The sequence below is a fragment of the Thalia democratica genome, chromosome 7 (assembly GCF_965202585.1).
Source record: "Thalia democratica chromosome 7, ktThaDemo2.hap1.1, whole genome shotgun sequence".
NCBI classification, from domain to species: domain Eukaryota; kingdom Metazoa; phylum Chordata; class Thaliacea; order Salpida; family Salpidae; genus Thalia; species Thalia democratica.
The window spans coordinates 46,850,962-46,923,050 of NC_139171.1; the positions used below are offsets into that span (position 1 = coordinate 46,850,962).

Genomic DNA, 72,089 nt, shown 5'->3' on the forward strand with positions numbered 1-72,089 from the left:
CACCGTGTCATTTTGTCGCCGTGCCAAAGTGACCCTCCGTGTCGAAGTGACGCACCGTGCCAAAGTGACGCACCGTATCATTTTGTCGCTGTGTCATTCTGACACCCACCCCTGATATTAGCTAAAATTAAGTGATATTCTGGTTGACAAAAATAATGGAAAGTTTATAAGTTTAGCAAAAAAGATATTTTAGTGTTTTTTATCGTTCTCTCAATTTCAAGGTTTTCTTTTGTTCTTTCAATTTTAATAAAATTTAAATCTAAATATTATTAAGAAAATTAGCAAACATACTAGCTACTATCTTTAACTGTTAATCTTAACTAGACCTTAATAACATATCATAAACTTTCTTATTATTTAATTATTTTAGCAGCGCATTAATACTTTTAGTCTAAATTTTTTTTAACTATAATTTTTCAAAATTCAAAAGTATATAGTTAGATATAACACATAAAAGATAAACTTCACACAATTATACTTAGTTAGTAGTTAGTTATATAAAATTGCATTATTGTACATAGTAGTTTTTATACTACTTACATTACAAATAACTTAGAGTATTAAGAATCCGGTTCCGGATCCGGCCGGATTTTAATTTGAAAAAAATATCCGGGTCCAATTCCGGCAGGATCTTAATTAAAAAAAAAAATCCGGATACGGTTCCGGCCGGATTCTAACTTGAAAAAAAGTCCGGATTCGGTTCCGGCCGGATTCTAATTGAAAAAAAAGTCTGGATCCGGGTCCAGCCGCATCCTAATTAAAAAAAAAAGTCCGGAGCCGGGTCCGGTACATCACTAATTTTAATGAAACATTTTAGTAACTCTAGCAGCCTAGCTGAATAGTTTTTAACAATCATAAATTGGAAACTAATTTTGAAAATGTAATAAAAGTGTTATTAATTTATATTTTTAAGTTTATTGAACGACAAAAAAAAGAAGCCTAAAGTATTTGTTTCTAGGACCTGGTGAACGAAGAGCCTTTCGGTTATCGAGTCGCACACCACGGATACCTTTTAACGTCTTGTCTAGGACATATGCGTATATGAACCCGGGACAAATAGAATTTGCTAATTCTGCCCATGACGATTTTTGAATATGAATACATTAAAGTTTTGTATTAACGTTAATTCCTTAAGTTAAAATAAAAACAAACAATTATACTTCGTTTTTTATTTGTTAAACTAAAAAAAAAGAATATTTAGCTAGATTTTATTTTGAAAATTTAACACTATCACTAGTTTATAAAATGTTTAAAGCAAAATTATGACAGACCTTATTTTTAAGTTTTAAAAAAGTGATTGATCTATAACAAATTGAAAAATTATTAAAGTGAAAAGAACCAAAATAAACAGAAAATAACTTTATGTCTGAGATTAAACAAGTTTTCGTTAACCATAGAAGAACAACAATATAAAAAATTGAAAAAAAAATGCTCCATTTGTTTACCAGTTTTGCAATCTCTTCTTTTAAGTAAGACTACAAAACTCAGTTTTAAGCTTTTAGTACGTCATTTTACAATTGTAAGTGGTACTGAAAGTTTTTTAATATAAATTGATTTCCAAAATACTTAAAATTTTAGAACTTTTAATAAATACGATAGTTGAAGTTTTTAATATTGATAATAGATGATTAACTACAAAATTTTAAAACGTTCCAGGTATTCTAAAGATCTTTTATTAAAAGTACCCTTACTTCTACTATCAAATAAAAAAGCATGAAAAGTTTTGAAAATTCAAAAATTTCAAAAAGGATAATGGCTGTGTAAACATTTTTGATGAAGTTTTATACTCAAAAACTACTGTTGTTTAAAAACGTCAAGTATTCATCTTACAACTAGGTATTGTGACTAAACATCATTTAAAATACTTATTTGTGGAGGGTTTAATTCAGATTTATTCAAATCTTTTAGTAGTGTAAGTTGTACTTATATAAGTAATTTAGATGTTGTAGAGCATTATCCTCCAATAAAAACAGAAGTTTTAGAATAAATAAAACATTTTTTTAGGGTTTGTAAGACCTCATAATGATTTAGGACTATTTAAGGTCACTTAATGAATCAAATTTTCAAACTTACAATAAATATTCTGGAAATTAAAATTTAGAGCAAAAAAGGTCTTAAGATTAATTTATGGGAGATATTAAACTTCCATAGTAATAAAAGGTCAGATAAAATTAGCATTTTGTCAAAAATAACTAAATAATAGAGTAATTTTAGTGTATTAAATGAATTTAAAATGTTCTAGCCCAGCTGTTCCTAGATTTTTCCACATCTAGCCCGTCGACTAAAAACGTTACCTATCTCTATCTTGAATATTAGTTTAACAATAACACTTAAACTTAATATGTCTTATTAGCTAACTACTACACATTTTTTTTGATTATAGTATATTGAACGACAAAAAATACGCTAAAAATATTTGGTCCTAGGACCTGGTGCACGAAAAAACATTTCGCTTATTCGTACTACCATTTGATTTAAACAAAAAAGCAAAGAATAAGACACAATATTAGCAGTAAAATAAATAAACTCGTTGAAAGGTGGACTTCCTAGTCATTTTTGTACTCAATTTGTGCTTATAGCTGTTTAACTGATGCTGCGTTGATATTATGCTTATCATTCCGTATTCTAAATATTAGCTGTTAAAAATAGTGCTATTAAAGAATAAAAGATTGAAACTAATTAAAGTTTATTATTCAAAGTTGATTTGATTTTACAACTTTAATACTTATATGAAAAATATTAACAATGAAAACAATGAATTTATAAAACTTTTAATATCCTTTTACAGGTACTTCAATAACTACTATCTTTTTAACGCATTGATTTCCAATACTACATCTAAAGGACTTAATACAAATAATGATGAAAAATAATCAAAAAACTAGTCTGATATTTGAAAAACCTATCAAAACTATCCTGTGTTTAAAAAAAATCAAACAAGCCTTAGTCAGCATTAATTTTTTTTAAATGTTCAAACTAGCCTTAGTCATCCTGAGTGTGTGACAAACTGTTTGGTAAATAATATACATATCTTTGTCTACTTCAAACTTGATTTAACAAGCATATAAAAATTCTGAGGTAAAATAAAACCTAACAGTAGAAAAGTTATGCTTTAATTCAGTTTTATTAATCTTTCTAGTTTTATTTTTAGTTAAAAAAGCACATTTTACTTATCTACATTTTCTATGGCAGGGTTATTTAATTTTTTAAAACCTTTAAAACCATAATTAGTTTAAAATATACTTGTGAGTTGCAATGGAATAAACTTTAACAAGTAAAGTAAGTTCAGTGCTCTACCGGGTCCATAACAAAGATCTGGATGAGGATAATATTTTTACAGAAATTATACGAATATTTTTTCAAGTTAATGTTCAGCCGGTCCTGATAATGTTTTCAAGTTATGATCTGATCGGACCGGACCCTGATTAAAAGGAATTATCACAAAAGGTTTTGAAATTGTTTCTAAGTTTGATTAATTTTTTTTAAGTTGAAAATCAGCACTTTTTAATTTTTATGTTTAATAAAATATCTTTATTGCTCACAGAATTTATGTTTTCTTTAAAATTTATATTTTTTTGCAAAGCAAGAAACCTTTAATGAAAATACCACAAACTATAAGTTTAGCAAATAAATTTTAGTAATATAAATTTTGTAAGTTTTAAATTTAATATTTGCATATTATACGCAGCTCTAGACTGAATTCATGGAGCCTGTTCTATTCAAAAAAGATTGGAAAATTTTTATATTAGTTGCCAAAATAATTAAAAAAATTACTAAACTTGCTTATTTTAGTAAATTTAAAAAGTTGAGTAACAAACATAAGTTTTCTGGATAGCCGGTAGTGTAAATAGAATGTAATAATAAATTTAAAATTGCAAAGTAAACTTCAATTTACTTGACTCTTTGCTTTACAACTTGTTATCAAAATTTGTTTATGCACTGAAATTTCATGTATGCAATGTATTAGTTATGAAAAAATTGTCCGAATTTTAATTGTCGGAATTTGAATTTTCCGAATGTAAGTCGTTGACTTTGAGTTGTCGAAACTTGAATTGACCGAATGTGAATTGTCATAATATGTATCGTCGGAATTTTAATTGACGAATTTTGATACTCTTGTAACCAAGATAGATGATTTTTTTATAGCGTTTTATTTTTGAATTAAGTTGTAAAAGATTTTTTATAAAAATATTAATATTATAGTTAAAACTGACTTGTTATTACAAAAAGTTCATTATCTTTTGTTATTACTTTTGTTCTAGCGTTTATTAAATTTATAAACTTCACAACTAAAGCAATTAGTACAGGATTAAAAATAACAATGTACCGATGCAGATAACAAGTAAGCGTATAAAACTAAATAATAAAATTTCAACAGTTTTTTAACCGAAGTCGTTTTTTTCAAAGATTCTTACTTACCTAACCTTTATGCTTTCAAATAATTAATTAATTGATACTAGAATATAAAACTTTAATTCGACAAATTTAAACATTTTTTTTGAAAAGTAAGTTTACTTCATTCTGTATAAAACTTGCTACTCAAACAATTTAAGTTTATAGTTAAATGATACATTCTAGCTTTTGAAATAACATTTTTGTGTAGAAAAAAAATGATATTTATTAAAAAAACGTTTGTTATTCTAAGTAAATCATAAAACCGTTAAAAAAGTGTTACAAAAGAACATTTTTGTGTAAAATATCTACTCTACAATGTTAACTATAATCAGATAAAACCTTACGCCAATCCGAACATTTTACATGCAGCAAAATCAGTTATAAAAAACACTAAATGCGTTTGTATTCTTTATTAAACGCAAACGTGACCTTTGACCAGCGGTAATGCTAAACTACATCAACCTTTTGTAAACATTTCTAAACTTAGCCTATACAAAAGTCATTACAAATTTGGGCGTTTAACGTGCGACAAAGCAGTAAGACGAAACTGAATGCATTTATTTTCTTTTTATTACAAACACACAAATACTGAACCCTCCACTGCACTGTATTCTTTCCAATCTGATTCAAATTCCTCCTCCGGCGCCGCAGCAGCATCTGCATCGGTACTCGCAAACCGCACTGTTTGAAAAGCGCTTATTTTATTTTTCTTGCAAATTTTAAACAACTAATAAGAAAAGTTCTACAAACTTTCGCAAACTTCCGTTGGAACAAAGTTTTGAAAACTATATTCTACAAAACAGTAAGTGCAATCATTCCAATAGCTTAATTAACTAAAAATTCCTTTAGACAAAAAAGTGATAAAACAAACTTTTAGTAAGAAGTTATAAAACAAATTAAGTTTCATTTAATTATTACATATTAAAACATCTTTATCTAAAAAAAATTAAAACAAACTGTTAAAAATAATTTAAAAACAATAAAAGAAGCTTAGTAAAACGTCTCAACAGCTTATTTGACAAAAAGTGTCTTTATTCATAAAAGTTACGAAACAAACAATTTTTTATTAAATATCAATTTTATTTAAAAAAAAACATGTACAATAAAAAAAGAAGTTTAAAAAACAACTTTTAAATAAAAACAAGTAGGATAACAACAAATCAAAAGTAAAATAACTTGATTTTCAACTAGTAATAAGAAAAAAGTAATATGAGTATACGAAAAAAAAAAAACCAACAAATGTAAGTTGTAATCATTCGGTTCGTCTCTCAAACATGTGGCGTGAACATTCGAACCTCTAGCCAGCACTAGACTCTGTTGCATCCTTCCGAAAAATCCACCGTTATCGGGCTGACCAGCACAAAAATGGTGTATCCTGCCTGTTTTTGGTTAATTTATTTTTTATCATTTTATTTTTTACGTTATAACCTTATTCTGCGCCAGTTGCCAGGGAAGAAAAAAGTTGTGACTCATGTTGGTAATTAAATAATAAAACTAATTAAAAAAATTCCACAAAGTCGTTCTCCACGCCTGCTTGACTTGGTATAATTAAAAAGGTTTACTATCATTTTTAATACGCAATCATTTCTAACACGATCATTTCTAACTCCATCGTATCTAACTCGATCATATCTAACCCGATCATATCTAACTCGGTCATTTCTAAACTGGTTATTTCTAGCCCAACTATTTCTAAATGATTTAACCCGATCATCTACTAGTTTTAACTCGGTAGTTTACTACCACTGTAACCCCTAACCCTTGGTCAGTAAGCGGTGTACGACTCGATTACCGAAAGTTTTTTTCGTGCACCAGGCTCTGGGAAGAACTTGTTTTTGAGCGCTTTTTATATTTTTTGTTTAACAAATTATGTTAATATATATAAACAAACAAACTTCTTTAGAATATGGAATCGACTGACGCGTGCTTCCACTCGCCACACGAGTGAACTTTTAATACTTCATGTAACTCATAAGTTTATAACATTTTTAGTTTAAACTAACTTGCATGGAACCTTGCATTGTCCGTCCTGTACCTCCAATCCCTTCTTGAGATCAAGTCGGAGCTCCAAACCGCATTCTTGTCATATATTGTCGTCCACATAAAACCCTTTTGAATGTTGTTGTGAATCCAGCTGGTGAGCATTAAATTTAAGCTTTTAAAGTTTTCTAATCTATTTGGTCCCAACTGTATAATTGTAGTTTGTAGAAATGATTAAATGGTTTTATTTTCAATGTAAGTGCCTTTGGTTTTAATATTATAGCAAAAATAAAGACAAAATATTCCTCGAGGGACTTTGTAGTGCATTCAGCTGTATTTAAAAAAAATCATAATTAAGCCATAAAGTTAGTTGGTCCTATACGAATGATTTATGATTTAGTGGTGTATATTAAAAATAAAAGACAAACATTATAAAGCACAAGGATTGTTGTAATGGATCCAACTCTTACGGAGGAAATGAAGTATTATAATCAATGCGTGTGTTCTATGGCACAAAAGAAAAACATGTATAAAAGACTATAAACATGTATAAAATTAAAAAAAAAGAAAATACATTTAACTTTAAGTATGTTTTTATAATATATATTTTGTTGTTTTCAGAAACAATTAGATCAATTAGAGATATCTGCTTTTAAAAGGAGAAAAAATACACTATTTATTTCTTACAAATTTTTCTAAAGATACTTTATCATAGTTATCGTTTTATAAGCACTGACGACCTCATTAAGCGCAACATTGTTTGCAAAACAAACTTTAGAAAAAATAAATAGTATACTTAGATAAATAGTAATAAAAATAACTTAGAACACGTGTATAAATTTTTTGAAGATAAATTCATGTAACTTTTCAACTACTTATTGTACACATAATCTTTATTTATCTTTGTTTTTTTTAACTACTTTTTTTATTTCGTAAAAAGAATCATACTCAGCTTCAATATGTTTTATGATTTTATGATGTAACAAAAAAGAAAGATTAAAAAACTGTGTAAAATTTTTGAAGATAATTTGATATTTATTTATAACGGCTCGTAAATTAAATAACTATTCATCTTTGTTTTTTTAGTTACTTGGAACAAAACTCACGCCCTGTTTCTCAAAAAACGCTCTCATTGTCAATGTGAGAGTTTTATAATTTTCATGAAATGATAAAAGAAGAGATTCCAAAACGTAAATATATTTTTTTAATAATTTGATATTACTTTTTAACTAATTTGCTGTATTGTTCATTTGACTATTCGTTCTTTTAGATTTAATTGTTCAGCTACTTATCAAGTAGTAAACATAATTACTACTTATCTTTGTTTTTTAATTCAGTTGAACAAAACTAACGCTCTGCTTCCCCACCTCCTAAGTATTTTGTCCAGTATCGACATGCCCTTGTTTTTGCAAATTTTCTGAGCATTGAAAACATTTGCTTCAGCAATGATATCGGTTATTTTGTAGCATCCCCCGTCTGTTAAGCAAAAAGAAATGTCAAACTACCCTAAAAAATAGCGTCTTTGTATAAAGTAAGTTGTGGCTCAAGAGGACTAAATATTTTACACACTGGTAAAAGTTTTTGTATAAATAAAACATGGTTTCGTAGTAGTTGTTGTTAAACTTTTTAATAACTAAAACTTATTTTAAGCGTTCTGTCTGCTAAGTTTTCTTCAACTAAAATTTTGCTATTTTGCTTATTGTTTGACAAGGTAAGATTTTTTCTCAAAAACCGGTCAAAAAGTAAAACAGTTAAATTAGTAAGTTTATCTTCGGAACAAAACCGCTAAATCTTTTAAAAATTCACGCATCGATTTTGAATCTCAGAAGTTCTCCATACAAAGTTGTTAACAAGGCTAAAAAGCGTATGATACAAAATTTGACCCCAACTTTTAATATATAAAGAACAAACAGATAATTGCAACCGATATTTTTTGAACTCACCGTAGGCGCATGTCGGAGGTGTTACTCCCAATGCAACATTGGCCTTCCACTTTCCGCCATTCCCACACACGTACCTTGTGAACCCCCTCGGGTTCATGCAGCGGTTTAGCGGGCATCTCAGGGAGACCTATACAGTAATATTATATTACTAAATAGTTCACGAATCAGTTTCAAAATATTAATGCGTTTAAGCTGTTTAACTACCAAAACTTGGGTCTGTGATGATCCTAACAAGTTTGTTTATTTTGTTAGTTAAAAACATCGGTGCTATGTATCAGATATATCATATGTAAAAAAAACATGATTTTGTTTAAAATTTTTAGGTTAGTGACTACTTTGTACTGTTATACTACCTGAGTTCCGGGCAAGGTATGTCCGGCTAATAGTCCAACTCGATCATCGGTAACCCACGTGACAGTATAAGTTGAGTGGTCAATCCTCAGTGAGACGGGTGCATGGCATCTTGTTTCTGCGTTTTAATTTACTTTTTTTTGTAGCAAAGTCACAGTAGAAAGGTTTTTGTTTTTAAAAATGTGATGTTTTGGCTAAAAACATTACAGAAAAGAGAAAAAACATAACGAAGTAGGCCGTACAATCTAAAAAAACGTCATTAACTACAATACCCAAAACGTTTACTGTGCAAAGAAAACTAACTTATTTGTTTCGTATGTATTTAAATACACATACATAAACTAATTGACTGAGACTTAATTCCGTTTAACAGAATAGTGAAACAATTGTCTTAGTAAAACAATGTAGTGTTTTAATAATATTTTTTAAGCTGTTTGTGAATGAACCATTTCAAGCAACTACTTTGAAAGATTAAGTACACAAAAAATGTAAACTTACTAGTGTAACAGACACCGATAGACCCAACCCAACGGGTACCTACGCACGCCAGCTTATAGTCTTTAGAGGGTATAAAAGAATGGCTCGAATGTCTGCATACGTATATGGCCATCATTTTCTTCGTGGCAAAATCGTACTGATACCTCCATCTAGTGTTTGGGTAAGAAGGCGGAGTTCCACACACTGATTTGGGAAACAAGAAATAGAAAATAAAGTTTTTCGAGAAAAAAAAAATGTATAAAATGAAAAAAGTATACAGCGTACACTAATGAAAACAAAAAAATATTGACATTTTTTCATCTTAGTGTATTTATTTCTACAAAAAACAAATTTATTAATTTCGCAACATAAAAAAAATCGCACTTCTAAGTGTTTAAATACCGTATTTACATTTTAAAAGTGCATTATAGATATTCTTTAACAATTACAACTCGACATTAGAAACCACTCACCTACACCGCACATGGCCTCAGTGTGCCACCCGCTCACCAGGCACTTCAGTGTGTGGGTTCCTTCGTGAGCGAGCGAAACGTACCCGAGCTGACAATTGAAATCGACTGTCTCGCCTTCAGCGTAACGATCCTTCAGAGTCTTGAGGAAGTTGCCGTTCAAAAGGGTGCCAGGCCGGCGGCAACCTTGTATTGGTTTTTTTATAATTGTTTTTGAAGAACTTTTAAAAAGTTTTATTGTATTTTTTTATCTTTTGATAAGTCAGTCTTATAAACATATAGCATACCTTCTTGTGTGAAAGCTTAGATTAAGTCAGATTAATTGATTGAAAGTCTAATTTAGACTTTCTTAATTTTAATGTAGATTACTGATTATTATTCAAACTTAAGCTTGAGTAAAATAGTGAAAAATGTATTATTTTTATAATCTATCTTATTTAAAACTCTATAAAAATGTTTAGTACTCTTTTAAAATGTTGACAGAAGTTAAAATGAAGAGTATAAACAAAGCAAAAAAAAGCCTAATTAATACCACTTGTAATTCAAAGCTAGATTAAATCACATCTGAACTCTTTTAAAGAAGTAATTAAACTTTATTTGAAACTCACGAGTAAGAGTGCATTTCACCAAATAGTCCTCAGTAACCGAGTAGCTACCGTCGTTCAAGCATGAAGTCTGACGGATGTCATTGTTTGCAACCGGATGAGCGTTTTCATTGCACTCGTATGTAATAACTGTTCCTCTTCTCGGACGAACAGTCATGCTTCCGTCGTGGCTCGCATGAGATATTGACGGTGGCAAGCTGCAAACTGAAACATTTTTTAGTGTTTGATCTTTATAGTTTATTTTTGATTACTCTTATTTAAAAAAACCCTACAAATTTTATCATAGCACTATACTAGCAATAAAATTTGTGTGCTATAAAACTTGTAGATTAAAAAAAAAAGTAACAATCATTTGATAAAGCCGCAAACTAAAATAAAAATTGAATTGTTAATTCTTAAACTAAAATAACGTTAAAGGAATAATTGTTTTAAAATAACTTTAAATGTTTTAAATGTCAATTTTTGTTTACCAGGGTGACAAAAATGCGGGACCAGCCAGCCGTCTTTTCCACAATTTATTATTCCTTTACTAAAATCAGTTTTATCAGTGTTTCGAGGCTCGGCATCGTGCAGTTCATCGCAGATGAAAGAAATATTTTTGCCTTCAATGTAGTAATCTTCCAAAGGTTCATCAAAAGCTCCATTTTCAAGCACTACTGGCTTTTTGCATGCTGTAACCATGTTATTTTTAAATAAATCTTTTTTTTTTTGTGGATCACCTTTTTTTTTTGAAAATTCATGCTGTAATCATGTTAACTAATAATATAGCAACAACATAAGCAATTTTTATTTAACAAAAATAAATATTTATTAAAAATGCTTAACAAACTGACCGATACGAGCACATGAAGCAAGTTGTTCTGCTTGCAATGTGTAACTGCGGTCTTCCAAGCAAACTGTTTCCAAGTTTTCAGAATTATTCCCGAAAGGAAAAAACCCTTCGTTGCAAACGTACTTGACAGTGGTGTTTGGAAAGGGACGGTTTACATTGTCGGTTTCCAAGTGTCTTCCGTTGACCATTGGTGGCGGTGGCCAGCAGACTAAAAAATGTTCGCTTTGTAATATTTATTTTAAAGAAAATTTAAATTTTATAAAAATGTTCATTTGACCACAGCTTATAAAAATAAAAAGAAATACGATCTACTTTAATATTTATATTATTATTAAGTTTTTAAGTACTAGATTGTTCATTAATCGTTTATAAAATCTAAGTCACCCAGTTTACAAGTTGCGTTTGAAATCCACCCTTTAGGACCGCATTCAATAAAACCGTCAGAAGGAAAAGGAAGAAAACCTGATTCGCAGTAAAAACCATTTATAAATTGATTTTGGACATAATTTTCAGTCAGAGTCTCATTATAAATTCCGTTAGTTATTGCAGGGGGAGTCGTACAACCTAAAAATATGCATAATGATTTTTTTATTAAAAAAGTATAATAAGCACTATACATAATACTGATTTGTTGTTGATTTTTTTTTGTGTAAATAAAGGTTAAAATAGTTTTTCAAAAAAACTAGGCTTTTATGTTTAATTGATTAAAAAAAATCTCAAATTTGAAGAATATATTTAGCGCTTTATTTTACTATCAATACAAACTTCTGATCTAGTATGTTAAAGTTATATTACTTTTACTCAGCCTTATAAAGATACTTTATTACTTATTGCGTAACATGAAGCTAGATCCTTTGAATATTTTGAGTAAATTCGGTGTTCTAAGCATTTAGTTTCAAATACATCGGAATTTATTCCATAGGAAAAGAATCCTTTATTGCAAAAGTATCGTATAACTTCTCCAACTTTTGGATTGTTTGGACCAGAATGATTTCCATTCAACATTTTAGGAGGTGTTCCACATACTAAAAACGTTAATTTTGATTCCATCTTATTTATTTAAAGCGTATGTAAAGTTTATTCAAAAATTAGTTTTAAATATTTTGGTTTGAAAAACAAAACCTTTATTATTTATCGAATTTAAAATATAAATGTCCAAAAATTAAACAAAATATCTATCACAAGTTTTAAAAAAAACTACCAATTGTTATATAAATTACATAGTTTAATGAACTGTTTTCAATTGGATTAATGGGAAACCTTTGAAACAAGAAACCGGATTGCTTTCAAAGGTGGGAGCTAATGCGTTGTTTGTGCACTTTCTTATCAGGACATCTGTTGACACGCTGAATCCGTCAGTACAAGATGCAGTCCACTCTTCTCCGTCCAATACACGGTCCGGTCCACTGCGATGGCCATAATACGGAACTGGACAACCTGGATACAACTTGATATAAGTCTATGAAATCATGTTATATAAAAACTAATAGTTTATTTACTTGATCGCTTAAACAATTCTATTTTAGCTAAAAATAAAATGAACCATTTTTAGATTTTTGCTCATTTAAAACTATTGCTGACTAAACTACAACGACCTTAATGTGGAACTGGACAGCCTAATTTCACTAAGTTACAATTCAATACATTACTTTATATAACCACATTGTGATAAAATCTATACTTTTTTCACGTTTAAAGTTTTTCTGTTAGTGTTAATTAAAGATAAAATAAGCTAAGTTTGAAATTTTGCACAAACAATTCTAAAACCTTGTTTATATGTATTTCTAAATATAAAATGGTTGAATTACATGTGCATATTGAAAACAATTGCTTTTCAAAGAAAGTTTTATTATGCATGCAGTTATTAATAGCCTATATTTGTACAATTATCTATATAAAAAAATAGATTTTACTAAGTAACTTTTTAACAAACCTGTCAAGCATCGAGCTGGACTTAATTTAAAGTCGGGTACTAGTTTGAAATTAAAGCAGTTTCTCACAATATCTTTTGTTTGAATATAATAACCAGAATTGCAAGCAAGTGTTAAATTTTCACCATTATATGTTTTGTTCTTTGGAGTCTGGTAATTTTCAAATGTTGGGTCTTCGCACCCTAAAGTTTTTGTTTGATAGGAATTTTTATAATAACTTTGTGTTAAGAGTGAAGCTTAAATCTAATTATACCAACCTACAAATATTTTTATAAACATTCTTATAAATTTCGTTTTTATTTCATTTAAAGTAATTCGACATTCAATACTTGAAATAGATGAAGTAGAAAAAAAAATTCATACTAGCAAATACTTTTAGTTATAAAACGCTTACTAGATACTTTAAAGACGAATGATATTAAATTTTATTTGTTTCATAAAGCTACCACAAAGATTAAATACACTAAATTATTTTTACCAGAATCTGCCACTGCTTTAAGATATCCACCAATAGAAGCACTAGAAAGAGCCAACAAACATAAAACAAAAAAAGTATGCTTGTTGTAAAACTTTCTTTTAAAGAAGTTTCCTTTTTTCACATCAACATAGTTTTTCTTATGGCTTTTACCTTTTGCTTTGTGTGGTTTAGCTTTGTTTGAGCTGGTGCCTTTGCTTTTATGAATTTGACTTTTTTTCAGTTCTTTTCCTTTGCTTTTATGAATTTGACTTTTTTTTAGTTCTTTTCCTTTGCTTTTATGAATTTGACTTTTTTTCACTTCTTTTCCTTGGCTTTTAATGCCTTTTTTACTTTTGTTTTTAAGGTTTTTATTTTTAGCTGAATGTTGTTTTGCCATCGAAGTAATGAAAGAAAATTAACTTCTAAAAGTGTTACTTTTTTATAATTAATTTAATCTTTGCATCTAGCCCATAGCAACCAGTTATACAAATGTTCGGAATTTAATAATTTTTTTCTTTAGAAAATAATTTAAAAAATTTAATGATTGTTTTGAAAGATCTACTAACTTTTATTACACAACATTTAAGCTTAAAACGTTTTTAGGTTTACAACCCGTCCTCAATAAACTTTCAATAAACTAATAGAATTAAAACATATTTATGCAACTAAGTTAAAAAAAAAACATAAGTTAAAAATAAGTTAAAAAATATGTTATGATGTAGTAATTCCAAAACTGGGTATAAAATTAATTTGTAATAAGCTAGAAGATTTTTACTACTTTCTAATGATATTTTTGTATGTACAGTAACCTCTCGTATCTTTACGCACTCGTGACGTTACGTACTCTCGTTTAGTTACGCATTTTAGAATTCTAAAAAATTCAAAAAATATTTTTTTTTTAATATTGCACAAATTAGGTTTATTGTATATTTTTAATTTTAGATTTTTTTAAATATTAATTCACCTCTTTATATCTTTAGACTTTGTAAACTTATGTTCCTTGACTAATTGATAAACATTTAGTTATACCTCAGTATAAGTTTTGTTAACAATAAGAGATTGAATTAAAATTGTGAAAGAAATATGACTGTGTTAAATAATGAAAATATAATGAAATAATGAGAGTTAAAAACACAAATAAATAGTACAGCAGTCTTGCCCTATATATGAATAAACATGTAGAAAAGAAATCTGATAAGTACCAAATGAGTCACATATAAATAAAGAAAAATGTTCTTGTTATTAATATTAGTAAAATTTTTCGGCAAGAATTTGAATTTTATTTAAATTTAAATCCTTTTTTTAATATATGTATAGTTTTATCTTTTGTTTTCATATTTATAAGTAAAGTAAACAAATTGTTAAAAGTGGAAAAGTCCCCAGTCTGCTTTTAAGTAGAACCATTATCGAAAAACAGGCATTATAGTAAATTTAGTTGGTACCTCTCGTATCTTTACAATCTCTCGTATCTTTACGCAATTTTTCTGTGGACACAATGTGCTAAATAAGCGAGAGGTTACTGTAAAAGTAAATTATGAAATCAAACATAAACAAAAACTTTTTTGATATAAACCGTAAATTAAAAAATATTCGATGAAATAAAGATAAAAAAAACTTCTAAAATAAAACTTAAAGTAAGTATATAAACTTATCTTAAAAAGAAACTGATTCTTACAAACTTCTCACCTTAAAGAAATAATATTATCGATGAGTAAAAATTACTTTTTTGAAACAAACCTTAACTTAAAAAATAAAACTAAGAATTTAGATGTTTTAACAAGAAACTATTTTTTCCAACTCTTGTTTATAAAGTGATACTTTTATGAACTTATTTTTTCAAGACTTTATTTTACTTTCATTTTTAGCTCATTATAATTTTGATTAAGTTTGAGTATGCAACTCGATGACCAAGAGGTCTTTTTGCTATCCAGGTCATTAAACCAAAACATTTTGGAGCAAAAATTTTTGTTTTTTTTTCGCTTTTTGTTCAATAAATTATTATTACAAACTAAGTTTCGATCAAAGACCTCGTCACTCGTCAGTGCTTAAATAAATCTAAAAAGCTATGTAACAATCATGGAAAATAGCATTTAAACGATTAAATAAAAACAAATTTTTACTCAAAACTTTTACTTAAAAACAAAACAAATTATATTTTATTTTTGACTGAATGGTACTTTTATCAAATAAACAAACAATTAAAATTTTTTTTCTGTAGCATAAATTATTTTCAATAAAACTATCTTAATAAAAAACTGATTGCTGTAAAATTATTGTTTTTTCAATATTATTTTTTAACCGAATTTTATTCATGCATAATACTGCATGTATCAATTTTATTTATTGATAATTTACATCGAACAGTTCCTTACTATGATACTTTTAAGTTCAAGGTTTATATCAGAAAACTTTTTGTTTTATTTTGTTTCATTTAGATTTACTTAAACATTCAAATAATGCACTAAAAATCTTTCAGCTTTTTACAAATTAACTTTCTATAAAGTTTTAAATTACTACGTCATAATATGTTTTTTCACTATTTTTAGCTTAGTTGCTTAAATGTGATTTAGTTCTATTAGTCAATTGAAAGTCGCTGAAAACTATTTATGTCTCGATATATATTATATATAGCAGTGGCGTTGCGTGGTATTTTTCTTGGGTGGAGCAGAAAATTAAAAAACAAATTGCCAAGTTGCCCGTGCTCGAGTTGCCTCTGCTCGAATTGCTTTTGCTCGAGTTTCCCGTGTTCAAGTCGCCTCTGCTTGAATTGCTAGTGCTCGAGTCGCCTCTGCTCGAGTCGCTTCTGCTTGAGTTGCCTCTGCTCTGCTTAGCTTTGTTTTCATTTTTTGTTTACAATTGCTTATGGAATGATAATTAAGCCTGAACTGTTTTAGGAAATACTCAACTTAGCTTACTTACCGCAGATACTGATATTGCGGTAATTCTTGAAAAAATGTTTCTATTTTGAGTTCATTTGCGGCAGGCAGGGAAGAGTTTGCGGCAATGTAATGAGCAAAATGAATGTTGTCTAAATTTGAGTTTTTATAAGAGATTTTATTCTGAAAAATGAATAAAAGGTTAAAGATACTTAATTTCTTCTTACAAAATTTTAAGGTGGTGCAATTGCGGCAGTGCAACACCCCACGCGACGCCCCTGGTTAGGAGTATAATAAACTTAGATGTAAACTATCAAAAGTTGTTTATTCAAAATAAAAATGAACTAAATTACTTAAGTTAGTTTCGTCATAGCTTTAGTTGTATAACATAGAACGACCTTTTATTTTAAAAACTTCCCCAATAATTTTCTTAAGTAAGAATTTAGAACTATTATTTTTATTTTAAAACAAGAACACTTATAGCAGCTTTTTTTCATGTTTTGAATCTTAGTTTTATTTATAGCCTTAACTCTTTTAAACAGAAATTTAAACAAGTAACTGCAACAGTTTTTCTTTAAAACAAGTAAATAAGTATGACAAAATTATTTGCTTTAAAGTCTCTTTTACGTTTTTACTACTAGTATCTAAACATGTAACTTCTTATATAAACTATATATTTTGATTGTTAATTTAATGAAAATGGTAACATAAGACTTTTTGAAACTTAAAACAAAACTGAAACAACAACAGAAAATATTTATGATATCTAAAATTTTGAACACTCCAATTTTTTTTTAAACATTTAGAGTTGAGTAAACTTTAAACGTTATAAGTTAAAAAAAAAAGTTAGCTGCTTAAAAAATGCATTTAAAAATTGTTTACTGAGCAAATTTAAAACCTAAATAACTTATATAGCCTCAAAGTCGAAAGGTCAGTAGTAATCAAATTTGATTTCTTTAAAAAAATCTTTATTTAAGTCCTACGATCTAGAATAAATTTTTAAGCTACTTTAATGAATAAACTAGTTAAGAAACTGACAACAATCATTAATAACAAAATTATTGAAGCAACTTTATAAACAAGTCATTGAGAATTTTAAAAGTCATTATAATAAAAACATTACAGCTTAATTGTCTGTTTTATTAATGTTTTAAACTTTGTGTTGTTGCTCGACGTTGACTAGCTATTTCATAAAACTTATCGTCTAAAGTTTGGTCTAAGGACCTGGTGTACGAAAAACCTAACAGTTGATTAGAAAAGAAATAAACTACACCTAAACTAACAGTTCGCTCTAGAAAGATCTATTGAAATTGACAGCAAACTACCGTTAGGAAATTACCAAACAAACCATAATATTAACAATCGCTAAATTGTAAACATTCAAATTATGATGACTATGTGCTGTACCCAGATCTAAATAATAAAATTTAGAACATTAATTAAAAGGAGTACATATACTACCGTCAGTTGATTTAAGTAGCAATTATTATTATACAAAAAGCATAAAAATGACTAGTTATTGCTTAAAAGACCTAAATAAAAACATTTAGTTTTCTTTTTGTAAATATGATCATTACAAACCCATTACAGTTTTTACCTTTTAACTTACTTTACAATTGAAGCTATAAAACCATCAATAACTTTTTTTCAACTATTTAGTCAATGCAGCAAAGTAAACTTTGTCCTTTGATCTACTTCAGAATTGATATTTTAGTAATAAACTGCTTTTATATGTTATCATTTAAATCACTGTGTAATATACTAAGCAAAACAGCTTGTTTTTCATTCTTGTTGCGAAATATAACTAAAACTTTAAGAAAGTCTCGAGCAGTATTATTAAAATCACCTTTTAGTTTGACTAATATTCTTTTAACTAAGCATTCAAATTTTTGTCAAGTATTTTATAGTAATGATTTTAAGAAGGTTAGTGTTATTGTCAATTTGAGATACTTAGTTTCGTCAAATAAGCAGATTTGATAGCTGCAAATTAAAGTTTTAAAGCATGAATCCACTAGAAGAACTTTTACGAATTATTTTCTTTACTTTTGAACCTTTATATTTTTGAACATATTTTTGATACATTTTTCATAGTTTGTTAAAGCAGCACAGCTAAACTTAAAAATGATTTATAACTACACATTTTGTATACTTTTTCAATGGAAAGAATGATCTTTAACAGTTTTATACGTCTGATTGTATTTTACTTTAAAGCATACGTTTATCACTATATTAGTTTATATATCTTCTGTTTTGATTTAAAATGCTAATAACTAAACAAGGAGCTTTTTTTTGAAGTTTCACTGAAAAGCTTTAAAATTTAGTTTCTGTTTGTTATGAATTTTGTAGTCTGTTGTTTTAACGTATGTTGTAAAAAACATTTATACACATTTTAACATATTAAAATAATAGTTTTTTAACTCAAAACTAGCAGTTAAATTTTCTTGTATCAAAACAGTAATTGTAAAACCTCCTGTAAACAACTTTTTAAACAAAGTATGAAATTAATTAAAAAACTAAACTAACTTAGATATCTAAGTTTATAAAAGTATTTGTTTACCTCACATTTATTTGAAAACCTTTTTAAATTGAAAAAATCTAAATTGTTTATTTTGAAAGTTTTTTTTCGTGTATTTTTATTATTGTTGAAAAAGTCAATCTAGTTCAAGGGTTGGCAGCGTTTTTAAAGTCGCGGGCTAATTTTTCTAGAAAAACTTGCTAGAGGCCACACTGTATAAAAAAAAATTCCACGGTTGTTTTGAAATAGTTTTAATGATCAACATGAAAACATTATTTTAAACGAAAAGTGTAAAAAGTAAGCAATGGTAGAGCACTAGTAGTTAGTATTTTTTAAATTAAGAGCCTGATTTAAGCTTTTACTACAAAAAGTTTTCTCATTACTCTTTTTTGAAATGTTTATTTTGAGCTAAAATATACCTCGTGAGCCTTAGATTTTGGCTTTGAGGGCCGCTGTTTTCTGACCCCTGATCTAACTCTTTCCTCTTCAACGACTAGTATTCATTTTTTGAAAATTAAATTGTGTTTCTAAAGCTTATCGAATATTTTTTGACTTTAAGTAAGTTAACTTTCTGTTTCTTGTATGTTTATTTAGCTTGATAAACTTACCTTTTAGAAGCAAAAATTAGATAGGATAAATTTCTTCAACTATTATTGTCAACCAGTATTTCTTAAAAAAGTTTAAGTGCTTTATTGAACAAATCAAGAGGGATTTTTTATTCACTTTTTTATTTTACCGGAAAATTTTATTCACTTTTTAATAATTCTCATTTAAAAGCTGTTTCAAAAGAACAGTTTCTTAACCGCTTTGATAACTTATTAATAGTTCAAAGTTTTCGCAATCATGCTTTTCGTTCATAATGTTATTTCAACATCTGATGCAATACCTATTTTTTTTTTTGCTTCATTCTAAACAAACTTTATACCATATTTATCGAAAAAGCAGTCAAGTACTAAGAACTACTATTAGTTGGCCAATAACTATTTCGTAAATCTATCACCAGCTATAAACCATAAGTTGAATATTGTTTAACTGATTATTTGACCTTATAAACATGTGTTAAAATAAATTGTTGTAGATTGATTTTATTTTTTAAACATTCTAAACATTCAATATTTTTTTTTTTAATTGTACTGTTGCTCAGGGCTATATAACTTAGAACTTTGCTTGTATTTTATAAGTTAAAAATTCAAAGTCGAAAATACAATTAAAAAGTTGTCATGACACTGAATGCATTTATTTTCTTTTTATTACAAACACACAACTACTGAACCCTCCACTGTACTGTATTCTTTCCAAACTGATTCAAATTCCTCCTCCGGCGCCGCAGCAGCATCTGCATCGGTACTCGCAAACCGCACTGTTTGAAAAGCGCTTATTTTATTTTTCTTGCAAATTTTAAACAACTAATAAGAAAAGTTCTACAAACTTTCGCAAACTTCCGTTGGAGCAAAGTTTTAAAACTATATTCGACAAAACAGTAAATGCAAACATTCCAATAGCTTAATAAACTAAAAATTCCTTTAATCAAAAAGGCAATAAAATAACTTTTAGTAAAATATTATAAAACTAATTAATTCTTGTTGAGTTATTAGATAATAAAGCATCTTTATCTATAAAATTAAAATATATATATATATCAGGTATTTTAGAAAATAACAAAAGATCTATAAAATTTAATAATATATATATCAAGTATTTTAGAAAATAACAAAAGCACCTGTGTGTAACGTTTCAACATTTTATTTGACAAAAATATACCTTTATTCATAAAAGTAACAAAACAACCAATTTTTAATTAAGTAGCATTTTTGTTAAAAAAAAACACGTTAATGAAAAAAAAAATTCAAATAAAAAATATAAGATAAAAACAAAACAACAATTAAAAAACTTGACTATCAACTAATAATATTTGAAAAATATAACAAAAAACATTTCATTTTTCTTAATTTTTTTTGAGTACTTTCGTAGCAAGTCTTATCAAAAATTGTATCTTACTAAATTAAACTGAATTGAAATTGAAATAAAATTATACGGTAGTTTAAAGTTTTAAAATACAAAATGACCTAATAATCAAATGTAAAAATTAACTAAATGCTCATACTGTAGAACTTTGTTGTACTAATAAAACTCGTTAGATTAAAATCAAACTAAAATAAACCATCGACAAAAATGAAAATAAAATTACAATTTAATTTTTTTTTTACGAAAAACTAATTACTTTAAAATTATTTAATATAAGGATTTAAAAAGTCTAGTTTGGTAAACGAACTTTTTCTGCATACATAAACTGGGCCTTAGAGATAGAATGCATAAGGCTTCCAGATTATGTAGCTGAAAAGAGTTCTCCGCTCTAACTAAAACTAGAAAGTTCTCCTTGTTTTTAGCACACTCCAAATTGTCCAACAAATGTTGCCCAATCGCCGAGAAGTATGTTTTCGTTGGTTTCTCCGAACGGCCACCAAACTAGCTTTTCAAGATTTTCGGAACATGCTGATCGATTCTTACATGAAATCTTTGAGATGTTTTTCTCACGTAGTCACTACCACAGTGATAATTAGATTTATAGATGTAGTACTTTTTTCTTGGGTGGAAGAAACATCTTTGTAAATTCCACTTAGAGGTCGATCAGTATACAATATTGTTCTCAAACAAACGGGGCTGAAAACCTTAATTAATAGATTTGTAACAAGAACACAATCAAAATCTCGTATGGCTGTTTGCCCAACATAAGAAATATTATCAATTCACATTACAAAAAGATTTTAGAAGCTGAAAACAAAACAAATAGAACTTGCAACTGTTGAAATAAGATAAATTGTCCATCTAACGGTGAATGCCTCTTAAAAGGAGTATATAAAGCAAAAGTTAGAGACAAGGAATACATTGGTTTCACAGGAAACTCATTTAAGATAAAATGGCAGCAACACAAGCATAGCATTATCAAGAAATTACAATCAACGGTTTTCGCCAAATTTACTACATCAAACAACATTAATTCTCCAAAATCGAATGACAAATATTGTTTAAAATTAACTGCTTAGTTCCAAAAAAAACAGACAATTGCACTACATGCAACCTATAAAGAATTGCTGATGCGGACAGAGATAAAGCACTCAATGTAAGAAAATAACTAACATCGACATGCCCCCATTTCAGATCTAGTTATTTTTAGTGTTATTTTTAGTTTTAATTTTGATATTCATTATTTTTTATTATTTATTGTTTTAAATTTTTTGTTTATTCTACCGTCTTAAGTTTTATCTATTTATTATTTTTTGTATTACTAGCAATTTGTTTATAAGTTTTCATACATTTTTATTTTATTTGAAGATAGTTTTTGCTTAGTTTTGTCTTTACAATTAATTAATTAACTTACTTCCCATGTGTTTGCTCAAGCATGTAATTACTAATTGATTAATAACTAATTACTTCCTCGTTACCTAATCTCATTTTATATATTTCTGTGCTTCATTAATTTAATTGTCAATTTAATAAAGCTCTGAAGAATCTTTTTAAGGTGAAACGGCGTTAGTTTGAATTGACAATTGTTGAATAAATTATAATTAATAATTCATTTCCTCAGAAATTTTTTTAGAAAAACTCTCAGAAATATCTCTAAGGTAAGGAAGTTTTAAGACACATGACACTTCTGAAGGCCAATCATTTTTGAAGCTGTTGAACTTCTTGCTCTTGTTAAAACTTTCGAAACTAAGTTACCTGGATAACCAAGTGAAAGGAAATTATTTTGAAGTGGTTTCATTTCGCCTTTAAAATAGCAAGGAGAACAAAGTTTGGTGAAACGCTGCACCATACCCGATAAAACTCCTAAATTCTGCTTCACAAGACCAAAAGATGCCCACGCCCCACGGAACAAATAATGCTTCTGAATTTAATTTACTATGGATTTTAGTTAAGAATTCCCCATCAACTGATTATTGGACACAAGCATCTAAAATTTTAATGAGTTGTTGTGTTCTTCTTCTTTTGTAAAATTAAGGTTTTTGTGAAGATTATTTAGGTAAATTAGAAAACTGGAACTTTCTTCTTTATTTTTAAACATGATAAAAATGTCATCTACGTATCGAAGATACATAAGAGGACTTATACAGTTCAAAAAAAATTAACTTTCTAAGTAACCAATAAAAATATTGGCCAAGATAGGACCCAAAGATGAACCCATTGCAACCCCATCTATCTGGTTGTACATTTTAGCATCAAAACTAAACATGGCTGGTTTGGGTGTTGAATTTAGTTTTGATGGTAAATTGTACAAACAGATAGATGGGATTGCAATGGGTTCACCTTTGCTTAGAAAGTTTTGAAAATTTCGTCGGATACTTATTTTATAGACCCGGTCGATTACTAATTTTTAGCATAATAGATATGATAACACAGTATTATTTATAAAAATCCCCTTTCCTGAAAAACTATGTAAAAATTTGAAAATTAATTCTATTTTTAATATGATTTTACCAACTCAGTATATAAATTTTCCATTAGTTGTCTATTGAAAAATTTTAAAATTAAACAAACAGATCTTTAATATTAAGATCAAGTTGAATGAAAATGCATTGTAGAGAAGGTTATTAAAAAAACAAAATTTTGCTAGTCTTTCAGTTTTGTAAAGTGCATTTAGATCAGTGTGGCCTGATGGTGTAAGGGTCCTAATGACAGGTTTAGTTTAAACTCTCTGATTTGAACAGGGTTCGTGCGCGTCAGGCTAAGTCAGGCTAAATCAGTTTTTTTTGAAAAAAGTTGAAAAACGTCAGGCTAAATCAGTTTTTGTATTTAAAAACTTGAGAACCCAGTTTTTCTCAGTTCAAATGCTGGAAAAGTTTTGATTAAAAAAATTGAGAAATCTTTTTAAGATCAAATTGAGATGTGAATTAATTCTAAATAAAGATATAGTTATTAAAGACAAAATCAGTCAGTATTTGTAAAAATAAATGCTTAAAACATTTTGTTGAATCTATAAACAATTTTAAGAATCTTCATTATTTTGTTTTGAGTAGGTTATATACGTCATAATTATGAAATTTCATAAAAAAATACAGTTTAAACTTTACAGTTTAGTTCAACAACTTAGCTGTTTGTTTAAATTTGTTTACATCAGCTATTTTTCTCAGAGCTTAGTTGGTTGAACTGTTTTAATTTCCAATTTAAAGGCTTTATACCAAATAATTTTTAGATTAAGTCTCTTAGCAGTTTATTCAGATATTTTACTGTTTGTTTAAAGTTATTAGAGACATTCCCAACACTAAAACTTAGCTTTAAGATATAAGTACTAAGTTTTGTTGGAGTACAAATTTTAGGTACAATTCATTTTTATTTACAGGAACAAAATATTAAAAGTTCCTTTTTTGATTTAAAAGAAGCTTTTAAAATCTGATATGACATCAACAATCACTGTATTTATTTAGAGTTTAGGATTTATAGTTATGTATCAATTAAGTATTAGCAAAATACTATAACAAACATTTTTACTTATTTTAATACTAGTGTAAGCATTTCATTTTAAATTTTAATAAAACACGACAGTGCACGTTGTTTTATTATAAATATTTGGGTTATAATGTTTTTACTTAGTGCTTAATTAAGTTGATCAATTGTGTTTAGTAATATATAAAATTAAATTTTTACACTAGTATAGATTAGATATAACACTTATTTTTAAATTTATCACTGAATTAGTTATGTAAAGGGAATGGGGGATTTTCACCCTTTTCAAAATTTAGTCTTATTTTATTGAGTTGTAACTAAGCTATGAGTTGCTTTTTGCATATTTTTAAAGCTCAAAATATTTTTAAGATAAAGCTGGTTGAAGTCGGGAGACTACAATAGTACTAATCAAGACCCCCCAATACCTAAAATAACTTCTAAAGGGGATTTTCCTTATGTTGAAAAAATGTCAGGCTAAATTGGTCTCAGTTAGGCTAAATAAAAAATAATTGCGCACGAACCCTGTTTGACCTTGCAGGATTAAAGCCCTGTTGTAAACACATGGACAAAAAAAAGTTAATGCTACATAAAAAAACGGGTACATATTTATTCAAATTTAGACAATCCAAATTCCAATAATTCAAATCCTTAAAAAAAATTGAAACAGCCACTAATAAAAATGTAATGTACATTTGTCAAAAATAAAAGATACATATGTAGGTCATATTAATATCTACAAGCCATTTTTTCTTTTTGAAACAAATTTAAAAAAACTTGAGATATGGCTTAAATAAAGTAAAAAACATAGTTATTTTTAGTAAATTTAAAAGATTTTGAAAAATATTTGACATTTTGCAAAAATGAAAAAAATTGCTTGTAGATTATAATAAGATCTACATATATATGTATTTTTTTTCAAATTTAAATTTGTTATTGAGATATAGTCTTTTAAATATTTTTTTAAGAATTTGAATTGTCGGAATTTCAGTTGTCCAAATTTGAATTGTCATGTAACCTTAAAAAACTACCTGTTTGAAATACTTTGTAGAAATGTATGAACAAATTTTAAAAGTTATTGTTAGTACAAAGACTAAAACTAAGTAATAATGTTTGAAGATAAATTTTAGTCCTCTCTGTTAAGCTTTTCAGAGTATAAATTTAAAAGGAAACTCAAATGCATTTAGCTAGAATTTGGTTAAGAAGCTATTTTTTGTGTTGTTTTTTTATTTGATTTGCTCTGATGAAAAAAAAATACTCCACCCTACAACTTTTTTTTGAGGAGTACGAGATGTTCTGTTTTCATTTTTAAAAACTTTTCCAAGTTAAGTTATTAGCAAAGTTCACAGGATTGCCACACACTCAGGATTGTTTGATGTTTTTTTGAAACTCTCAAACCAACTAAGACTAATTTAATTTTTTAGAAAAATTTAGGCTGACTCAGGTTAGTTTTGTTTTTTATTGTGAAACACAGCTTATTTTAAAATGTTTAAAAAAAAACTTATGTCAGTTTTTTCATACATTTTATTTATGTTTCAGTTGATCCACTTTATGTATATTTAAATATTTTATAGTAATCTTATGTACTAATTCTACAGTTTAAATATTATTGTCATCTATAATTTTCTGCTTTGTGGCTATTTGCACATAAGTATTTTATTGAATTATAGTATTATATAAATAAGATTTAGTCATAGTTTTTTATAAACAATAACTATATTTAATTAATTAGTATACTTTAAGTTTTGCTCATAGTATTTAAAACAAACCTTTATATTGTTAAATTGAAAAAAGTTGTTCTCAACATATTAAAAGTTGTGTACACTTTGTTATATAAAAAACTTGGTAAAAAAATTTTCCATAATAAATAGTTTAGTTTTAATTATTTTATGAACAAAAAATGGTAATTGACTAGAATGATGTTGCATCAATATTGAACTGAAATTATATTCATTTAATTTAGGCTCTAACTAAACCATAATTTTAGAATGTGCTAAACAAAATAAGTACATCAATATGTTAAACACTTTAAGAAGTATGCATCTGTGTAAGGTGCCTACTTATTTTTTAATAACAACACATTTATCTTTTATTTTTAAAGGTTCTTTTTAAGAAGTACGCCCTGCTAAGGTAAGCAATATTTTTATTTAGTACGAGGTTAAAAATAATACACACACACTTATCTTTTAAATTTAGTGGTGATTTTAGGAATTAGAAAAAAAAACTACTTATAGTTTATTGAACAACAAAAAAAGGAGCTCAAAATTTTGGTCCTAAGACCTGATGTGCAAAAAATCCATAAGACCACAGATACCTTTTAACGTCTTTTTCAGTTATAACTGTTTACAGATCAAGATGAAGACAAGCTTTTTAGGGCAAAGATATAGTACTGTAACTTCTGGTGACCTTTTGACTAGGTTTGACATTTTATTTCTACATGCAAAACTTTTTATTGACATAAATAAAAATTCTTATAATGAAAGTTTGATATTCTAAACTTATAAATATTTATAAATTATAAACTTATAACTAAATTTTTTTGTACCATAACTTCAGCTGAGATAACAAAAAACAAAATCACCACTTGATTAACTTACCTATATTTAGTTATGCATTAAAATAAGACTACTTGATAAATAAAATGAAATTTTAAATGATAAACAGAAACATTGTTAAACAGTTAAAACACCTAAAAAATAACAAAAAATATAAGAAAAAGTAATCTAGTTTCCTTTGAAACTAAATTGTATTTTAATAAAATTTTGATTTAGTTGTTATTTTATGTCTACAAAAAGATGCAGGCAAAATATTTATGCTTCATAAAACAAAAAAATTATAAAATTACCTATAAGGTTTTTCACAAACAATATTTGGACTTTATTTAACAAAAAAACTTTGATTATCTTTTTTTATTGTCTTTACAAGTATATCTTCATCTTGATCTGTAAATAGTTATTTAGTATTAAAAATAACCTAAAACAACACCACTAAATTTAAAAGATAAGTGTGCGTGCATTATTTTTAACCTTGTCAAAATAAAAAAATACTGTGTACCTTACTTGGATGTGTACTTCTTAAAATGAGTAACTTTTATACATTTTGTTATAAGCACATTTTAAAACTATGTTTTAACTAGAGCCTAAATTATATATATAAATTCATTTCAATATTGGTGTGACATCATTTTATTTAATTACCCTAAAAGTATGTTATCAGGTTTCTTAATAGTTTTATGATGTATCAAAAAAATTTAATGAACATTAAAAAAAAAGAACAAGAGTGATTTTATCCCTATTTATTCATATCTTTATACCTATATTTTCAAGATATTTCAGTAAAATAGGCTATTTTATAGTCACTAAGGCTAGTTTTATTTCAATTCAAAAAATGGCAACCCTGTGTCCATTTGAGCTACTTAAGGTAACTTTGAATTTTAAAAGAATTAATTTTCTATAGGCTAGTAGTATAGAAAAGTATTAAAATACTTAGTAAATATTAGTTTTTTATGTTACCAAACATAGTTTTTATATTAATTTGAAGATTTTGAAATTTTTACAGGGTGGCAATTTCATCTGTAAAACAAATAAAACTTACAATTATAAAATTTAAGCAAAACAAATTGTTAATTTAATACTTTCAGAAAAAACCATAAAACTTCGAATGTTAAATAAAAATTACAAAAAAGTGTGGAATTTCAAATAACTTTACACAAAATAATGAAAAATTGATTATATAAGAAATAACTATTGTATACAATAAAAGTTTGTATATTTTGCATAATTATATAACTATGTAGTACTTTATGTAAAATTAAACAGTTAAAATACGAAAAGAAAAAGTAAGTTTATAAACAAGGTTTTGTCAATTATGGGTTGTAAAAAATCACTAACATTTTGGGTTATAGAAAAAGTAAGCTAATAGCATTAAGCTTTACTGTGCAAGGATATTATTTTTATTCAAGTTATTTTTTCATGTATGACCCTAATTTAGCTAGCCTGGGGCGTATAACTTTATTTGTTATAGAATACAAACAGACAAAACTGATTATGCATATATTTAAATAAATTGTTATACTTTAGAAATTTTGAACAAACTATATGCATTCTACTGTGCAAATTGCTCATCATATTTAGTTATAAATTATGTTATCTAATTGAAAAAATAAAGTTATTCCATCACCATGGGCAACATTATAATGTCATATAAGTGTGGAAGAAATTAGACTATGTCAATTATTAATATGTTTTTGATATTTTAAACACATTAATTTAAATTTTTAAACATATTTAAAATATAACATTTAAGAATAAGAAACAACAGAATTTATTGATTATTCTACCGAGTTTATCTTATTTGGCACTCCTTATGAAGCCATCATTGCTGCTGACAACCACTAAATTTTAATTATTCCTGCTCACTATATTTTCTATTTTTGGAGACCACTTTTTTACTTTACTTGAACATAAGTTAAGTTAGGTAATAATTTAGCAGGTATGTTTTTCATAAAGTATTATTATCTATAACTCTCCATCTCTCTACCTAACTAAAAACTATCTAACAACCTTGTTTTCTTTTTTAAATATTTTGCAATAAAACCTCTTAACTTATCAAATAGTTTATTATTTAGTATATTAATTATTATTATACCCTTATCCCAAATGTAGCTCACTAAAATTTAATGATGATCAACAAACAAATAAGTTTTGTTTAACTGACTTGGCAATATTTACAATATATAAAAGTACCTATTAGCATCATTACCACATACTCATCATATCTCAGGCTATTTAGAAATTTTTTTAAAGTCTCAGTCTTGTTAATATTATACTATAAAACTTGTAAACTATATTTTCTAAATAAGTTTTTACATTTTAATATTAGCAAGGTATTACTTCTCATATTACTAAAAAGTTAAAGTAGGTATATCATTCATTTAGATATACCTTAAATTTCACATTTACTAATTTTGTAAATTCGAGACAAAACCATTCAGGTAAACTAGAAAAGTAAAAATTAGTCTTATGTTTTGAAATTTAGGTTCTATCGTTTAATATATTAAATAATCTAATGATATACATGTTTTACATTTATCATCTGCACTTTAAACAGTATTTATGAAGTTATAATAAGTTTACTAATTAGTGTTTACAAAAAATGAAATAAATGAAAAATATTTTTAGACCTCAGTCTTATGTTAGTTTAAAACTAATTAGAAGCAATATTTACTAATTATTATCAGTTATAATTTTTAAAAAGTTCTATATGTTTATAAAAAATTTAAAAAACAAAAAGTTTAATTTTCAAAGCTTGACTAAATTTATAGAAAACAATAAGTATATTTTGATAAGTTTCTTAATGTGTAAATGAAATTATTATTTTTTATGTGTATTTTTTAGGTACTACTAGTTTAATATGGATCTACCTAGCCCAAAATGTTTTGCTCTTAATTCTAACAATGAAATAATAGTATCTCAGTTAATTCCAAATTTTATTAATTTGGAAAAAGCTGCAAAGAAAATTTTAGAGTTTAAAGGTTTGAAAATAATAGAAAAATTAAAAGTAATAGCTAAGCACTCAAGATGTAAACGAGAATGTTATCACAGGTGTGCTAGTTTTAAATCATCTTCTGTTGTTGATTCTCAAAATTCAGAAATTAATAATGCTTATGTTGACATATCATCTTTAACAGAAAAATGCAAACTTTGTCATCATAGTTTAGGAGATCATCTGATGCAGTTTAAAGATTATACATTATCTGACATAGATAAGGTTTTAGAGATGGTTGTTGGAAATGAAAACATAAAGTTGATGGTACAAAAAAGTGAAAACCATGTTAAACTACTTTATGCTGCTCTTAGTAGATTGTTGCTAAAGACAATAGAGCAAAATGGCACTGATCCAGAATTACCCAAGGAAAAAATTGGACATCCATATCCTCAAGGTCTTAGTATTAGTAAAGGTGTTACTAATTTTGTATTGTATAAGTATAGTCATTTGCCGCCAAAAGAAATACAACAGACACATGAACTAGCTAAAATATTTTTGGATTTCCTTAATGAAGGAGGTTTACCTATTCCTAATGCCTCTAAAGAAAGAACTCAAGAAAATATTAAGTATCAAAAAGATTTTGCTAAATGGGTTTGTTACTGTCAAATTCCAAAAATTTGTACTCGGTTTCCTTCATATAATTTAATTGATGTTTTTGGTAGAAACTTACTCAGACAAGTTTTTTCTATTACAAGAAAGCGTTTATTAAACAACTATCGTTCGCAAAGCAAAAATGACAAAACTATGTTTGTTCTATCAAAACTGCCAAGTTTTCTTTCACTATTAGAAAAAGAAATTAGTACAGGAGAGTCTACTTTTTGGGATTCAGAGTTTGCCCAAACTCATCTTGCATTGCAATCACCTCATTCAAATGATTCTTTAAGTAACATATTCAGCCCAAGTTTAAGTCCAGGGGTACCAAATAGTTTGAATAGTGCTGTAGACCTTATGTCTCCATCAAATGTTATGATGTCCAGTGTTGAAAGTAATATTTCTGCCAACCTAAATTCTAATTTGTCATCTAAAAGAAAAATAGAAACTTGTAACCTTGAAAATAGAAAACAAATTAAGCTTCATTTCAGTGAAGATGATAGAGCAATGATTAATTCTACTGATAACTCTATAGACACTTTAATTGACATTCTTTCAAGTGTACACCATGAAACAGCTGAGCCAGAAGGGCATAATACAAAAAAAGGTGATCAAATGGCAAGAGATGAATCTGCGAGGCTACAAGAAAGAATGGGTGAAATAGAATTTCATGTTGTAGCAAATGACAATAATGCAACTGGTCAAACATTAGAGTGGCTTTTACAAATGCAAAATGTAGTTTCTCGCCAGTTACCCAGAATGCCAAAAGACTATATAGCTAAGTTTATATTTGATATTTACCATAGATCGCTTGTTCTAGTTAAAAACAATATTGTAGTTGGTGGCATATGTTACCGAATGTTTCCTTCTCAAGGATTTACTGAAATAGTCTTTTTAGCAGTAACAAGTCTTGAACAAGTCCGTGGTTATGGAACTCATTTAATGAACCATCTTAAAGAGTATCATATCAAGCAAAATATATATCATTTTCTTACTTATGCAGATGTGAATGCTATAGGTTATTTTGAAAAACAAGGATTTTCAGCTGATATAAAAATTCCAAAGAAAAAATATGATGGCTACCTTAAAGATTATGATCAAGCAAAATTAATGGGTTGTGAATTAGTTTCAATTGCTTATACCGAACATAGTGTTACTGTTGCAAATCAGAGACAAGTTGTAAAAAAACTTATGGCTGAAAAACAAAAAGGAAAAACAATAACTTACCTTGGACTGGTGTGGCCAAGTAATGTTAAAAGTATTCCCTTTGAAAACATACCAGGTTTGTGTGATATTAATGTTAGTAAAATTAAGTGTTCCAAAAATGGTCCAGATGATATGGAATCTATTTATCCTTTACTAAAATTAGTTATTAAATATTTAACATGTCACCCAAAAGCTTGGCCTTTTAAAACAAGAGTTAATGAAGCTGAAGCTCCTACATATTATGAAGTCATTACAGAACCAATGGATTTACAAACTTTAGAAGATAATTTAGTTAAAAGAGACTACAGATCAAAAAAGGAGTTTATTGAAGATGTTAACAAAATTTTTAGCAATTGTCGCATTTTTAATGAGCAAGGAAGTCCATATGTTACCTGTGCAAATGAACTGCAAACATATTTCAATAAAATTGTAAGGCGTTTGAAATTACTTTAATACAAAAACTGGCTTTTTTAAGATAATTTAACCAATTTTTTTTAGCTAATTAAAGATATGATTAATTACAGTTTTTATCACTTTTTCAAACTTTTGTTTGAACTTTTCAAAATGTCATGCCAGTGTAGACTCTAATTAAGTTTTATTAATCAAGCTAGTCTGATTTCTTTGTAAATCTCAAAATAATTTCTTTAATACTAATTATTAAGGAGCCAAATTAATAAACTATATATACTGTTTTTATAAACTTGAATAATATTAAATCCATTTTGTTTTTGGAAAACTATTTAAGTTAAATATGATGAGTAACCAGGTTTTTTGAAAAGTTAGTTTTTAAACTATTTGGGTAGTTACACTTTTTCTATTTATCTATGCTAAACCCATTTAAACAGACTAACATGTTAGTTTGTATTTACCAACTTAAAATTTAAGTTGCTCTTATTTTTTGCTGAAATTGTTAGCAGTAATGAATGATAAAAAGTTTCTTAATTAAAATTTATTAAAGATAAATAATCTGTGGTTCGAAATATTCTTGCATATAATAATAGAGTAAGACTACATAGTCAATGATTAACTTATATGTTAACTTTTTTTTTATATTTAGCTTTTTTAACTTTTAAATACCAAAGGTATTTAACTTTCCAAAATTTAAAATACTTTTATTTTCTTTAGATTAATTTAGTTTTTTTGTTTAATTTTACAGTGTTCAAAAATGACAATATTTATTTGTACAAAAAAATCAAATATTAACCTAGAAATACAAACTAAGATAAAATAATGTTTATAGATTGGTATAAGAAGTAATTTTATATGTAATACTATAGTTAGAATTTTACAAAAAAAGAAAAATATTTTTTGCATACAATTTCTACTAGTTTTACTGCATTCTTTTCTAAATTTTATTTTATTGTGTTGTAATAAAAAACTGTTAATTTTATAAAGTACTTTCTTACACAAATAATACTACTTGTTTTTTGGTATATATTCTAAACTAGTCTGTGTGATTTAAACTGATATATGATTTTTTGTTCTAAGCGTCGCAAAGTTTTATTCCTGAAATATATTTGATTTGCAGTGTAATTTCAGTCTATAAATGGCTAATCCAAAGTTATAATTTACTATTTTTAAAAATTGAGTTAGTAGAATTTTTTTTTTTTTTGAATGAGATTTAGGTTTTATAAATATATATTTTTTTTTACTTGGTTTTCTTTTGAACAAAGTTCTCGGTTAATTAAAACAATATCTTAAGTTAACATATAAACGATCAAATTAAAGTTTTAATACTTTTTGAACATTACACAATAGGATTTGATAATTATTGTTATAACAGTAAATTGTATTTACTTTCGAAAGACTATCAATTGAGCTTATTACTTAAATAGTTTTATAAATAGTTAGTACAAATAGTTAAATTACACTTCATATACTTTATAGGTTATTAAAAAGTTTATATCAATTATAAGAAGAACTATTCTTGATATATTTTAAACTTGTGAGAAATAATAAATGTTATTAGCTTCAAAATAATCTTTACAGGGATGCTGCTATATATAAGAGAAGAAAATTTGCAAAAAGAATAAACAGGTATTAAACTGCTACTTTAAACTCTCTATTTAATAGACACTACTTCTTTAAGTATAATTTCACATAAAATTATTTAAGCATTCTAGACTCATGCATTTTTGTTAACTTATGAATTGTATTTAGAACAATCTAAAGGTGGAAAACATTTCTCTTGGGTGGGATAGATTTACCAAAATTAACAACCGATTAAAATTAGGCTAAACTTGTTGAAAAGTTGTCTTAGCAGAAAAATAATTTTAAAAGTTTTATTATAACAACTAAAACAAAATTTTCTAAACTAGAACTTAATTTAGTAATAATTTAACTGGCAACTAATATAAACTAAAAGAATAATTTAGGGCATATTTCAAAGTATTTGATGTTAAAAATCTCAATTTTTTGTAGTGATGTACCGGACTCACTATCCGGGTCCGGCCGGATATTGCCATTTTTGTCTGATATCCGGATCCGGCCGGATTCTAATTTGAAAAAAAAGTCCGGGTCCGGCTGGTTCCTAACAGAGATCCGTCCGGACCCGGATCTAGTTAGTAAAAAAGAGCATACTGAAAAGTAGTTTTTTCGAAAACAAACCCTGTGTAAATTAATAAGAGTCATTTTCGTCAGTTAAAATTAAACACCTACCGTGATTGGCTCATTTTGTACACCTGACTAATTTACATTTGTTTACATTTAAACTATGAAAGAAACATTTCAGAAATGCAACTCTTTACATATGTTGTAAAATTGAAACCTTTGGAATGAGTACTTGCATTATTTATTGTTTAAAGTTGAGCTCAGAGAATATTTAGAGTTAATACGGTTGAATGTACGAGCCAATGAGAATCATATGACGAAATTTTTCAAACTAAATACTGATGCAACAAAACATCAGAACATGACAGGCAGTTTATCTGTAAGCAGTTAGTTAGTTTGGTGTGCAGCTTGAAGCAACAAAATATCTTGAACTTTTTTGTAAATGCTTATTGTAAGTAGTGTTTTGTTTTTAAAGTGAATATTTCAACTGGTGTTTAATTGTTTAAATATTTAAGCCAGTTTTATAGTTTACTAGTTTTTTAAAAATTTTACAGTTTCTTGTTTACTAAAAGTTTTATTTAATTTATAGTTTATAGTTTTAAGTCTTTTGATATAGACTTGCAAAGCTTTTAGTTTTTAAAGTGTTACCAAAATAATTAATAATTTTGTATATGCAAGTATTTCTTGTTGTGTTTTATATAAAAGATTCATCACTCAAAACTGTTGTGTCTGATTATAGAAAGTAGTCTCAGATAGAATTTAGTATTTGTTAGATATTAATTAAATAAGGTAGGATTTTATTATTATGGGTAGTACTAATAAGTTAAGTGTACCACAATCAGTCCACAACTTTACTACCAAATTGTCAACCTTTGCTAGCTGTTCTACTGATTATTAGATTAAAGTTATTTTTTCAGTTTTTAAAAACCTCATTCTGACTCAGGCTTGTTTATACTCACTCTAGCTAGTTTTATTGACTTAAACAGTGGCAACCCTGCTAGTTTGAAAATTTTTGGGAATTTTAGAAAATCTTGGACTGCCTCAGGCTAGTTTAGTTTTTTTATAAAAACTCAGGCTAGTTTTTTTTTAGATTTTGAATGAGTTTGATCTGATCCAGTTTTCAATATTTTGTAATTTTCTAGTGTATTTTGTTCAAGAACTTGATTTCAGATTTTTAATTGTAAATAACACCTAAATTTGTAAACCTTGTGGCTAGCTGTTCTACTTATTATTAGATTAAAGTTCTTTTTTTCAGTTTTTAAAAACCTCATTCTGACTCAGGCTAGTTTATACTAGTGATGTACCGGACTCACTATCCGGGTCCGGTCGGATATTGCCATTTTTGTCTGATATCCAGACCCGGCCGGATTCTGATTTAAAAAAAAAGTCTGGGTCCGGTACATCACTAACTTTTTGTGACTTTCACAAACTTTTTTCAAGCTAATAAGTACTTCATGGACTAGAGATTTCTGTTGTAGGGCCAGATCTGACCCGCTAGCAGTACCTTACTCACCCCTAGTATAATCAGCTGTTTGGTAAAATTCTAATTGAAATTATTTATTTTTGAGATCAATAACACAAGTAAATCTTTTTTTTTTATAATTTGATCTTATTTTGTTAAGTTTTGACTAAGCTGTAAGTTGTTTTTTACAGCTTTTCAATATTAAACCTAATTTTAGGATATATGTGGTTAAAGTTTGAGAATACAGTTTGATTTCTTACTGTAGGATAAAACTGAATAGATGAGTAAATAAAAATCACTAAAAATGTATCTTTTTTTTAATTATTTGAGATAAATATCTCAAAATTTCAAGAAATGTTCTTTGCAATAACTAATCTTTAAGATCTTTCATAAAGAATTTTAAAGTTTTCTAAACAATTTTATTAAATTTAAAATCAAAACATTTATTTTTGTTGTTATATATCATTTTTTTTTTAATTTTTAGAGTTTTTTTGAATATTGGAAAAGTTTACCAAAAGTTTAAGGTATTTATGTTATAAGTGTAAAAGAAGACATGTTTTATGTTTGGTTTTAAATTTACCATTTTATTTATTTCTGTCACAAGTAACCTATTTTACACTCCAACTTTAACCAGCAATATATTGAAAACTAGTTTAAATTTAAAAAAATTATAAAAGCAATTTAACAACTTATAGCTTTGTTGAAACTTTACAAAATTTTAATCAAGTTGTAAAAAAAAGTTATTTTCCCTTCCACCTGTGCCCTTAACTTACAAAGTAATTTTATTTTATAAAATTTTTAGGATAAGTTGCTACATCTTAATAATATGTTTTGCTCTTTATAAAAGTTATATTTAGTTTTATTTATGAAATTACAATGTTTTAAAAGTACAATTGGTTTTTATTTTTTTTATTATACTCAAGTCTAATTATCTTAAATTGTAAATAATTTTTTACACACTTTAGTTTATTAATATTAGTAAGCAACAAAACTCATAATTTTTTAAAGTTTATTCAGTTACTGTTTGACTTTTTCTACTTTAAGCAAAAATTTACCAAGTCTTTACTTAATCTAATTAAATGCAAATGTTATGCTTGCAAAATATCTATTATGTCCTCTCTAACGTTAGTTGTCAACTTAATTACCACAGTTTGTTAAAATAAAGTTTTAACTTTTTTACATTTAATTAGTAACTTTTTGAACATTTTTTTTAGTTTATAAAATTCTTTGATCTTGTTTTGATATTTCAACAATTACCTTGACTTATGCACAGTACATGTAACTAATATTTATACACATGTAATAGAAAAATTATAGTTTTTATTTTATTTAATTTAATTCTATTAAAAAAAGTATTAAATTTGTTTTAAAACAATTAGATGTAAATAAATTTTATTTTCAAAAATTTTTGTGTCAATTTTAAATAGTTTCTATACAGAAATTAGTAAAAAAAGTTACTCTATGGCTGCCAACATTGAAATTCAAAGTATAATTGAAGATATTGACCAAAAAATAAAAACTATTACTTGTAAAGATAATTTCAAGGCTAGACTTGGAAAAAAAGTTCATAAGATTAGTCAGTATTCAAAATGTAAGTATACAGATTGTAATTGTTCTTGTTGGGTTGCAAATAATGAAACAGTTTTACAAAATCTTTTAGCAATTGTTGAATTCGATCTCAGTTCTTTAGATTTAATGTGCACATGTGGTCATGCATTAAGTGATCATATGTTACAGTATGAAGGTAGTAGCCAAAATCACATTGATATTGCTTTTGTAATGGCTCTTGACTGTGACAAACTTAAAGAAGCATTACATAGTACAGCCTCATTATCAAAAATAAACTTTTATCAGAACCTTCTCAAAAAACTTATATTTTGTATTGAGAAAAAAAAGAACATTTTAAGTTGCACTCAAGACTTTGGTAGTTATTTTTCAACAGGTAAATGTATTAGAGAAATTTTAATCAACTATTACGTTTTGAAGTATTGTCAACTACCAAAATCAAAAGTAGAGTTAGGTTATGAATTTACTAAAACAATTTTAAACTTTATGAATTCTGTTGATTTGGAAAATTATTTGGACAATACAAATGAAAAAGAGTTATACCTATTAAATAGATGGATGGCATATTGTTCAGTACCAAGTTTTTTGCAAAGTTTTAATAGTTATTTACTCATAGATGTATTTGGTAAAGATTTAATTAGTTTAATTATTGAAAAACTAAAAGAAACTTTAATGTTTAAAAGTGATCTTTTATTTTCTGAAGATTACAAGAATAATGACTTACAGAATTTAAAAAATGAATTATCATTTTACTTGGAAAATCTAGAAAACACTATAAGTTCAGCCACTTCATCCATAACTGATATTGATGCTACAGATAGTTTTGCTCCTCACATGTATCCTTTAGTTACTGGGCTGTATGCTGTTGGTAAAAGAAAATCACTTAGTTTTACTGAAGCGTTGAAATCTTCAAACAAAGTCATCAAAGAGTTAAGATTATTTGAACAAAAAAAGGCAATAAAAAGAAGTTTTTCCATTATAAACGAAAACAATTCTTTTGAAACACACAGCTGTAAACTTAAAAGAATGATGAATGGGTTGGATAAGTTTTCGAATTGTAACTCTGTAAATTTTAGTCCTATGTTTACTATCATTTCATATTGCAAAGGATTACCTATAGAGGAATCAGAAAAACTTCTGAAATTTAGAAATATTGTTTATCTACAATTACCTAAAATGCCAGAAGAATACATTACAAAAAATGTTTTTGATTCTAACCACAAAAATTTGCTTCTAGTGGTTAACAAAGAGGTAGTTGGTGGTATTTGTTTTAGAATGTTTCCAACGCAAGGTTTTACAGAAATAGTTTTTCTTGTAGTTTTGACGGAAAATCAAGTACAGGGGTATGGCTCTGCTCTAATGAATAAGCTCAAAGATTATCACTCGTCTAAGGGAATTTATCATTTACTTACTTGTGCTGATTCAAATGCTACAGGGTTCTTTAAAAAACAACAGTTTACTAATATTAAACTTTGTCAAGGTGCATATAAAGAATACCTCAAGGACTATCATGCATCTAGTCAAGTGGGTTGTTCATTAAACCCTCAGATTCCTTACTCAGAACTAATGGTATTAAGGGAAAAAAATAAAAGAATTGTTGAGTCTTTAATAAAGAAAAAGCAAGAGGTTTACTCTGAAAAAGTTTTTCCGGGGTTAAAATTTGAAAATGATTATGTGCCACTTGATAAAATACCTGGGTTTACTGATAAAATGATAAAAGCAATAAAAATGAAATCGTGTGCAAGTTTTTCTGACAAAAAAAATAGTTTAAAAGAGGATCTTGAATTCATACTCAGTGAGTTATACAACCACAATAATTCACACCGTTTAAAAAGACTAGCAAATATTTTAGATAATTCAGATAATGGACAAAATGTTAATGAACCAATGGACTTATTTAGAATAAAAACTAAATTAAAAGAAGGTAAGTATTGTGAACAAAAGGAATTTGTTAAAGATATTCGAAAAGTACTTTCTAATGCTCGTAAATCAAATCAAGATGATTGTTCATTAGAAAAAGAAGTAGATTTATTAGAGACTTTTTTCGACAATATTCTTAAACAATATAAATAAACATATACGAACACTATTAATCTAATTTACTTTTAGTTTCATTACAATTAGAACGAAGAATTATATTTTACCTCTTAAAACTAATATAGATTAATAACATTTAAAATGAACAATTACTAAATAGTCTTTGAATTAGTTAAATTAGTTAAATTTGTGTATTTTAGTTCTTTTTTTTAACATCAGAAAAAATTTTGTTTAAGAAAAATCTGAGATTTTATACTTTGATTAGATTAAGTAAAGTAAATTGTTTATTTTCCTTAATCTATTATCATATGTTTTTGCAAATATTTACACCAAGTTAATTATAGTCAATATTTGCTATTATTGATTTGTCTTATGATTTATTATTGTTATACTTTTTTTGTTATGATAACAGGCTGTAGTAATTAGTTTTTAAATGCTACGTTTGTGCCTAATTTGTATTTAGATTAATTTTAGAATAAAAGACAAAATGAAAACTAAAGATTATTTTGTTTGTAAATTGAATGTAGTTTTCACTAATAATAGTGCTTTTTAAAGAATTGTGAATTTTGTTTACTTCTTTTTGTTTTAGGTTATTTATAACTTTAGCTTGAAAAGTACTAAATGTATTTGAAAAAAATTTGTATTTAAAATATATATGATTGATGAATTTTTTACCTAAATTTGTGATGCTCCTGTTTTAGGTTTAGTATTGTTTATCACATTAGTTTTTATCCTTTTAACTTGAATATGGAAGCTGAACAAGAAGATGATATTTTGTTCAATGAGCTGATCAACGAGTCTTTAGCTTACCAGTCCCGCTATCATCAAACAGACATTCTTGATACAGAAGATAACTCTCCCGCATGGCGGCCCAAAGACAGGGTTAGCTTTTTTACTTACTTGCTTCTAAAGTTTTGTATTATGAAAGCTTATAGTTTATGTAGAACATTAAAAACTCATAAGAACTTCATACTTACTTATATTTATGATTTAGAAAACACATTTTTTTGTGGTACTAATAAAACTAGATATTAATTTTTGTTGTTCAAGTAAACTCGATGAGTAAATTTAATTGCATTTTTTAGATGAAAACCGTTAGTGTAGCCCTTTTTATGTGCATCAATATAAATGTTGATCCACCTGACGTACTTAAAACGTCTCCTTGTGCTAGGAAAGAATGTTGGATTGGTTTGTTTTTTGTCTTAACTTAATAATAAATTTGTATTGGCTTGTTTAATAATTCTTGTATACTAGGTTTTACTTAAAAAAAATAAAAATTGCAATCTACATTAAATTATGTATTTCTTAATGATAAAATAAATTTTAATTTGTTTTAGATGTTTCATTGTTAATTAATAAAACCTTTATTGGTGTAGCGTTGTTTAAAATCCCAAAAATAGTCTTTTAGTTTCCTTTTTAAACATAAAGACTAATTTGAGAAATTGAAATTAAAATCTAGAAATGTTATCGAATTTGAAACAGATGTATACTTAAGTTTTATAATATATTTCAATTTTAATTAAATAGATATAAATTTATAAAACAGTTTTTATAACTGAGAAAGCATATTATTTTTAAGCTGTTCTAAAAAGTTTTTAACATTTAAAAAAATAAAAACTAGGTTTTGTTGTTTACAAAAAATTGTTTATAAACAAATTAAAAAATAAATATAAGTAAGTAAAAAAAACACATCATATGTACTTGAAAATATTACGCCCTAAAATAATAATAAAAAGTATATTAACTGAAATACAACACATTTTGAGGTATTAACCTATTTAAATTAAACATTTTTGAATGAAAGCAATCATCAAATAATTATTGTTTTTATTGTTTTATATTAAAGATAACGTTATTTTTTTATATTTCAATTTTCTATTAATTTTTCACTTCGATTAAACTATTCATGTTTGAAGTTACTTGATAAAAATGCTCACATTAGATCCACATGCTCATCAAGACTCAACAAAAGTTTCCGATGAAATTTCTTCAAAACTTGAAGCTCAATATAAACGCTGGCAACCAAGAGTATGTTGCTTTACTTTAAAGCTTTAAATTTTATATTTGGTTTTATGGTGAATTTATACACTAATTATAAAAACAAAAGTATTGTTAATGTTAATAATAAAAAATCAAAAATACTGTTATTTTCTTTTAATTATAATATTACTAATAGCAAAACAATGGACAACTTTGTAGTTTTAAATCGTACGGCGGCTGCTAAACAGCCTTTACTATATAACTTAATAGTTTTTTGAAAAATTTAATAAATGTGTTTTTTCAAAAACTTGAAATATATGCGTTTGTCATAGATTTAAATTATTTTTTAAATAAATGGATTTTTCTAGTGTTAAGAAAACATTCGCAGTTTTCAATAGCGACATTTAAAAAAATATTTTAGTTTAAACAGTTTTTTTTATTAAAGCTGTTCATAATCAAACTTTTTTTAAATACTGTATAAAAAATATAAAAGACAGTTTTTTAGTGTGTTCAAAATATTTACTTTCTTTTTTAGTTTTGTTGAAAAGTCTTCAAAGAGTTTAATCAACTCAAACTAATTGTTTTGTTATTTGGTGAATAAAATATTTAATCTATTTATATATTTTGCTCCAAATGTTATTTTATATAAAAGTAAAATGCCAAACTGCTTATTTAACAAAGGAAGCTTCTAGACCAGGATTTCCCAAACTTGTTTCAAAAGGCCCTCTAAACAGAAAATTAAAAAGCTATGGCCTACTCAAAAAACTACCATTGAAAACAACTAAGATTTTTTTTTGCTCTTCATCATCAAGTCCAAAATATCTAGTGTAAGTTTCAAATTATGACCTCATGTCCCCCCCCCCTTTGCTCCTCATGGCCCACAAGAGGGCCACTTGGCCCACTTTGGGAAACCCTGTTCTAGACTTTAATGAAAACTTGACTTTGTGTCCACCTATTACACTTCAGTATCATTTAAGGCGCGCTACAGAAGCTCGTTGGACCCGACAACGGATGAGGTGAAAAGAGTTTGCATGAACTTGAGGCGCAGCGCCAAGGAAGAAAGAGTTCTCGTCCATTACAACGGTCACGGAGTGCCCAAACCGACCGAGAACGGCGAAATATGGGTTTTTAACGAGGTCTGTCGCATAAGTTTATTACCAAGTATGATTGTAATTTGTTTACCTTATCTCATACTTATCATACATGTTGCTTTGTTGTTAATAAATTTAATGCACAAAAAATGTATTTATTTATATTTAAAATATTTTTACGTTTTTGAAATATTTTGTTTCAGCTTTTAAAATTGATAAATGTTTAGGACTACACTCAATACATTCCTCTGTCGCTATACGACCTTCAGAGCTGGGTGGGCCATCCTGCCATTTACGTGTTTGATTGCTCGTGTTCAGGTCAAATTGTGAAATCTTATCAACAATTCGCAGAACAAAGATATAATGAAATGAAAGTAAGTAGCAAAAATTTACTTTAATTAAAAAAAATCTACAAGAATTAAAAATAAATTGTAAATGTTGTTTCCAAGATTATAAATTTAATATTGTAATTAGTTTTTCTAAATTTTACTAATTATTAAAAGCTTTTTAAATCTTGAATATTGAATGCTAGTATTAGTTAAGAAGTACGCTTTTGTTTTAATTTCTTGCAATACATAAAAACCCTATTATGCGCACTAAATTTATTTTAAAAAAATGTTTTACTAAGTTTTCAATTTTTAGTCATACTAAAGATGTTTAAACCTACAACTTAGAACTTTTAGCAGTTATCTATTTCTAGTTGTCAATAATTAAAAAAGATCAAACAATAGTTTGAAAAATCTACAAATTTGTTGCATATTTAAAAAGCTTATTCAATTTTGCAGATTTTACAATCTATCGTTTGATTTTTTCTAATTAATGCAGAAGAAAAATCACAAATAAAAAATTGACTGTGTCCTGGACTGATTTGAGAACTTTATATAAATCGTATCTAGTTATCAATAAAAAACTATTTTTAACTTTTTGTTTACTTAAAGCTATACTTATTTCATTATTCGTAGTATTCTTACCAAATCTTTACAGTAAACAAGTAAACTACCAGTGTTGTAAATAAAAAAGCTTGGTTTTAAAAATATCAACTTTTCTAAAAGTATATTTTTTACATATAAGATGTAAAAAATATCAACTTTTCTAAAAGTATATTTTTTACATATAAGATGTAACTTATTTGAAAACCATACATATATACTTGATACAGAATCACAATTTTTGAAATAAATACTCACTTTAAAAAATCATTTAGCACTGGCGCAAAAATTTTTTAACAAACTCTTTCTAAAACGGTTTTAATTAGTTTGTGACAAACTTATCTAAAAAGAATACATAACACTTTGCTACACTTGAAAGTTCAAAAACATTTCTGAAATTACTTTTATTTCAACCTTGTTTTCCCACGTCCGAAAACAACAGGTCAACAGACTGCCGACGAAGCACCTGACCGGCGTGAAGGAAGCCATTCTGCTGGCGGCGTGCAGCAGCAAGCAGCTTCTTCCCATGAACCCGGAGCTTCCCGCCGACCTGTTCACCTCTTGCCTCACCACGCCCATCAAAACCGCCCTCCGCTGGTTCCTCCTCCAGAAACAATCGTACCTGAACAACTCCGTCACCCTGGAGCAAATTGAAAAGTGTGTTCAAGTTGTAAGCTGTCTTTCGAACGATTGCTTTTTTTTTTCAAAGCTTCAAAAAAAATAGAAATAAACATTTTACAGAATCCCAGGTAAGCTGTCAGATCGTCGCACGCCTTTAGGAGAATTGAACTGGATTTTTACTGCTGTTACTGACACTATTGCATGGAACGTTCTGCCAAGAGGTATGTAGTTTTTGCTTTGTACTGTTAAGTAGCATTACCCAATAGTTTGAAGTAGTTTAATCAGTTACTTTAAATTCTAATTTGTTTTTAAAAATAATTACATTTTTATTGATATTTTAGAATATATGTTAAATCAAAAGTAACGAATTTATGTAAATTCTGTAAAATTTACGTTAACAATTAGTGACAAGTGTGTTTTATTTTTTAATAACTAACTGTTTAAATTTTAGAGCTTTTCCACAAACTGTTTCGTCAAGACTTAATGGTTGCTAGTTTGTTTCGTAACTATCTGCTTGCCGAAAGAGTAATGAGGTCGTACAAGTGCAATCCCATTTCCCAACCAAAGTTTCCACCAACATACAGGTTTAGATAGTTGATATTTATAGTGAACTACAACTCAAAGCTCAACAGTTTTTGATATTTATTCTATAAACATATACTTTTAATGTGCGCCAGGTTTATATTTCTCGTTTTTAAGTAAGCAATGTTTAGCACAAAACTTATACTAACGTAAAAATGATAAGAAAATGATTTTAAGTTTATTAATTTATTATTAAGCCAAATAAATTGTTGCTAATTATTTTCCAATAACGGAAGCAAAATAAATTTTCTCTTTAAGTTAAATAAATAAATAAACTTTTTCCGCTGTATAAACTTATCGTCAAGTTTTTTTTTTTATTGTAATTTTATTCTATCTTTCTTCATTGTTTTTTTTATTTTATACTTTAAAGATATTAATTGTTACACCCCCCATTTAAGTTAAACGTTTGACTTATTTTTTTACTTTATAGATGTTCACTACTCTTTAAACTATGGCCGTTGCTGTTTATGTTTAAACTAATAAAATTAGAAACACAAAACCTTACCACTGTTTTTTATATGATAAACTAAATAAATTGATATCCATATAATAGTATAAAAATTACAGCAATAGTTTTAACATTGATGAATAAATTTATTATACTAATTTAATTAGGCACCATATGTGGGATGCTTGGGACAATGCTGTAGACAATTGCCTATCACAACTGCCAGAGATGCTCAATAACCCTTCGTATTATTACAAGGTTAGCATTTTTTTGTTTACCTTATAATTGTATTTAAGTTTTTTATACATTTCTAAACCACTAGTTATAAAATCGCACGGAAGCGTATCTAACATTTAGTGATGCCAAGATTTAGTTTTATTTGTTTTTTTTTTGTTTTAATGATGAACAAAAAACTAACAAACGTTTTTAGAATTATTTAGTGTTTTATAATTTTAGCAATCAACTTTTTTACAAAAACGTTTTAATATTTTGTTTGTAGCTGTATAAATTATGTTACAACATTTATTTTCATTCCTTTAATTCTTGTTTTAAAAATAAGTACTTTTATTAATTTAATTTTTTTTTTAATAATTTACATTGTATATTTAGTTATAACAGAATTCTAATTAGTGTTGTGTTTTTTTTTTACTAAAAGTCGTTTGAAAAATAAGCTTTAAAACAGATATACAAATAATTCGTATGGTAGATGTGAACTAAATCATAATATAATTTGATTCATTTATTTTAGTTATTATCTTATAAAGATTTTTTACGTGAACAATTTTACAGAACAGTGATTTTTTCTCGCAACAACTTACTGCATTTCAATCCTGGCTTTCACTAAATAAGCCCTACAGAAACCCCCCTGAGCAGCTTCCAATAGTTTTACAAGTAGTTTTATGTTTTATTAAACTACTATAAGTAATTCCTCATATTAAAAATTAAACTAAAAACATTTAAAAATCTTTGAGAGTGTTTGAAGTTTTATTTTAATTGATTACAAACTTTAATTCTAACAAAACAAAATTGAATACTTGAAAAAATATTTAGTTTATTTGGTAGTAATTTATTTTAAGGTAAACATATATTAAATCTTTAAAAACACTTGAGCAATTAAAGTGATCCTTAAAATTATTTGTTACTAGTTAACATCAAACAAGCATGTTTTACTGTGCTTGTTGGTCAACTTTATATTAGATTTGCTAGAAATTATGTTTGATTAAAAGAAGCCTGAGTAACCTTTGTTTTTTAAAATCAAAAGCAAATACTGATTTAAAGTGTGTCTCAAGGTGCTGCTGAGCCAAGTGCATCGGCTGCAAGCGTTGGACCTTCTCGGCTGTTTTCTGGACATGGGATCGTGGGCGGTCAACTTGGCTTTGAGCGTCGGAATATTTCCATACGTTCTCAAGCTGCTGCAATCGAACTGCAAAGACTTGCGACCGATGCTCATATTTATATGGACCAAAATACTTTCCGTTGATAAGGTTGGTGAATACTTTCTAATTTTTAAATATGATTTTTTACTTAATAATCAATTCGAAAATAAAACTGCATATTAATCTAACGAAACTTTGATCGCTACTTTACTTTGTTTTTGTTCACTTCATCAACTTACATCCACGCAACCTCACAGCTGTGCAGGAACGACCTGGCGAAGGAGAAAGGCTACCTGTACTTCATCAACGCCATGCGCGATCACCACGACAGCGGGCAGATGACGCCGTACACGAGGTCCATGTGCGCCTTCGTGCTCGCCCAGATCCACCGCGACGGCAAGGCGGTGCAGCAGATACCCACCGGCATAGTCAGCTGCTTGTTGGAGCAACTGATGAAGCCCGACGAGTTCCAGCCTTGCACGGCCAACCTGCCGCAGCTCGAGTACTGGGTCGTCATTTGTTTGGGTTCGTTGTTTTGTTAAAGCTGACTTTTGAGACGTTTTAAACTTGAGACTCTATTGGCTTTGAAATTTGTTTGTACGTACTAGTTTATACAAGTGCGACTCGTTTAACCTTGCATTTGTGAGAAATAAAATTATAGGAAATTGTTAATACACAAGGGTAGTTTGTTTTAGTTTTTTTTTAATAATTGAAACCCAGTTTAGTTTATTTACTATTTCAGTGACACCAAATATCAAATAAAATATTTATAGAAGTAAGTCTACCAGTTTTTTAATAATTTAATTCAATTTTTTTTAGTGTTTTGTTTGTGATCGAAGTTATCTATTTAGCAGTTTAACAGTTTATTTATTTTTTCCTTCTTGTTTATTGTCTTACTAAATATTCTTAAGTATAAAAAGTTTTTTCAGAAAAAATGATGTATTGAAGGTTATTTGTTCAACATTTTTTTGTCACAGGTCGTTTGTTTGAGAATTTTGACGACGCAAAAGAGTCTGGAATGCTTCATAACGCACATGACTGGCTGTTCGAGCTTCTTGAAAATAACAATCCACAGGTAAAGTACAGACATTGAAAAGTTATTTTTTTCAACCATGGTAGTTCAATAGTATAATTTTTAAACAAAATTAAGGTTACTACCAAGACAGGCTGGCCTTAGGCTTGTTGGAAATTGAAAAGAGATCACATAAGTTCTTTTTAACTAGTAGTGTTTAATCACGCAATGATGCTAACCTTATAAAAAATATAACAGATTGATCTGTTTCAATGTAAGTAAATTTAAGTTTGAATAGTATTTCGCAAGGAACCTAAGTAAGTTTAGTTTTTGATGTTGAAAAATAAACAAAGTTTTTGAAGCGATCCCTTTATTATATAAAGCACCAATAAAAATCATGTGAAAAAAAATTCTAATTCGTTGCAATTTGAAGTGCTCCGAAAACATTTACAATTGAACAACCGAAACTACTAATAGTTGTGTTACGTCAGGTTCGAGCGGCCGCGGTGTTCGCGCTGGGCGAGTTCATAGCGTTCGACATCGAGCTGGTGGCGCAGAACACGACGGTGAACACGAGCATCGGCACCAGGCTCGTCGGCATGAGCAGGAAGGAGTGCAACTCGATGGTGAGGGCGCAGATCGTTTGCGCGCTGCAGACCTTCGTCACGTGGATGGACGAGAAGATGGTCGACCACGCCGTTTCCTACCTCGGAGCCGATTTGCTGAGTTGGTTTTTTTTTTTGTAAAATACATCAGTCTAACTGTTTCATGCCGTTATCTGTCTTCTATTTTTATTTAATTGTCTTTCAGTTGAAAAATTATTATAAAATATTTGTCTTTTACTAAAAAATGAGATTAATTTGCCGAAATAGTTTTTTTTCTAATCTATTAGTTCAGCTATTTTTTAACCATAATGAGTTTTAAATTTTTTTTAACTTACCTTGAATATTTTTAGGTCGTTAACTTGTTGTAAATTATTTATCTTTCCTCAGAAAAAGAGATCAGAGAAAAGAAGCAGAACATAAACAACCTGTCGTTCTCTGCCAACTACAACCGCCCGTTCCCTTTGATGTCAACGCCTCCGCCACTGTCGAACTCGCCGAGCTACAGCGAACTTCGCGTTGGCAGCAGCGGCAGCAGGGACAACAGGATACCGATGCAGAACATGAGAACTCGCCGAATTTCTCTCAACAACGGCTCTGCAGGTTACTGTTTTCATTTCTCTTTTTAATAACTGACTAAACCTTTTTTATTCTGTCCTGTTTCAGTTTTTATGATTGTTTCTGTATTAAATAATTTCACTTAAATGTGTTTTGAAACAAGGTTTCATGGTATTTCAACTTCTGACAATAAATGAGTAGAACATTAAACATGTTTAAAAGTACATACTACAACTACTAAAACTAATTGTTGTACAAATAAGTTTCAATTCTAACAAAATCATGGCTTACATACTTCTTATTACCAATTACTCTTCAGTTAGCAACAGTGTGGCAGCAGACATTTGGGACACAATAATCGTTCTGTTGAGAGATCCGCACTACTACATCGCCAACTTGGCGGGCGTTATATTTTGCAACGTCGTGAAAAAGTGCGAAGAAAACGGCAATCCGATGTTGACGCCTCTCTGTGAAAAGTATCGCGCCATCGCCGGAAACCACTACAACGCTATTACGGAGGAAAATTTTGTAAATGTCAACTCTTCAAACAGCTGGGTAACGCCTCCTAACAGAATGGTTGGTGTATGATAAAGTCGTGTAAAAAGTTAATTTTCTTACCAGTGCTGTAAAATTTTTCGTTTGTCTTTTACTATATAAACTTACTAGGTAATCTTAAAGAATTAAAAGCTATAAGATTTATTTTATTTTGTATTTAAAGCTTTTACTAAGTTTTTAACAAATTTATTCAAGAGAAGAGAGATTTTAAGAATTAAAGAGTATAAAGGATTAAAAAATTTTAAATTTTTAAATTGAATTTAAAACAACTTTATTGTTGTTTTTTTTTATAACATAAACAGAATTGAATAGTAGTTAAGCAATTTATAAAATTTTACTGAATAATCATTAAATATTAGAACTATTTAAAATATAAAATTAAGCGTTTGCTAAACATCCTAACGAAACAAGCTCACTGGAATATATAATAATAGCAAATTTAAACAGAACTTTTTCTTTATTACACTAACACATGTTTCTGTGTGTTAACTTGTTCAACGTTAACTTCTTCAACTGAGCTCTGTAAAAAATAAACAATGTAAGGAAAGTAGAGAAGCTAAAGTAGCTATATGTATGTGTTTATCAAAAAAAATCGTAGATTATCGCAGGTTAATGGTTAATAGTAGATACAATACATAATGCTATATCCGACTGTTATAAAATTATATAGTATTTGTATTTATTAAGTCTAAATTAGATAAAGTAAAAAAAAAATACAAAATAAAATAACAAATCATAGTATAAAGCAACTCACATGAAATTCAAGAAATACCGATTCAAAATACTAAGCCATTGTCAAACATTCAAAAAAAAACATCCAATAATTACGTCACAATATTACGCTCTTTATACATTAACATTAAAACAAGTCATTTATTTTGCATTGCAAACGAGATAAACTAATCTTTATGTTTGGAAAAAAGTAGTAAGGCACTTTAATTTAATTTTTGTTTTTAATTATTTAAAAAGACATAACAAATAATCTATTGTTAATAAAAAGAAGTAAAACAAAAAAAAACTGAATTAATAAATTAATTGATAGTTTAAGGTAATTAAAGCTGTAGAAACTTGAGATAATATATATTTTTAAAATGTTTATAATGGTTAAATCTGAATTATTACCTAATTTACATAGAACTTAAAAAAACAAATTTAAATTTTAAAAACAAACCACAAAAACTAAAATTGTTATTAAGCACTCAAAGCCCTGACCAATAACTAAGTAACAGCCCCGTACATAAAACACCACAACTTAAACTGCATATACAATATACATCACATATCAAGTAAGATAATTAATTATTGCTTTAAAAAAGAGCAGTCGGGTGTTAAAATTAAAATGATCTTATACAGATATTTAAAGATAAAGTAAATTACGAATTTGTACTTAATATGAATGTAAAACATAAAACAACAAGGTGGTTATGTGCTAAGTATAAAATTTCAGTAAAAAATCCCCTCGCCAATCTATTGGGCGTAGTAGGTAAAAAAGCACAGTTTATCTTTGATGGAATACAGGTTTTCTTCTTTAGCTTCTATTCTTTTCTTCTTTTTTACTGCAGGTTTATACTTTGTACATAACCACCTCTTTGTTTTATGTTTTTTCGTTTTTAAATTCATGTTAAGCAAAAATTCGTAATTTATTATATATTTAAATATATGTACAAGATCTTTTGAATTTTAACACTCGACTGCTCTTTTCTAAAGCAATAATTAATATCTTACTTAATATGTAATGTATAATGTATATGCAGTTTTAGTTGTGGTGTTTTATGTACAGGGCTGTAACTTAATTATTCGTCAGGGCTTTGAATGTTTAATAACAATTTTAGTTTTTGTGCTTTGTTTTTAAAATTTAAATTTGTTAATTTAAGTTGTATCTAACTGTTGTTATAATTCAGATTTAACCATTATAAATATTTTGTAAATATATATTATCTCAAGTTTCTATAGCTTGAACTACCTTAAACTATCAATTAATTCATTAGTTCAGTGGTTTTTTTTGTTTTACTTCTTTTTGTTACACAAACATAAAGATTAATTTATCTCGTTTGCAATACAAGATAAATGACTTGTTTTAATGTTAGTCTAAAAAAAGTGTATTATTGTGACGTAATTATTGGATGTTTTTTTTTGAATGTTTGACAATGGCTTAGTATTTTGAATCGGTATTTCTTGAATTTCATGTGAGTTGCTTTATACTATGATTTGTTATTTTATATCAGGGTTGCCACTCGGTCAGGAAAAGTCAGGAAAATTTTTAAAAAACGACAAAAGTCAGGAAAAGTCAGGAAAAAATGGGGGGTTTTGAAAAAAAGTCAGGAAAAGTCAGGGAATTTGATAAAATTAAAAAAAAAAAGTCAGATTTTGTCAGTTTAAATTTACAAAATTCTTTGTTTTCCAAAGCCTTCAAATGGTAAAAATTAATTAAAAGTCCTTTAAAGTCCGAAAAAAATTCTAAAATTTTCCTAGAAATTTACAAAAATATTTAATTTTATTTCCAATGCCTTCATCTGGTATAAATTAGTAAAATATCCTTTATAAAACTGCAAAAGTTTCTATTAACATATTGAACAGCTTTTTATAGATTCAAGTGTTAGATTATGTATTTAAGAATAAGTTTAATTTAAGAGTTTGATTTAAAAAAGTCAGGAAAATTTTGGTAAAAAGTCAGGAAAAGTCAGGAAATTTATCTCTGCTTGATCAGTGGCAACCATTTTATATTGTATTTACATTACTTTATCTAATATAGACTTAATAACTACAAATACTATATAGTTTTATAACAGTCGGATATAGCATCATGTATTGTATCTACTATTAACTATTAATCTGCAATAATCTATGTTTTTTGTTTTTGATAAACACATGTATACACCTTCTTTAGCTTCTATTCTTTCCTTACAGTGTTTATTTTTTACAGAGATCCGTTGAAGTGTTTTAACTTGTTAACTCACAGAAACACGTGTTTTTATAGTAAAGAAAGAGTTCTGTTTAAATGTGTTGTTATTAAATAGTAGAACTAAAGTATGAACTTAGATGTATATGTTTTTCTTTAGAAGTGCATACTTAAAATAGAGTATATAATGTATTTTTTAAACTACACATATTACTATAAGTTATCAATGTTCGTGTGATCACTAAATCAGTATGCTTGAAATTTTTGACAAATAACTGAATAACTGTTTTTATAAAACTTTATTAAAAAAAAAAAAAAGTTTGAAGATTTGCAGAATATATTTTTATAGACGGTCTTTTGCAAACACAATTCGCTGAATGAAAATAATCATTACAATCTTGATTTGCAAACAAAGTTATGCGAATGGAGCACTGCTGAGTTTTCTCAGGCTAACACCTTGAACAAAACCAACGTAAGTAAAACAAAATAAAATCAATGTTTAGTGTTTTAAAACAGAATCTCTTATATGTATTTAGTTATAATATTGACCCCGGTGAGAAAGTTAAACTTGTTCAAGTTTATACTTTCTAAATAAAGCATTCAGGGCTTTTAGGTAAAAACTCTAAAAATTTTTGGATAAAAGAGTTTAAGTTTCCTGATCAACTACTTTATATTTACACTTAAATTATTTTTTTTTTAATTATATATAAAAATACATTTCATTCTAGTTATATTTAAGTTTGTTTTTGTGGTAATCCTGCTAAACACGTGAAACAGCCTGTAAAGAAAAAAACACACCTAAAAAGTTTTTAAGTGTGTTTAAATTTAAGTTTTCACATAAAATTAGGTAGGAAGTAAAAAGTTTTAAAGTTAAGATGAAAACACTCAGTTCCTAAATATTTAAAATTCAAGCCTCAAAAAAAACAAAGTTAAAAACTGCAATATTGAACCACGCAGGACAATTGTGTTGATCAGAACAAAATAGCAAAGCATGAAGTGAGGTGTCAAAAAACTAGGGAACACGTGAAAGTGTTTAAAAAAGTTCTTGAGGCATCTCATCCAAGAGCGGGTTAGTCTCATCTTGCAATTTATTTTGGGATTAACTTATGAACTATGATTATCTTGCATTTTCAGTATTGATTGATGAATCGATTTTTATTAAATACCCTGCTGAAATTCAGATACATCAATACTTTTTTTTACTAATGTATGTATGATAAATTTTAAAAACACTTGTAAACATTTTTTTTCTTAGTTTAATGCCTTTTTTACTAAACAAATTGATTGTCCATATTACTATAATTTGAAAATAAGATAAAACGTGTTAAAACTAATTAGCTTTATTTTTTTTCAAATTTTAAGATTTACCAAGAAATGGAACCGAACAAAAGTTTATGCAAAAAATTTCAAATGCAGTAGTTTGCATTAAGTTTCATCCTGACAATGAGTGTCTGGTCTGTGCTGATAATCAAGGTGTTATAAGGTGAGGTTTTAAATGTTTTTTACTTTGAAGTCGTCTGGAAATAAATTAACCATTAAGCTGAAGCTTGTTAGTTTTTTGCAAGTATTAGGAACCAAAAATAAATACTATATTTATTATAGATCAATAACAGTAAGTATATTTTTTATAACAGCATCTGGGATAGAACATACAATTGCAAGAAAAATGAATTTATAAATCATTACTTTGATTCAAAAACAAACAGTTCAGTAGTGACGGATTTGTTGTTTATCAACAAACATACTGATGACATTCTACTTGCGGTTGCAACAAGTCGGTCTAATACTTCTTTAGTTTTTCATAAGTACTAAAATGCAACAAAATTTGTACTTACAATAATATTCTAACTAATTTTATCTAGCTATAGAAATATAACAATTATTCATATTTTTAATTATGCGGAACTATTTTATCAAGTATTGCTTCTAATGTTTTCGCTATATATATTTGAAAATGAGTTGGTTTTAATTGAAAAAAAAAATTTGTTAAAATATACAAGTAGCTTATTTTTAAATTTCGTTGTTCAACAATTTTGCTGTGAGTCTACAGTGTACTTTTTCCATAGCAAACTGTTAGTACGGTTTAGTATCTTATAAGTATTTCTTATTACCAAAATTTTGGACGTTATAGAGTTTTTAATTAAACCGAAAACAAATTTCACCAGATGATGGAAGTATTCGAATTTGGGATAGTACTTTTTGTGACGCACCTCCAAGGCTGGTCACCGCGTGGAAAGTTCGTAAATTTGTGTTACTAACATTTTTAATGTCTGCTAAACAAAGTATGATACTTGTTTATAAAAGTAGTTTTGCCTAATTATCGGTTTTAAAAACTTGTATTAACAATGTTGATTCTTGATGAAACAGGTCTTATCAAATTTCAATTTGGTTTAAATTAACAGGATATATATATTTTTTTTTATTAACAGTTTTGTAAATTACTAGTACTCTTTTTTGTGTTTAGGAAACTAGAAAGTATTTTTTAACAAAACAACTACTTAATGTTGTGCAGTTTTTCTTTAAAGTATATAAGATAGACTAATAATTTCTAAATTAAACTTGAAATAAATAAAAAATTAGTATAAAGAAAGTTCTCCTAAAAGATATAAATATAAACCTTTTTCCACGAAATGTATCTTAATTATAGAAATTATCCAGATTTTTTATAAAAAATTGGCATTGTTTATCGTTAGTTTTTTTTCTAATTTCATAAGATTGTTAATGAAAGTTTTTAAATATTTACTAAAATGCAGTCAGCATTATTTTAAAATGGTATGAAATTTTAAATTGTACAATTTAGTTTCAGAGGATCACAAAAAAAAATTTGATAAGTAATTTAAACATTAAAACAGCTGGATAGCACTGTGGATTGCGATACTGGAACCAGCTCAATGCTCATTGAATGGAATCAGTCCGACTTGCTTTTGTACGCCGCATCTTACAACAGATATGTGCATGTGTGGGACATAAAAAAAGAACAATATCGTTGTGTAAGTTTTTTTTTGCAAATTTTAGTAGTATAAAACTTGATTGCTATATTGTTATACTATTCGGTATATTAAATTTAACTTGCTTCTAAAGGTTTTAAACAGGGTTGCCACTTTACCTGGAAAACCCTGAAATTTGACAATTTAGGCAAAAAAAAAACTGAAAAATCTGGAATTTTTTAAGTTTGAGTTTTTGTTATTTTTTATAAATTATAGTTTTTATGACTTATAAATCCGTAGTTTTAGCTAACTTTGTTGTTATGGAAACGATAATGTTTTAACATTAACTTTTTGTTGATACTGTTAGTGAGTTAAGTCATTAGGAAAGAAATAAAAACATTACTTTGTACTTGTAACAAAAATGTTACAAATTTTCTACAGAAAAATATGAAGTGAACACAAAACTCTTCAATTTTTTTTTAACAAAAAATATAGTAAAGTAAACAATGCACATTTTGTATGTTGTCATTCTTCTATTTTAGCAACAGATAAATTAAATATTCTTAAAATTGAAAAAAAAAATTAATCTCGAAAAGTATTATTTAGATTAGTTAAAAATCTATGTATATCTTAATGAAATAGCAGTTTCACTTGCTGTTTCATTTAGTTAAAAATGATTAATATCAAATCATTCAACTGAAGCAAAATATTAATGGAATAAGAAATTAAATTAAATAGCAGTAGAAAATAAAACTGATGTAAGTATTTATAATGATGGGAGAAATAGTATGTATGTATGATGAGTATGTTAAGAAGAAGTCAGTTTTATTGCAGTGAGCCTTAAGTCGAGACCTTCCAGATGTAGTTCCAGAGTTAACTTTATTACTATTTATACTTTTTTTTATAAAGTTTTATTTCTTATCAATGTTTAGTTTTTATAACAAGTTTCTGATTTGAATTTAAATAGTTAAATATTTTTTTATTCAAAACATTCTTAAGTATCTATCTCTAGGATTTAAATTGTTTAAAAAATTTAATTTTAGATTTAAGGATTTTAATTTTCTAAAGGTAAGTGTTGTTTTTTATTTTTATGTTATCTTTACCTACAACTTAGGTTTTGTTGATTACCATCTTATGGCTTTTGAACAACCATCTTAGAAGAATTTAGTACAGGTTCCAGCATAATAAAATAAATTGCAGTACTTCAAGTAACACTTAAGTAATTTATATCTTTTGAACAGTAGTTTTTTTTTAATAAATAATAACTTACTACTATAAACTATCAAAAAAGATGTGTTTTCAAAAACCTGGAAAATTTTTTGAAACAACGAGTGGCAAACCCTGTTTAAAGCATAAATGATTTAGTTAAAAGTAGAGAAACTTCTGTTAACAACTTGATATTATACTTATTTTAAATATTTACCTAAACATGTATGTACAACTATAGACTAACAAATTTGACTAATGTAAAGCAATTTCATTTAGTACAAAATTAAAGCTTAATTTACTTACAATAGATGGTGAAATCTTTTTTTTTTCTTGTTATGTTGTTGATATACACGATTCTAGGTGTGTTGTTATTATTTTGCTATCTTACCAAATCTGCTAATTTTTTAAACAGAGGTTGAGTGTTGGAAACGATGAGAAAGTAACGAGCCTCTCGTACAAAAACAACTTGTTAGCCGTCGGCTGCGACAACGGAGTCGTCTATTTCTTTGATTCTTGCTCTAAGTAAGTTGCTCAATGTTTTAAAGGAGAAAACTGTTACCTACTATTAAAAATAATTTTCAGGTCGCCAACTCAAACGCTGACTGCTCACGATTCCGAAATAATGAACGTGACTTATTCTGGACATGACTTTATACTCACTGCGAAGTAAGTTTGACTTTTTTATAGTTTTGTTGATTTGAATTTGCTTTTTTTGCTAGTTATTTTAATATGGTATAAACAACGTGTGTTAATACTACGATTAAAATGTGAAAGCTTAAAAAGTATAAATGCCCATTTTTCAACTATTAACTGATAGAGCTATAACTTTGAGCTTAAAAATAATGATAGTTTAGTTTATTTTTAAGTAAAGTATCAAATAGTTGTTTTTTAAATCTCAAATAGTTTAATTTAATTACTTTTAAACGTGGTTCTCAACACTTTTGATAATGACTTTACCTTTAAAAATGAAAATATAAATTAAAACTTCTATGTTACTTTCATGGTCTCATATGTATTTTTTAATGTTTGTACAAATTGCAGTTGTAAGGGATCAGTAAAAATTTGGGATGCAAAACGCAACTTGCAGCCTTACAATGAAATAAGATCGTCAAACAAAGGAAATATAATTGCTGCTGTTTCCCACTCGCATCGCTTTGTTATAGCTTGGTAAGTTTGTTTTTCTATTAAAAAATACATTACCTCGTTAAGTTTTAGGCTGCTGCACACTTCATTTTACTTATGATTTTTTTAAAGTTTTATTTCAGTCTTGTGCCTTAACAACAAAAATGTACGCAGCTGACCTTTGCTTGAATGAGTTATACAATTTTTTCTAATCAAGTGAATATTTTGTATTTTTCTTATTAAAGTTAAACTTTATCAGTGCGAGCGAAGACAGTGTGGTGAATGTGTACAATTTCAACGGTAATATGGTTGCAACAATCAGGCCTACCGATGGATTTCTCATCAAAAACACAAGCAAAATTTCTTGCATAGCCTATCATCCATTATACGTTTGTTAAAATTACTGTTTATTAGTTGAATTGAGCGACTTTTTTCTTTTTTTTCAATTATCATCCCTTTAGTTAATGTAGATTTATATTTTAAAATACGGATGACAAAGATTTCACGTAAATTAGTTGTATTTATTTTTTTAAATCAGATTTAAGCTGTTAAGTAAAGGAAAAATAGCATTTTTTCTAAATTCTAATAACTATATAAAACCCTAGTTATCAATTAAAGAAGTAAATTCACTAACTATAAACTATTTCTGTATTATAAACCTTTGCTTTGTGTTTTTTGTCCGCTCAATTTTTTTTTGTACCTCCTTTTTATATTGAATTATTAATTTCTATTTTTTAAATGCTTTAGATTCTAAATGTTAGTACTTCAAAGCAAGTTTTTTATAAAAGGCTTTAGTTACGTCAAATTGTGATAATCTACCTATTAAATTAACTTTTTCCAAAAAGAGCTTTTTATGTTTCGCTGAAACTTTTCTTAAAAAATAGTTTTGAAAGTTTTAAAGCTATTTAATAATTTTTTTTAAATTTAGTTCTATAAAACTTATATGGCCTATATAAATATAAACTTACCATACTAATAATCATATAACCTTTAATTTATACTTATTGTCAATATAAGTAATAATAACAAGCAATTATATACTTTAAGGCTGCAAAAATTTATTAATTAATAGTATTTTTTATACAAGACTTCAATAAGCTTTGTAAAAGATAAAGTTTTGAATTTTAACTTGAAACTGACTGTAAACCTTTTAGGCGGATCTAGCCATTGGTACTGAAGACGGCCATATATCAGTCCACACTGGGGGCTTACACGCTTGATAAACAAACACTTGTTGGTAGCTTAAAAATAGAAAAAAAAAGTATTAAAAATAACTTTTCTGGGCCCTCTACAGTTGTACGTATAAATTAGTTTTTGAAATACTTAATGCTAAATTTACACACATTTTAAACTTTTAATAATTTGCTTATAAAGTTTTTATCAAGAAGTTTTAAACCTTTTAAGCATTAATGCGAATTTTCAGCATATCATGATTTTCAAATTTAAAGCAACTTTTGTTATGTTACTGTATAAGAATTTAAACTTGAATTTTTGAGCAGCTGCTTTAGTTTGAAAAACTTAATTAGTTTACTTACATTCAAAATGTTTAGTTTTGAATTCATTATGATTTTGTATAATGAATGATCTTTGGTTAACTAGTATATAACACACTACTCTTTGATTCTATTCGAGTTGTACTTACTTTTAAATTTTTTTCAAAAGTAATATTTCTTATTTTTAATTGTTTTTGATTAATTTAAACGTATTTTCTAGCAGCAGTTTCTATCACCGTTTTATTATTTTCTTTTTAAATTTACTACACTCGGGGACTTATATGTTTTATTTTGCTTTTAAACATACTTTCTAATTACTTAATGATAACTTATTTTAGATATTTGATTGTTTTTTTCCATCAAATCTGAACTTTTAAGACATTCAGGTAAAAAAAGTTTACTAATCAGAGAGGGTAAAAATTAGCTAGTTTTTGAAAAGTCCTGTATTTTTTATTCGACGTCAGGAATTTATATTGGGTCAATAATAGTTATTATGTTTCAGTTTAAAAGTTCTCAATAATTAAAATATTGTTAACAGTTTTTAAACTATGAAGTTATTGTTTAAAATTGCTGGCTAACTAGATATAGATCTATTAAAATTATTTAGTTTGTAAAAGTATAACTAAGTTTTATATGTTTAACAAGCATTATCTGCACTATTTCTTTGTTTGTATAAATGGAATGCTTTAATGCAATATACCAATTGTAGTGTCAGTTTTTGTTTGAAACTTATTGAACGGTTATTTTGCAAATTTTTAATTTATGCTTATTTGTAAAAAAACTTGCTAAAACTTAATTTTTTTTAAAGCAAAAAAAAAAAAACAAGTTTCAGATTTTAAAACTCAAAGTAAAACTAGTACAAATAAAATTAGTATAATTTGTTTGAAAAAGTATGTAGTTGCTGTATAATTAGCAACAAATTAATTCCATTCAAAGTAACATTTTAATACTTAAAAACAAAGTTTTGAATATTTTTTTTTTGGTTTATTGGTAATGTATTCTTATGTTTAAAAACTCATATAATGGACTAAAAACAATTTATACCTAAATAGTTGTCTTAATACGATGATAAAAAATTTAAAAACATAAGGTTTTTTTTTATCCCAGTGTTATAATTAGATAAAAACTATTTTAAACTATTACGTAGTGTTACCATTTTGCATTATGTACTTTTATTTTTTCCATTTTAACTGTTAAATCATAATTTTTGCTTTAATTTGAATTCGTGCTAAAGTTTTATGCTTGAAATAGTGAAACAAAATTCTAATAAAGTGATTCTAATTTTAAAAAGCTGCTGATCACTGTAACGTTATTTGCTTTAACAGTGTCTTGCATGGTAGCTAGACTGTATTTTACCTCATATAAAGTTTAAAAAATCTACAACAGCTTTGGTAATGTTAAAATGTAAACCTTTTTGTTATAATTGTTTCCTTGAATTCGTATCTAGCTTTAAAATAAAACTAAAAAAAATGTTGTGTTTTCAATTTTAATTGTCTGTATGTTTTCGGTTTTTACTCTGCCCATTTAATATGCTTTCTAAAAGCTTATTATCTAAAAGTTATTATAATTTTCAAGATAATACAGTTTTAAATGTATAATAATATAATAGTTTTACGTATTTATCTAATTTATTACTTTAATGGTTTAATCATAACCTAGACGTTGTTAATAGTGCAAAAGTTCTACACAACGTTAATAAAATGTTTACAACTTAAAGTAAAAGAAAGCAGCTTACTTGTTTAGACTAATTATAGAAATAACAAATAAAAGTATTTCTTATTATACATATATTCGAAAGGTATTAAAGATAGAAGTAATCCCAAAAAAATTACTCAACTATACATGAAAAAATTTATAGTCTTCAGTATTACGATAGCTGTTTTTGTCATGGGATTTGACTTTTTTATACACTTAAATAAAAATGTGAAGTACTTGACTGAAAAGTACAAGTTTAAAATAGTTCTTCGATTTTTCTCTTATTTCACAAAAACGAAAATTTTTTCTGTGATACTAATGTTAGCTTTGATAATGAACTTTTAGAAGTTGTTGCTGCTTTAAAATCCGTTTGAGTTTTAGCTGGTTGAGTGTTGAAAACTTTTTTATTTCGTTTACCAGTTATATATATATAATTATTATACTGAAAATAGATTTTGAGATATTAAAAAAATCAACAAGTGCTTTACGATGATAAATAAAAAGACATTACTAAAAAAGGCAATAAAAAACTTAACTAAAAAATCTACTTGAAAGATAAATTCTTGAAACTTTCAAATTATTAAGTAATCAAATTTAGAGCCATCTAAAAGTAGAAATCGTGTTAATATAAAATCTTTAAAAGATAGATTCTGATAGTAATATTAACATGACAAATAAAAACTTTTGTACACTTTACAAAGTATTATTTAGTTGAGTAAAATTTTGTTGTTATACTTTGTTTGTCTTATATAGTGTCATGTTTACGTAAAGGTGTAAGAAACATAACTCATAGGTAAAAACCGCTTCTATATAAAAACGAACGGTCTTGATTTAAGTTTAATTATTTCTAAATATGTTATGAGTACTTTTTCATCATGTTAGCTACACGCTTTCGAAATGTTGGAAAACTTTATAAGTATTTAAATTATTTATGTTTAAAAAATATTGAACGAAAGAAAGTATAAACACTAATTGAGTTCTAAAATTAAATAAATACGAGATATAATAAAATAATTTCTATTTATCACAAAAAATAAGAAGAAAAGTTAACATTTAGAATCTATATAACAAAACTTACAAGGAGTAAGTAATTAAATTTTTTTTTTGCATTATAAGATTTATTAGTGAAAAATTTATTCATATTGTTTTCAAGCAATTTTTTGTTTCGATTTTTTTTTTATGTATCACTACTTAGTAACATTAAAAAATCAAACAACTTTGAAAATGCACTATTGTAGAAACTTTGTACCTATAACTATAGTTTAACTTGAAACTGATATTTTACCTTCATCGTTTTTGATCATAACCAAAATTCCACTATATTTGGTCTGAATGGGTCAAAAAGAAGCTGTGTTATTATAGCTCGTTTTCATTTGAAAAAACTGTGAACTTAGTCGCTTTATAACTTTGTGCCAAATACTTTGTTAATAGTATTTTATAACTTTTTAGTATCATCAGCCGGGCTAACACTATTTCCTTGTCGTGTATTTACTATAGGCAGAAAATTATAACTCTAAACTGTAGTACATATATCGCATCAAAGCTAAGTAGTTTACGATTTTAAGTAAAATTTATTAACACGTGGTACCTTATATGTTTGGTTAACTACCAGTACTTCATTTTTCTGTGGTTTCTGAATACTTTAGAACAATAGCTAGATACAGGTTTTAATTTGCCTCAGGGTTTATTTCTGATTTTCAAAAGGTGTTTTATGTGTATTTGTATGTTGACTAATTGCAACTAATATTGTTAAGACATTCAAAACATTAAGTAGTCGAACTAAATCTATTTTTTAGTGTTTTACTACAAAAATTCAAACACAATTCCGTGCACATTTGAGGAAATCTGATTAAAATAACTCGAATAAGTTTGAAAGTTTTAAAAAGCTGTTTATTTTCATAAATAAAAGTTTGCTAAAGCATAAATTTTTTGGTATTTTTTGTCACATGCTGCATTAATTTAAAACAGCGTATCTAAATAACATTAAATATAACTTACCTTAAATTTTATTATTACGGCTATTTTCTTATCACACTTTGTTGACCAACTCAGTTAAAAAAGAATCTTAATGTGTTTAGCTTTTTGAATAGTTATAATACTACACTACTCAGTTTATATATTTATAAGATATATTTTAAACAAATTTTTATTTTTATAATGTTTTTACAGGACAAGGGGTAGGCAACATTTCTAGTAGGCGAGCCAGATTTGATAAAAATTAATGCTTGGATGGCCGGAACACTATAGTTTTATTTAGTTCATGAAAATTACTCAATTTTAAATTAATTGGCAAAATACTAACTCTAAGTTTTTTTTTTTCTACATCATGTCTAAGTTTCAAATATCCCGTAAATAGGCTGAGACCTTAATTTCTGCTTTTCATTTCAAAACGAAGAATATCTAGTGTAAGTTTCAGAATGTTGGTTAACCGCGCCTGAATTACATGCACGCGACCGCAGTTTTACCTTTTGCTGGCCTGACTCCACTTAAATTTTCTAAAAGTTGGCGGGCCCGTCATTTTCACTTCACGGCCGGATTCGGTCAGAAGGCCGTAGGCAGCCAACCCCTAGTTTGTTTATACACAACTTTCTATTTGTTTCATAGTAAAGTAAAATTGTAACACTTTTATAGTTTTGAAGATACATGGCCAAATTTTGATTGTTTGAAATTTACCAGAATATAATAATTGTGTATCTTTTATCTTTTGCCAACCAAAAAAAATAAAACTCTTTAAGTTTTGTTTTAGTTAAAAGGATAATTATATGTTCTAAAGTATTTGAATTTTAAGGAACTACTATTTCTAGTTTACAAAATAAATTGTTTTTCGTGAAGTTTTCAATTATTATACAGCTTCAAAATTGTTGCATGACTTAAACCTTTCTATTATAATTTTTTCAAATTTTTTAATATCACTATAAGTTATTTATTTTGAATGAAAAGTTCAATATATGATATGAAAAATAATATTGATAAAATACTTGAACTTAAGAATTAAATTTACTAAACTTAATACTAAAATTTTATATAGAAGTTATACCAATCTTATAGTAGTCTAACGTGTGGCTACTCCAAATACAAAAGAGTGTCTCTGTTAATATGTCTGATGTTATCATTGAAGAGTTTTGCTAAAGAAATTAGTTAGTAGTATTTCAGTCATTATAATACTGTAGTTAAACTTGCGTTTTATGTTGCTACAATATATTAGTAAACTAATGAATAGGTCAAAACAAGTAGCTAAATTTATTTTTATCTATTGATATCAATGTAAACTACACAAGAGTTCGCTTACAACATTAATTTTGCACTCTAACAAAGTTAAAAGTAAAGTTTTTATTGTAACTAAATAGTTAAAAAAAGACAACAATATTTTTAAATTATAAAGGAATTAAGTTTGTTAATTTAAAATAAAAAAATTATGTGTCTTTAGCGATAAACTAACTACTTACCACCAATCGCCAATGTTTTTATTTTAAAACATAAAGTTCTTGATAAAGAAATTTAATTAAGCCATAAAACTTGCTTTTAGAGTCAGTAAAATACATCACTTCAAACTAAGTTTTCTTTTATAAAAATAATGACTTCTACTACTTAAAATTTTTAAGCTAATTTTTTGGTACTTTAGTAAACTTATTTTAAACTAAATATATCTAAGAAGAGGGAAGTATTTTGACAAGAATCAAACCTTTATTAGTAAAATATTAATGAAAAATATTTGTTATAAAAATTACTGTCTCAACATTTTAATGGACTACAATCCGATGAAAGCGTTATAAGAAAAGTAGAAACTAACACAAACTACATTTCTACGAATAACATGGTTAATGTACCAAATTACATACATTATAAAACATTATTTATACATAACTAATACGAACATTTGTATTAAATTGTCTTACATTGTATTTTTATGTTTCTCAGTGGTTATTATTTATTTTTTTAAGAACTATAAAGTAAACTTGTATGTTAGACACATAGTTAATAAACTTTTTCTTAAAATTCAAAACGTGTATTTGTAAAGTAAGTAGTAAATAAGGAGTTAATTAACATGAAAATAATAATAATAGCTTGAATATTTACCAACAGCTAAATGCATAAGTAGCTATAAATTTAAAAAATAATACAATTCTAAAGAATACTTATTCTACAACAGTACACTTATCAAAACTAAATACGACAAAAAAAATTTCTGATCATCCTCCTAAGGTAAGCAAAAAAAAAGCCCAAAAAAAAAAAAAGCATCAAATAGCATAGCTGCATAAGTGTTGTTGATTAAAAGGTTTTATTTTGTTTTTGGGAGTATAGTAGTCAGCACATGAGAATCGTTTGCAGCTAAAAAACTTTTCTATGGTCGCTTCATCTACTTTCTCTCTATTCTTTTGATTATTCGCTACAAGTACTTGAAGTACTGCAACCAGACGTTTCTTGAGTTCCCCCGATAAAAGTTTCCCTTTAGCATATACCTAATATTAATATGAAAATTAAGCAGCTTCTAAAACAATTCCAAATTAGCTAATAACATTAGTTTTAATTTAACTAGCAAGTTTGAAGCAAGCTTTAACATGACTAACAGTTTTAACTTTATCTTATTCCTCATCATCGTCTAAAAAGAAATTTAGATATTTAATGCACACATCAACTTCGACATTTCCTCCATGTTTTCGGTGCAATTTAACTGTGTCTTGGCATCCACTGAATGCGTACTTATTGATTTGTGTGAAATTTTTCAAATTCATGTTTTAGGTAAATGTTTAAGAATGTAGTTAAATTAGAACTTTTAAAATTAACACGTTAAACCCTTCACAAAGAATAAGTTTTAAAAGTAATACCTTGTTTTTATTTGTTGGGAAGTATCAGTTGGAAAAATTCCACTGTTTTCATCTGAAGCACTCATCTTAGAGACGGCTCCTTATAATGCCGGGAAAAATACGGAGTGATTCAGAGCAGGCTTTTTGAATCCCAAAATTGATGCATAATGCCTTGTCAAGCGGAAGTATGAATTAAGATGAAACATAAAAGTTTTAATTACTGATAAGTTAAAAATAATTTAATATCATGTAGTTTTATTATTTTATGATAACTTGATGATTGCTCTATGGATAAGATATTGACACATGCATACATATTTAGTGGGAACCGCTCAGTTCCAACCCGAAATAATTTCTCACCCGCGCACAATTCTCACCCGACCAAATCCAAAACCGTTTACCGACTAAGGGTTAGGGGTAACAGTGGTAGTAAAAAATGAAGAACATAAATAAAAGATAAATAAAAAGTTTATAAACAAAAAATCAAAATAAAATAACTCTTGGGTGGGAATTGTTCGGGTGGAAAATGATCGTGGGTTGGAATTTTTAGTATACCGTTGATTATATCTTAGAACTGTTAGTGGGTATTATAACTATAATTTAGTTAAACAATAATAGTTAAGTTAATAAAATATTTGTACATTGTCTGATCGATAGCGCATGGAATGAGGCATTCCACATCTTTACATCTGTTAAAAATGTGTGGAAAACTGGAAGAAAATTAAGGGCAAGCATGTATTGGTGGAAAGCTTACTTGTCCTAGAATAAAACTTGTATATATTTATTTAGTGTTAATCTTTGAATTGAAATATAATAACATATGTATATGTAAAATTAACTTTTTATTTGTTTTATTGCACAACAACGAATTTATATCTTTTAGCTTAACTATTTGAAAAAAACGTTGTTTGTATGTTTTAGAAAATAGTCAAGTTTTCAACTAACCAATATTATTGTCTCCTTCAAAACCAAAGCAGTCTTTTACTTGATTTAATGTAACAGCTTTTTTAAACTTTATAATATTCTTGAAGAACTCGTTTCTGTAAACAAAATTTATTTTTATATAAACTTAAATTTTTATGTTTGTTTTTAGTTTGTATTTTATCTTGTCATTGGTTTTCTAACGAAAGAAAAAATGATAACATGAATAATTTAATAGCCCGTTTTAAACACAATTTAATAAATAGACCTAACTGTTTGGAAATATGTTTGTTTTAAACTATACAATTCAATAGCTACTTACACGTGTCCTTAGTTATATATTCAACATCAGTGAAAATAAATGTTTTGTCCGGGTCAAATCCGCACGCGATAATATCTTTGGCTTTTTCGTAATCTAAATCCGTGTAATTATTAAGGTCTTTGCCGTCTTTGAAGTAGAATTTTTCATCGTAGTCATCTAAATGACTAACGGCACATCAAACACTTTCTGAAGCCATCTGGTAGAAAAAATTCAACAATATCAAACAATTTTTCCGCAATTTAAATGTTTAGTAAGGTAAGTGTAATATTTAATAGTTATTTAAGTAGCTAAATAAATGAAAAGCAAACGACTTATATGGATTAACTTAATATAACATATAGTATTTACTTGTTATAAGTGGTGTACGATTCGATAGCCGAATTTTTTTTTGTACACAAAATCAAACGGCCAAACCTTTTAAGCGGTTATTTTTACCGTTCAATAAGCAATATAAATAGTGTTAATGATAAAATAATTACTTTTTAAAGATTTTGTCTCTAAAAATGAACAGTATATCAAATTGTACTATTAACTGTAGTTTAACTAACTGAGTGAACTTGAAAGACACTAATGACTAAGATGCATGTCAGTAGATGAAGGTCCACGTCCAGTGTACAAGTAAAAATGCTTTCCAGCTATGTAGTTGGTCAAAATTTGATCCAATTCCTTGAATAAAAAATTACGGTAATTCTTCAAGTAATTTTTAATCTTTTTAAATAGTCAAATTTTGCAAACAGTTATACTAGTTCATGATTAGATTTTCTTTATTATATTAACTATGCAATATAATTTTCTTAAGATAATTCTATATTTTCTAGGTAATATCTAACTATAAGTCTAACTATAAATACAGAAAACAGTTGCATTATTATAAACAAAATTAAATTAAAAAAAAAAAAACTTTAAATGTTTTAAACGTTTCTGTTTACATTACTTTAAAACTGATGTTTTTTAGAAAGCTTCGCATATAATAAGTAGTTATAAACAACCTATGAGAAAACAATGTTTTTCATCTAAGAAAGGTATGCATTTTTGTATTCTTTTGTCAAGAATTTCTTGAAAAATTAGAGCACGTCTTCACTGATTCTTTCTGATCCGAACTTAACTGCAAATTGTATTTAGTTTTGTTAAACCGTCTCCGAATATTGTTACTAAGTTATATACGCGGGCCTGGCTATTACTGACTTAACGCGCTATTATAACAATATCTGTAGATAGTCTCTTAAGCTAATGTTTAGAATGACTTAACTAATTAATAAAGTCGATATATCAAATGTAAATTAAACTTGTACTATTACTCTAATAGATTATAAGTGTAGATTGAACCTAAGCTGCTACTTATTGAAATAGGTTTACAATCAATTAGATATTTAAACTTGACTATTTGTTTAATGGAATTGAGTCTACAGTATGAAATTGTCCTTACAATAAATTTGCGAAACAAAATTATGATAAAATACTGTACAACATATGAACCAATAAATCGAATTATCAATTGTTTTAAAAGACTAATAAACATAAATCAAAGAAGCTGAACACTAAGTGCTTGTTTAAACTAAACTCATTAAACAAACTAATAGCGAACTAATCGTTCGCCTTAACAAGATCGAAACCATTCGTAAACTAAGTGCAGCAAAAAGCCGCCAACAAAAATGAGTTATAGTTAATTGCAAAACAGTAAAAACTAAAAAGCCACGCTCAAGCGTGATCGTTATTTTATTAGGAAGCTTCAGAAAAGAGAAGGAAAGCAATGAGTAAGATGTCTCTCTACCGCTACAGAGCGGTACATTGTATACATTCTTACAGCTACTTATTTTTACTTAAATCTAGTTTGGCAGACTTGTTCTGAACATTATATGAGTAAGATGCACTTATAAAATTAGACTTAGTTTAGGTGATAAAGCAGCAAGATATGTGGTTAACGATCAGTAGCTAAACGGAAAACTTTGTTTATCTCTAGAAATAAATTTATATTGTTTTTACAGACTTATTACAAAACATTTTTTAAACTATTTTTATGATAACTACCGCGTTCCTCAGAAAAACGGTTTTGAAAAAAAAAATTAAATTCAAACTTGTACGAATGATTTCAGTTTACCAATAAGTTTTTCATAATCAATTCCTTTATTGCTGGATACTTTTACAGATCAGGGATCTACAACATCTTCAGTTTCTGACTGTCTAATTGTAGTACTTTACATTTTATAAGTAATTTCTTCTGTCATTTTACTTTTATATAAAAGTTTTGTGAAAAGTGTTAGTTAATAAGATTTAATAAAGTCAAAATAAAATTGTAATTTTGAATTTTAATAGCCATTTACGAAAATAGTTATTTAAAAAAAGTAGACGTTTTACAAAAGAAAATTTTAATTATTTAAACTGACACATTTGTTTAGTATTAAATGTGTAGCCTAAAAGTATTTTAGGAATTAAACATTTAATTCTGTTGCAATAGTATCTAGATTTGTTTCTAATATCCAAATCGTCAAGGTCAAGAGTTATAAAAAGAAAATATGAATAATGATGACAATGAAACTTTAATAAGTTTGTATCTAAATATAGTTCTTAAATTTTGAGACACTGTTTGGGAAGAGTAAAAGGAAAGAATATTGATGTAACAAATCAGTGTTCGACAGTAATAAATTAAAAAGTTAAAAATAAGCTTAGTATTGAACGCTAAACTTAGCATGCTCACAACTATTTATAACACTAAACGCATTAGAATACATTATTAAATTGTTTATCCTATAAAACTTAATTATAAACTTGAACTAAATTTAACTATTTTTACATTCTAGTTGTTAGTTCTGGCTGTATTAACTATAACTAATTTTGTTTTATACTTTCTGATAAACCATAATTTCGGTTTAAAAACATTTGTGATTTAGTTTCTAATTACTTTCAGTTATTAGTTGTTTATTATTAAGATTTAGTAGTTTAATCAATGCTTTTTTATCTTAGTGCACCAATTTTTTAATTTTAAACGCAAAACAACTAGCTTTAAAATAAATAATTTTAAATCAGCTTGAGTATTTCAAATGAATAAAGGCCAGAAGATAAAGAAAAAAACTTCATCTGAGCTAAATACTGAAAAAAATCGTAAATGAACAACAAGCAATTACAAGTTCGAAGAGAAATATAAATTTTTGACAAAAAAATCAATTACAATAGCGAAGACTCTAACAGTTTTTCAACGTATTTTTAATTTTATTCAAAAAAAAACTTCAGAAAGCCTAAAAAAACATAAAAATTTTAACAAATACGAGTTGGCCTGTAATATGTTTAGAATACCGAAAGATTATTTTTGTATATTAAAATCATCCTGAATAAGTTTTACACCTTAATCTGCTATTCTTGAGTCTTAGCTCTATTAACTACAATTGATTTGTTGAAATGATTTCTTATAAAATACAGCTTTGTTTCCAAAAAAGTTCTGATTTAAGTTTCTAATTAGTTTCAATTACCGGTTAACTAAAACCACTTGAAAACACTTAGTAATTTAAAGTATTTTTGCTATAACTCACAAATTTTTCCATTTTTAAAGCAAAATAACTAGCTTGTGTCAGCTCTAGTCAATAAGTGCTTTAAATTTATTAAAAAACTTTCATTCAAGCTTTATACTGAAAAAACTGTCAATATATCAGAAGGACTTTTTTGTTAAAAGAGATATATAAAAACTAAACAAAAAATATCATGAAAGTTAGCTTAAATTCTGAAAATTATTTAATATAGCCTTCGATTACGAGTTTGCCTGTTATATATTAAATTATATCCAAGGTTTTTTATAAGAAGTTGCAAAAATATTTACTTAAAAAATTTTTTAAAGTATAAATTTAGCTGGTAGAAATATAAAACTATAAGTAATAATATCAAAGAACAAAGATTGTCTTCATCCTTTAATATATTTTTTACATAAGAGAAAGGTTTAGCAATAGGGTAAAACTATTATAATAACAAATCAGTTGTTTTGATTTTAATATGTTTATAAAGTATAAAAACTAAAACAGTAGTAATGTTATCTAAACTCAACAAGTCATACTTACACACTTAAAACATTAAAATTTTGTTACATATGAAAATTTATTAAAAATTTTGGACTACACTTAAACTTAATAAGTTTCTATCTACCCTAAATAAGTTCTATATCCTAAGCTGTTACATCTAGCTTTTTTACTAAGACTGATTTTTTTTGAACGCTTTTTAATAAAGTACAGTTTCGTTTAAAAAATATTTCTGATTTAAGTTTCCAAATAGTTTCAAAGAATGATTAATTTTAACTAACTTTTAAGACTTGTTTTCAACAAAAATCACGAAATAAAAATATTTTGAGTCAGCCTGAGTTTTGTAAGTTTGACAAATTGCTTAAAATAAATAAAGCACTTTTATTCAAGCTTGATACTGAGAAGTCGTGAACATACCATAAGGACTTTTAAGTTAAAAGAGAGTTTAATAGTTTTTGAAAAAAGAATAGCTAAAATTCTGAAAACTATTCATTTTCTATAAAAACTTTTATAAGAACTAGTTTAACTTTTTATCAACTATTTCGGTTAAAGAGGTGGAAGTCGTGTTTTTTTTCGAAATATTTAATAAAATATAATACCAAAAAGCATTTTTTATTATTTAACTGAGTTAAAAAAATTATATCTACTGACCCTAATAACATAAACTTTATAGTGAATCGGCTTAATAAAATATTACTCATATACTGTACCCTTTATGTTTTATAAGCTATTTTTAGTGTTTTTGAACTGTTCTAATGCAATAGTATAACACTGTACTTAGTCTATTTATTGTTTTAAATTAGCTTTAAATGAATTAAAGTATTTTTAATTAATTGTACAATTGAAGATTTAGAGAATAAATTCCAATATCAACGTGTTTGTATTTGATGACATATTTTTTGTTAAATATTATTTTACATGAATCAATTATTAACAATATTTAAAAATTTTACAAAATTTCCTACACATTGTTACTCTAAAAAAGTAACTGGAGTTAGCAATTACTTGTCAAAAATTATTATAAAATTAGAAAACAAGTGATAACAATAAAAAGTTGTTTCAAATATATTACAAGCCTGAAGTTTTACAAAAGTCAAAATAAGTACAAAATTACTTACTATTTAGTAGAAAACAATATTAAATAAGGTTACTTCAAGTGCGCAATTCTGTCTTTAAGGGGCGATTTTGTGTATCAGGGGGCGTTAATAAGTAAGGTGGCGATAAAGTTGATATGTAAGTAACTAATAAAGGGGAAATATCTAAAAAATGGGGCAATTATTTATTTTAGTTCCGCCATTAATTAGCTTTTTAATTATCATTTTATCACGGTGCGTCACTCTGGAATGGTGCGTTTATTTAGCACGGAGGATCACTTTAGCACGGTGGGTCACTTTTGCACCTCGTCATTTTAGCACGGTGCGTCACTTAAGCGTAGTGAGTCTATTTTGCACGGCGTCACTTTAGCACGGTGCGTCATTTTAGCATGGCGCGTCATTTTAGCACGGTGTCAATTTAGCACGGTGCGTCATATAGCACGAAGGGTCACTTTTGCACGAGCAGACAATTTTGCACGGAGACATTTTTGCACGGTAAAATTTTTACTTATTTATTTTTGAATTTCTGTATCAATTTTAACTGTAAAAGTTTTTAATTTAGTTATTTTTTTACTATTGTGCCGCTTACGCGGTAATTGTCTCTTTTTTATTTTCTT

General features: G+C 26.9%; 3 protein-coding genes and 1 pseudogene across 3 annotated transcripts; 3 read left to right on the forward strand and 1 right to left on the reverse strand.

The window, feature by feature from the left end:
- Positions 1 to 29,682: 29,682 nt before the first annotated feature.
- Positions 29,683 to 32,456, forward strand: LOC145840417 (histone acetyltransferase KAT2B-like). Its single transcript, XM_082947673.1, has one exon. The coding sequence runs from the start codon at positions 29,684 to 29,686 to the stop codon at positions 32,066 to 32,068; it is 2,385 nt and encodes a 794-aa protein (XP_082803799.1). The 5' UTR covers position 29,683; the 3' UTR covers positions 32,069 to 32,456.
- Positions 32,457 to 33,531: 1,075 nt separating this feature from the next.
- On the forward strand, positions 33,532 to 39,305 carry LOC145840507 (histone acetyltransferase KAT2B-like). Its single transcript, XM_082947791.1, has 2 exons — positions 33,532 to 33,652; positions 37,066 to 39,305. Exon 2 carries the CDS (start codon positions 37,089 to 37,091, stop codon positions 39,264 to 39,266), a length of 2,178 nt encoding a protein of 725 aa, XP_082803917.1. The 5' UTR covers positions 33,532 to 33,652; positions 37,066 to 37,088; the 3' UTR covers positions 39,267 to 39,305.
- Positions 39,306 to 39,935: 630 nt separating this feature from the next.
- On the forward strand, positions 39,936 to 58,565 carry LOC145840297 (regulatory-associated protein of mTOR-like). Its single transcript, XM_082947499.1, has 27 exons — positions 39,936 to 40,112; positions 40,316 to 40,418; positions 41,173 to 41,258; positions 42,188 to 42,346; positions 42,529 to 42,675; positions 43,673 to 43,887; positions 43,972 to 44,072; positions 44,303 to 44,435; positions 45,049 to 45,139; positions 45,671 to 45,772; positions 46,171 to 46,365; positions 46,515 to 46,782; positions 47,235 to 47,332; positions 47,761 to 47,995; positions 48,262 to 48,474; positions 48,749 to 49,005; positions 52,233 to 52,355; positions 52,841 to 52,952; positions 53,246 to 53,366; positions 53,518 to 53,657; positions 54,049 to 54,119; positions 54,736 to 54,873; positions 56,432 to 56,541; positions 56,602 to 56,685; positions 57,061 to 57,186; positions 57,401 to 57,530; positions 58,296 to 58,565. Exons 1-27 carry the CDS (start codon positions 39,978 to 39,980, stop codon positions 58,359 to 58,361), a joined length of 3,759 nt encoding a protein of 1,252 aa, XP_082803625.1. The 5' UTR covers positions 39,936 to 39,977; the 3' UTR covers positions 58,362 to 58,565.
- Positions 58,566 to 64,567: 6,002 nt separating this feature from the next.
- Positions 64,568 to 69,913, reverse strand: LOC145841450 (tryptophan--tRNA ligase, cytoplasmic-like; annotated as a pseudogene).
- Positions 69,914 to 72,089: the final 2,176 nt, after the last annotated feature.

Bases quoted from the DNA above. Each gene is read 5' to 3' on its own strand.
- LOC145840417 (XM_082947673.1), top strand. From the start codon at position 29,684: ATGGATCTACCTAGCCCAAAATGTTTTGCTCTTAATTCTAACAATGAA.
- LOC145840507 (XM_082947791.1), top strand. From the start codon at position 37,089: ATGGCTGCCAACATTGAAATTCAAAGTATAATTGAAGATATTGACCAA.
- LOC145840297 (XM_082947499.1), top strand. From the start codon at position 39,978: ATGGAAGCTGAACAAGAAGATGATATTTTGTTCAATGAGCTGATCAAC. The intron at 48,475-48,748 runs GTTACTGTTTTC...ATTACTCTTCAG, and splicing joins TCTCAACAACGGCTCTGCAG to TTAGCAACAGTGTGGCAGCA. The intron at 56,542-56,601 runs GTAAGTTGCTCA...AATAATTTTCAG, and splicing joins TTCTTTGATTCTTGCTCTAA to GTCGCCAACTCAAACGCTGA.